The sequence below is a fragment of the Lissotriton helveticus genome, chromosome 5_1 (assembly GCF_964261635.1).
Source record: "Lissotriton helveticus chromosome 5_1, aLisHel1.1, whole genome shotgun sequence".
In the NCBI taxonomy this organism is placed as follows: domain Eukaryota; kingdom Metazoa; phylum Chordata; class Amphibia; order Caudata; family Salamandridae; genus Lissotriton; species Lissotriton helveticus.
The window spans coordinates 1261353766-1261425854 of record NC_136065.1 but is presented as its reverse complement, the minus strand read 5'-3'; the positions used below and the strand labels follow the sequence as shown (position 1 = coordinate 1261425854).

At 43.5% G+C, this 72089-nt stretch overlaps 1 protein-coding gene across 1 annotated transcript; it reads left to right on the top strand.

Moving 5' to 3' along the window:
* Positions 1–13554: 13554 nt before the first annotated feature.
* Positions 13555–57345, top strand: LOC144755279 (solute carrier family 12 member 3-like). The gene is made up of 26 exons (XM_078644050.1): positions 13555–14754; positions 16086–16232; positions 18915–18990; positions 19709–19804; positions 21497–21636; positions 21723–21833; positions 22062–22173; positions 23811–23941; positions 24700–24784; positions 26350–26507; positions 30937–31044; positions 32905–33028; positions 36999–37100; positions 37400–37555; positions 38625–38724; positions 41162–41273; positions 43281–43403; positions 45891–45997; positions 46655–46737; positions 48111–48185; positions 49288–49401; positions 52987–53098; positions 53404–53490; positions 54913–55048; positions 55882–55949; positions 56210–57345. Exons 1-26 carry the CDS (start codon positions 13555–13557, stop codon positions 56349–56351), a joined length of 4005 nt encoding a protein of 1334 aa, XP_078500176.1. The 3' UTR covers positions 56352–57345.
* The last annotated feature ends 14744 nt before the right edge of the window (positions 57346–72089 follow it).

The window sequence follows — 72089 nt, the reverse complement described above, 5'->3', positions numbered from 1 at the left end:
ATTGTAGTTACCCTACCAACATTCCACTGTGTTCCTTCTGACACCAGAGGCACATTTTCAACCCCATAACCACCTTAGTGCCAGGTACATTTTCAAACAAAATGTCCCCCCCCCCTCCCGGGTTACTGCAAATGATATTTTACTGAACACCATAATATTATGATTCTTTTTCTGTGAAATTTCGACAAATTGCATGATAATTTCACTAAATTAAGTGAAATTATGCTTTCAGTGCAAGGTGCAATTTTTCGGTATCTTGTGTAACTTTTTGTTGCAAGTACATTCCTTGCCTAAAAGTCTTGTGGGACACTGGTAGTGACTGGCTGCAGCAGAAAATACCTCTCAATAAAATAAGTCTTTGATGGTAAAACATTGTGTGAAATTGTGCAATACATAATTTAAAGAAAATGTGCAAATTTCGTGGATTGCAAAATTAGGGAATTTTGTGGATTTCTTCTGCATATTTGAAATTTCAGGCAAGCCTAAATTTCACCTAATAAACACAATTGGATACCTCTTGATAACACTGCAGTAACAAAACAAATGATGCTACTAGCAGGTAAACAGTGAACAGAAGAACATTCCTCCTGCTTTGAAAATCTGCGAGCACCACGATGATGATGTAACAGTTTCCAAGAAATGACCCAAAAAGGCCAACATGTCCAGGGCTACTTTCGTCCAAGGCCCATAGAACAGGGGCTTGTGAGTTGCATCTGCTTGTCAGATAGGCCATACACTGGCCAGGTCCACGGGTTGGTACTTATGTTCTTGCAAGCTCCTTTCATGATAATCATGCATCAGTGTTCTTCATAACTTTCCTTAACCAAAACATCCCTTAATCTCAGCGGTTATTCTTGTGATGAGTCTACCAGTGGGAGGAGTTATGGAGTTCCTCAGCCAACCTCACAACTGATCAGTTGTTGGAGAAATCATCATGTGGCCATGGACTTCCAAAAATAATTGTTCACACTTAACACTCTTCCGTTATGGCGGAGGAGCGTCATCCCACTGCTAAAAGCCAGCAGTTGAAAAATAAAATGATAATTAAACAATGTATTATCATTTTATTTTTCCCTGGCTAAACTGAGTCCACCGAGTGGCCTTCAAATCAAATCAGGTGTTTGTTAAGCACGACTACTCACCTGTAAGGGTCTCAAGGCGCTGGGAGTTTGGGGGAGGGGGTTCTCAGGTTCCATCCATCAAGAAGGGGGTCTGTCGAAGAGCCAGGTTTTGAAGTTTCTTGGGAAGATGGGCAGCGATGTTATCTGTCTGAGGTGGAGCGAAAGGTCGTTCCAGGCACTGGCTACGCGGAAGGAGAAGGAGCGGCCCCCCGATCTGTCTTTCTGGTGTGGAGGACCACGGCGTAGGAGAGCTGGGTTGATCGTAGGGTCCTTTGGGGTGTGTGGAATTTGAGTCTGCTGTTCAGGTATGCTGGTCCAGTAACGTGGAAGGCCTTGTGAGCGATAGTTAGCATCTTGAAGGTGACTCTAGCTTCGATGGGGAGCCAGTGGAGTGTGCGTGCGCAGGTGCTGGGAGATGTGGCAGTGTCTTGGCAGGTTGAGGACCAGTCTTGCAGCGGCGGTTTGGATTTTCTGTAGCTTGCGGTGAGGGTTTTGTTTATTCCGGTATAGAGTGCATTGCCGTAGTCGAGCCTACTGGTGACCAGGGTGTGAGTGACCGTCTTTCTGTGTTTGAGGTTCCATTTGAAGGTCTTACGTAGGAGGCAGAGTGTGTGGAAGCAGGAGGACGAGACAGAGTTGATCTGGCGGTCCATTTTGAGCTCTGAGTTCAGGATGATTCCCAGGTTGCGTGCGTGGTCCATGTGGGTAGGCAGGCTTCCGAGGGTGGGGTGCCACCAGGTGTCTTTCCAGGCATCTGGGTTTGGGCCCATGATGAGCACTTAAGTTTTGTTTGTGTTTAGTTGTAAGCAGCTGTTTTTCATCCATTTGGTGACAGCTTCCATGCCTTCTCGAAAGTTGTGTCTGGCGGTGATGGGTTTATTGGATAGGGAGAGGATGAGTTGGGTGTCGTCTACGTATGACACAATGTTGAGTCCATAAGTTCTGACGATGGGGGCGAGCGGAGCCATGTAGATGTTGAAGAGTGTAGGGCTGAGGGAGGACCCCTGGGGGACTCCGCAGGTGGTAGGTGTAGGGTCAAGGGGAAAGGTGGGGAGTCTGACCCGCTGTGTTCTGCCGAAGAGGAAGGAGCAGATCCAGTTGAGGGCCTTGTCTTGGATCCCTGCGTCGTGGAGTCTGCGTGTTTGGGTGCGGTGAGAGACTGTGTAGAACGCTGCGGAGAGGTTGAGGAGGATGAGGGCTGCTGTTTCTCCTTTGCCCAATAAGGTACAAATATATCATCTGTTGCGGCAAGGAGGGAGGTTTCTGTACTGTAGTTTTTTCTGAAGCCGGATTGGGAGGAGTCGAGGAAGTTGTGCTATTCGATGAATGTTGCTAGTTGGCTGTTGATGGCTTTCTCGATGACTTTCGCTGGGAACGGGAGAAGGGAGATGGGTCGGTAGTTTTTGAGCTAGTGGGGTCCGCCATGGGTTTCTTCAGGAGGGGGTTGATCCCAGGGTGTTTCCAGTCATCAGGGAATGAGGCGGTTGCCAGGGAGCGGTTGATGGTGTGGCAGAGCATGGGTGCGATGGTGTCGGCTGCTCTGTTGAAAATGTGGTGGGGGCAGGGGTCCGTGGGGGCCCCGGAGTGGTTTGACTTCATTGTCTTCAGTGTGTCTTCTGTGGTGAGGGCTGTCCAGTTGTCGATCACTGGCTTCAGGGTGTCGGGGTGGTTGGTGAGGGTTCAGTGTGTTGGTTGTCTTTATCGAAGTTGTCACAGATGCTCTTAATTTTGTGGTGGAAAAAGGTGGTGAGTTTGTCGCAGAGGTCTTGTGAGGGAGGGATGTTGGTGGACTCGTTGGTGAGTCGGGCGAGCTCCTTGATGATGTTGAAGAGTTCTTTGCTGTTGTGTGCATGAGTGGAGATTCTGTCTTCAATCGCTTTTTTCCTTGTTTTTTCTGATGAGTTGGTGGTCGGCGTTGGAGACGGCTCTGAAGTTGTTGTGGGCTTCTGTGGATTTGGTCTCCAGGCCTTTTCGAGGCGGCAGTAAGCGCATCTGGACTCTCGAAATTCGGTGGTGAACCATCTAGCTTTCTTGGTGTGGGTGTTGTTGTCTTTCTTGAGGGGGGCTATGGTGTTGGCGCTGTCGGCGATCCATCTGTGCAGGGTTTGGGCTGTGGTGTTGACGTCATCGTTTTCCGCGATGGTTGGAGTGGAGCTGCTGAGTGATGACGTTAGCTGGTCCAGTTTCTTCGTGGGAGCAGGTGCTGGTGTCTGTGGATGGTGGGTGTTCTGAAGGTGAAGTGGACGCATCGATGGTCAGTCCATGGGAGTTTGGTGGTGTGGCTGAAGGTGATGGAGTTTCCTGTTGTGAAGAGGGGGTCAAGGGTGTGTCCTGCTGAGTGCGTGGGTTCGGTCACGATCTGGTGGAGTCCAATATTGTGGAGGTTTTCCAGTAGGGATGTGGTGCTGGGGTCCAGTTGGTTGTCGAGGTGGAAGTTGAGGTCTCCTAGTAGGGTGTAGTTGGTGGGCGCGATAGAATGCGGGGAGATGATGTCCGTGGTGGAGTTGGCGAAAAGTCTGCGGGGTCCAAGGAGTCGGTAGAGGAGGGTTTCACGGAGGTGGAGGTAGGGCTGGCCAGTATCTTGAGTGAAGGCTTTCCATCAGGTCTGTGGGCATGGCGGGGAGTGTGCTCAGGAGGAGGGTGGATATGTGGACGATGGCGATTCCTCCTCCAGGGCGAGTGGGGCGGTCCTTCCTGTAGATCTCTTATCCTTGGGGCCTGAGTCTAGGGTGGGTGTGGCCATCCTCTAGGTACCGCAGCAGGGAAGAGGAGTGATGGGCATGTCAGTTTTGCCAGCCGTCATAGAACCAAACTGGTATGCGCACAAACATTTCTCCAACTCAGCTGTGTTGTACAGCCGGGTGGAAAAAAAGCGCAAGCTCCCAGTGCCTAAGCGAGCATTAAACCAGCCAGCTAAGGACAATATTGGAGCTGCTTTCATGCTGGGTAACAGAATAAGAGTAGCGTCGGTATTGGGTGGGAAATCTGGGAGCTGGACTGCACTTGGCGAAGAAGCTGGACCCCAGCAGCATAATCCGGTAAGTCCTTTTTTTCAATATCATTCCCCCGACCCTTATGCCCAATCCCCGACCCCTGAGGTCCACATGTCAAATAATGTGATTTGCCGAGGATAGCACAATTTGAAAAACTGGAGAAGCCGAGATTTTGATCCAGCAAATCTAATCGCATTAACCACTAAACTTCTTCATTTTTGTCATTCGTAATTTAAATTATTCTCTCAGCGTCTTGCAATGAGAACCAGCTTCCATCAGCTTTAGCGTCTGCACATTCCGTCATGCATCATCATGTCCATTATCTCATGACCCTCTCCGCGAAATAACTTCAACAAGTGAGTGTGAGCCATGTCCTCTCAAGTCGCTGTGGGTGGCATCCTTCATTGTGCGTGGCATCTCTCCACCGGTCCAGTGTAGCCACCCTTACAGCTCCTACGGAGCTTCCCCGTTCAGGGGGTCCTCACTCGAACCTAAGTTTTTTGCATAGTTGTGCCCAGGAATCATTTCTAGAACGGTCATAAACTCCACGTTTGAATTTTTCAGTCATTGTAACCACCCGACACATAAGCACACACAGTGATCAGGGAGGGCGCAGGGGGTGCCAAGTGAATAATCTCTCTTGTTGTTTGGGTGTGTTGTGCCTTGTTCCTCTGCCCTAGTTTCAAAGGAGAGGGCAGGCAGGGCCAGCCCACTCGGCGCTGACACACGTTGTAGAGATATGGGCCGCAAACAGAGCAGCCGGGCTCAGATCGGGTCCCAAGGCCATTGTCTGTTTACAGAAAAGCAATATGCACTTCTTGCCCCAAAGGCCCCACTTAACCTCATCCACCCGCACCGCCCACTCCCTGGAAGCTTCTAGGATTGTGGATGTGGTGTGTGTGATTCTCAGGTGTTGATGAAACGCCTTGTCTAAGTGGATTTCAGCCCTCAGGAGATATATGGCTCATAGGATCTCAGTCGCTATCTCTCTCTCCATTCTTGATGGTATTAGGGGGGCTGGCATGGCCTGCTAGGTGCGAGGTAATAGGGGCGGGAGGGATAGGTGTGGTGTGAGTGGGATGGGTGTGTATTGTCTTCTGCGCATCCCACGCGCTGGATAAAAGCAGAGAGCTGTCCAGGGCAGGGCATTGCTACTTGCGTCCTCAGACCGGTGCCTGCCCAACAGTGACTGGGAAAAGATCAGGAGGGGGCCGAGGGAACAGTCACCCCACCGCTGCTCGTTGTACCGTGAGGAGGGAGGAGAAGTCGCCTCAGAAGCAGCCCCTCTGCGTTGAGGCACATGGAGAGACCCCCTCACCGCAAGGCCTAGTGCTTTGAGGCTGGGCCAGGCGGAAGTAGACTGCCCTTCACTTTCGTGCATACTTGGGGCTATTCGAGACCTGCCAGCGGGAGGGAACCGCATTTACCGAGCAAACAACAGACAGAACCCTCAGGACTTTGCAGGTACGTGGACCTAGTTCATGGGAACGGAAACGGGCACCTGTCGGCTCCGATGCTTTCTTGACCGGGTGAGAGCGGTCTTGGGAGACACTCTCTCTCACTCTTTTCTGTTGTGCCGGCTTCGATATTCACCTGTCTTCATCACCTTCACTTCTGACCCTTGAGATGTCTCTACTGGCTCCATCTAGTCGCTACCATTTACCAGTATCTAGCAAAGTAAACAACAAAAAACGCGCGCCTACGTTCACGCGGCATCTGCAGAAGCATTCTGGGTGGGAACCATAGTGGTTTATGCCGTGTTAGTCAGGGAAGGTTCCAGTCAGCAGTCCGTATATGATAATCAAAACAACATATTTACAGAATTGTTATCTGGATGAATTTGAGGTATGTTCACAAATAATGAGGCTAAAGATTGTGTACTACACGCCGCGAAGCATAAATACATAAAACTAGTGTTCTGGCGAAGCCTGAATATTGACAAAACTCATGAAAACGGGTGTATAATAAAGGCATCGTGTGGGTTCTTTCTTTGAGTAATGGAAGGAGCTAAAGACGTACATATTTAAGGCTCTGTTCCTGTTGAAACACAGATTACCTCCACGGTCTGCTCCTGGTAATATCCATGCTGTAGTGAGCCTGGCCTCTGGCCTGAAAATCCAAGCAAGGTTGAGCTGTGGTTGGGGTGGGATCGGAGTTGAAATCTTTTCAGGTTTCTAAGTGGAACTGGGCTGTGAGTTAGGGTCTCTGTGGGACTGGGGGTGGTTTCTCGTTTTGGATTGGAAGACAGATTGGCCTAGGCTGGGTTTTAGGCCCGGCCGGATTGCTTGATGAATTAGGTGCTCGGCTAGACTCTGAGCTGGACAAAAAAACGAAACTCTAAACTGGGCTGGGTTCTTCTGGACAGTGTTGGGTTCTGCACTGGTTTCTTCTGGGCAGGGTTGGGTTCTTGTGGACAGGGTTGGGTTCTGCACTGGGTTCTTCTGGGCAGGGTTGGGTTATGGGCTGGGTTCTTCTGCTCAGGGTTGGGTTCTGCACTGGATTTTTCTGGGCAGGGTTGGGTTATGGGCTGGGTTCTTCTGCTCAGGTTTGGGTTCTGCACTGGGTTCTTCTGGGCAGGGTTGGGTTATGGGCTGGGTTCTGCTCAGGGTTGGGTTCTGCACTGGGTTTTTCTGGGCAGGGTTGGGTTATGGGCTGGGTTCTTCTGCTCAGGTTTGGGTTCTGCACTGGGTTCTTCTGGGCAGGGTTGGGTTATGGGCTGGGTTCTGCTCAGGGTTGGGTTCTGCACTGGGTTTTTCTGGGCAGGGTTGGGTTATGGGCTGGGTTCTTCTGGACAGGGTTGGGTTCTGCACAGAGTTCATTTGGGCAGGGTTGGGTTCTACACTGGGCTCTTCTGACACAATTGTGTTCTGGGCTGGGTCTTCTGTTAGGCCCTGAGCTGGACTCCACCCTGGTCTGAGCAGGGGACAGACTGGCTCTTGGCTATGCTGTGAGAAGGATAGATTTGAGGGCAGGGTTGGGTTGCACTTACAAAGAGAGGTAAGTTGAGGACAGGACTGGCTCACTGAAGGAGATTCGTTCTAGACTTGGCTGGGGAGGATTGGACCCAAGGCTGGGATCATCCCTGAGCTGGGTTCTGGGATCTTCAGACTTGGGCTTGAAGTGAGATGCAGACCGGGCTGAGAAGGATAACTGAGCTCTGGAATTGGCTGGGCTGTGGACACTGCTTGCTTTGGACATGCTGGACAGTGGAAAGCATAGGATGTGGGCAGGGCAAGGTTGCGGACAAGGTAGAGGTGAATAAAGGGCCGAGCAGTGGACTGGGTAGGCCATGGGTGTAGGGGGTATATATGTTCAGCAGTCAGGCAAGGTCAGCAGAGAGGTAAAGGCAGGGGTGGGTCTGGGCTGCGGACAGAGCTGGTGAAGTTAGCCACAGATAAGGCACAGGTGTGTTCGAAGATGTGCTCAATGAAAGAAAATGCAACAAGGTGATTTGCTGCATCATAGACAAGCCCACTCAATTAATGACATTTAGAATTTAAGGTACATTAGAACATTGGTATGTTGGGAGCTCCACTGAAGATAATTAAGTGGCTCAGGGCTAACAATGGTTGGTGTAAGCCTTCTGCTCGCTCATTCCAATGTTGGTCTTTTTTTCTCATAATTTCTAACATTCAACCCTCAGTGGGAGGAAAGCTCTCATAGCTTCATAGCCTTCTGCCTTGGGCTATACCTGTTAAAAAAAAAGGACCTCGACCTCCGCAGCCTCTTTTCCACTTTCAGACTCTTTCACTCGCTCTCTCTTGAGCGAAGTAGTCTGTAGGCAGATGGCGTTATCACCCGAAGGGGCGCCGGCGTCATTTCTTGCTCTGTGCATTGTATTTGTCTCCCTCCATGTTCTCTCTGGGGTGGCACCAGCCTCTTGTGCCCTCTGAAGCTTCTTTCAACCTCTGCGCCTTTGCCTCCTTGGGCAGTGGTGTCGCTGATACACACCTCTTCCTTCTGCTGAGCAGGCCTGGAGCCGCCTGATCTATTCTATCACAAGATAGTGGTTTGTAACTTATGCCAGTAAGAATGCTTAGCGGGTGGATGCGCCCTCTGTCGAGGTCTGGGCACAAGGTGAGCTTGCAGGTGCATCCCTTTCTATCCCTGGAGTACTGTGCAGTCAGAGTCACGGGTTCTGTGTATCTCAGAGGAATGTTACTTTTCTCTGCAAAGCATGGACTTTAGGTCTAACATATTTTCCCTTCCTACTAGGAGAGTGCTCTGTTTTCTCTAGAAGCCGACGCGAGTATTCTGTAAAGATGACAGAGTATGGAAAATAGGCCAAAGAGAGGAAGTAAACAGGAGTAGTAAGGTAGCGACTTACCCGAAGCCAGTATAAGGTGTCACTCTAGGAAAATGAAGGTAGAGCGTGAGATTACTGTAGGGCACGGGAGTCAAAATGTGATATCACTGTAGGAAACCAAAGTTTCACAGTGACATCACTTCAGGAAACTTAACTCAGACTGAGCAATACCAGAGGAGCCTTAAGTTCGACCGTGACTTCACTGTAGTATACCGGAGTCAGATCGTGTCACTGTGGGAAACAGGAGCCAGATTTTTAAATTGTGTCGGGAAGCCAATGTATATTTCCACATTGCAGGAACGTGATAGCAGAGGGTGACATCACATCAGGAACCATACGTCAAGCTGTGACTTCTACCCGGAAGCTAGACGTTTTGTTTGCAAACCACACAATTAATTTTTGATTTTAAACTCTGGCTTTGTATAAAATATAATCAGTACAAATCAAAGACGTGAGGTCAAGGGGCCATGCGAAAGTGAAAACTAAGCTTCACTTGTTCTTTATGCTGCTCCAGCGTTTTTTTTTTGGTGGTAAATTTGCCTTCAATGGGACAGAGAAACGTGTTCACTGAGTATGCAAAAGCCACAGGCTGCACGCAGTGATCTAAAAGTTCCAGTATAATACTAAAGAGCTTACTGTGGGCTGGGCACGGTGATCTGGGATCCCCACGCCCCCAGTGCAGCGGGATAGGCTGCATTCCACATCACATCCTGCACACAGTGGGGGATATTCACAAGGAAGTGGCGGAGAGTGGCGTTAGCCTTCTTGGCTTACTGCCTCTCTCCGCCACTTCAGAAACGCAAGACTGCACCATATTTACAAGGATATGGTGCAGCCTTGCGGTTCCCCCTGCGATGGCACTAAGTTTAACAACTTAGCGCCAACGCAGGCACCCTTGCACCAGAGTGCAAGAGGGTCTGTGTGCAGGGGACGTGTGTTTATGTGTAGGAAGGTGTCCCTTCCTGCACATAAACAATCCTAAATGCAATGCTCTCACTTTCCTGTGTGCTGCCATATGCAGCACTCATGAAAGTGACAGAATGGCATTTAAAAAAAAAAAGGTATGTTTATGTACAGGAAGGGACACCTTCCTGTACATACACAGGCCATGGCAATTTGCTTTTTCCATGTGTGCTGCACAAGGCACCACACATGGAAAAAGCAAAAACGAGGAGAAATAAAGCATTTCTCCTCTTTTCGGGTGTTTAAGACCAGGATTTTCCTGGACTGGATCCTCTCCTGGACCTTATTTCAAGGCAGAGGAGGTGGTGCCTTGAAATAACAGTTGTGAGGGCATTGTAGCATCTATCAAAAAAATGGACTTAAGGACTCCAAGAGCTGGTGTATGGGAATATTGTTGACAGACTAGCGACAAAATAAGAGTGCAATGGGGCAATACTCTGGCCAGAACCCACAGAGGTTCTCATTTGGACTATGTGTTAAAAGAGGTGCATATCATGTTAAAAAGTGTCAAGCATTAGAAATGGTCTATTTTCCTGCGACTGCAGGCTATTAAACATGTTGTGGTGTTTAAACATTAATACACAACTTCAAAAAGCAAAGTGATTGTGGCGTGTTCTTCCATGGAGTTGTCAGAAGTCAAATATGAGCGAAAAGAGCAGCACAGCAGGGGCTGCAGACACGAACAAATAGGGGTGTGGAGAGCTGAGCAGGTTTGAAGAGTAGGCCTCCTTTATTTTGTGTAGCTCCTGCCTTGACCTGGGTCCTCTTCAGACCCTTGTGTGAAGGTAATGCATGTGTGTGGAATGTCTCTCACCTGTGATGGAGAGTGCAGGAGCCAGCTAGTGGGAGTTTCCACACATTGCCCCCTACTGGCGGGGTGCAAATCGGACTGCATGCACATTTGATCCACGGCCTGTTTGCTGATCCACTCAACAAGACTGCTGCTAGGTGCAATTGAGATTTTAGTAAAATGAACACTTGCCACTTGGTTTGTAGACAGAGACCGTACCTAATTTACAGAGTTGGGAATTACTTTTTATAAAGATAACTGACTTTGGTTATCATAAAATCAGCAATCTATTGCTTAGAACCTCTGCCACATTTGAAAAATAGTCTCTAGTCATTCCTAGAAATCAATAGCTCTTTAACCTTGAAAAAACCTTACACTGTCCAGCTCTGTACATTTGCAAACCATTCTTCATCCAGCATAGGGGATGAACAGCTTTGTAACTTTGGACAGATTCTTGGCCATTTAGCCCCAGATGTGTGTATTTTCGTATGCGATTTCTAAAAAAAAGCAAAAAGCTACCTGAAATGCAGTGAAGGTCTGTAATGGGATGAAGGTATAGATAAAATCAGAGAGTGAGTCTGGGCATGGTGGTTCTGATGAGGGAGGTTGCCCATTTTCTGTTTTTGAATGTTGTATTTTTAAAGGGGTGTTTTCAGCTCTTACCTAATTTGATCATAGTAGTAGCTAACCTGAAGGACACTGGGGTATTCGTCCAGATCCATGATGAGACATGCTGCGGACAACAAGATGCCCTTATGGGAGGCCGCTGTGGAGTCTGGGAGTATGTGGAGCAGAGCGTTGCTGCCATACAGAAGCAAACGTGCGAGGGGTTCAAAGGCAGTTCTAAAGTTGCCTTTTGAGAGGACTGTATGTCAGAATATCATATGAGGAGAAATCTTATGATGTAAATATTGTTTACAAAATTTGCTCCATTGGGTGTAGATTTTAAAATAACTCCATTTAGGCAATATAGCTATAAAAACTATTTGGGACATAATATTTATGTCAGATGATATACTGAGAACCATATTCTGGTACCATAAATTCTGGGAGGAACTGTTTACTTTTCTTTAGAAGAGAGCTGTTCTCATACTTTCTGATATGGTACGGATGCCAGCTAAGTAAACACACATACCGGGCTAAATACATGGTGCTGGCCTAAAACAGAGCTTGTCATTGGTCACCCTCCCTTGTCGCTGCTAATCGCAACATCACCTGTCCCTGTCCCCCCAATCCTGCCTGCTGCTGATCACCAGAAGTAGCGCCCAGTGTCACTGCCTGCTGCAGGATCCTGATGTCTAGAGCTGGTAATCCTACTGCTGGCATCAAGCTGTCTTGGTTTTCTTTCAGATGTGTTCCTGAGGGTGAGGTCTATCAGAGTGGGAATCTGAGGGGTTTTGTATACCTTTAAAACTAGGCATAAAAGCTGTCCGGTTCATGTCATCAAGCCGTGTTTGGGTAGTTGCTGCTGAATGTTGTTTTTAGCAAGCGGGAAAAGAATTACTAAATATGATCAAGTTTATTGATCGCTCAGTAATGGAGACCAAAAACTCTCTCATAGTATGCAAATGTTGAATCCTTCTATTCAGAAAGACTCTGTCACACTCATCAAAACATCAAGTATCCTGTCCTACATTTGTTAAAGCATGTACATTTGGGTGAATCCTTCACCTACTGTATGGTTGTAAGAGGCCCTTCAACCCTGTACCAAAGCACTAGCAACCATTCCCCATCATTTAAAGGCTAAGTAATCCTCTGGGGACTTTCAGCTAAGCTACCCTAGGGGTGAGCTGCATTTTACCCTTGTAAAAATGATCCATTAATAATGGTGAAAAAGTCTGTAAATATATACAACCCCTCGCTCATAGAGCCCTGTTCACGATATGATAATCACATGCAAATTGTCCATCATTATTGCATAGATGTGATTAACCTGCAACCGTGTGCCCGCCTCTGAAGCTCCTTGTTCTGAAAGTGAACATCTCTAACCATTGAGCTCTCTGACCCAAAAGATAAAAGTCTCTATGCACTTGAGATAAAACATTGTATCCTTTTACATTTGAGGTGAAAAGTGACCCGACTCTTTTTAACCACTTAAACATTCATCCAAATTGATGGCCGACTCAGTAGGCCTGTGTGTAACATCTTACTCCATTTTTGAGAACTCGAAGGATCTTTAAGGCTCTTGTAAGCAAATTAACAATCCTATGCTAGAGGTGAATGGCTTTCACTTACCCTGCAATAACCATTCACATGTCAAGACCAAAAAGGGAAAGGCACCCTCAACATAACCCACTCCACTGGGACACTCAGCTTGGAGTGTGAAAGAGGTCTAAACCTGCGTAAACAACTGTCACTTTAAGCTTAGATGTGGACGGTTCTCTAATTTTCTAGACTACCCTTGATTCATCTAGCCAAAGCAGTGAAAGTCTATTTCATTACGTGTCAAAAAATCTCGTCCTCTGATGTGGGGGATTCTCTAGCTCAGATAACAGTGATGCCTTTTATACCTACAAGTAAAGGCTCCTAGCCATCTGCCACAGGCTTGGGCTATCTAGACATAAATGTAAAAAGTGATCTAATGCTCTGCTTAAACATTGAGTCAAGAGCGGAAAGGCTGCGTCTTTCCGTGGTAAATCACGAGCATTGGTCCCTAGAAGTTAAATTGCTGGTAACTTGCTTTAAATCTTGAAAGGCACTTACTCTGAAGATAAAATAATCAGCCATAATCTGCAGTATTAATTAATGCCAGTCACTGATTCACCCAGTCCTAGAGGTGTAATATGCCAGTGGTGTACTAAACATTGAGGCGACTTACCATTTCTTCGTGGAAAGGGTCCGATACCCCAGCCTGAAACTTTGCCCATCTCTTAAGTGTCACAAATGTGCGAGCAGACTTTCACCAAATTGTGACCTTCCTAAGAAAATGGAAGAATCCAAAGATACCTCAAACCCCGTACACTGAATCCTTGCATATTTCTTGAACAGCTCTTTTTTCTAATAGTTTATTCTTCTCCAGCAAGGAGAACGATTTTGCAATATTTAAAGCAAAAATGACCACAACAATTTAGAGATACGCTTTTTCAGGAGCTGTTGAAGGTAACTAAACTATAAATTGTTTTAAAAATTGTCAGCAGTGTCAGCAGGTAAGCTAAGAAATGTGCCAATTCTCTAGGGAATTTCAAGCAAGCATTGCTGGGGATATGACTATCATCTTGATTAAATGAACCAAAACATCTCAGTCTACGTTGCACGAGTGGTAAATCCTGCAATTGGTTTACTAACGATCCCCTACTAACCCTGCTCCTTTTGTCTTATCTTTCCTTAGGGCCCAGCAGAGAGCCCCTACTACTGACTGCTGCTAGCTACGAGCCAGTAGCCATGGATTCACACCTCGGACCTGTGGTCTCTGATGGCCAGTTTAAGATACACAACATCGAGGTTGGCGATAGCTTTGAGGAAGGCTTTGCTACTGTCCCGGTAACGCATGGTCCAGGAAAAAGGTTTGAGTTCTATGGACCAAGCCCAATATATGAGCAGATGTTTGGCATAAATGGAAGAGACAGCCTAGACACACCGAAGTTGACACATTCTCAAAACAATGTAACCACTGACTCCATCCCGCATGAGCAAGCTGTCCCTCAAGGTAAGAGCTCCTATGTCGTGGAAACTCATGTGATGCTGGAACGCATCCATTTCAAGCAGGATCCCTCCATTCCATATTACACATCCAAGTGCACTGAAAGCTTAGCACCAGGCACACCTCAGAGGGATGACTTAATTTTGATCAACACATCCATGTCTAATGACCAGGTTCCAGCCGATATGTCCACAATTGATGGTCAGTCTTTGCCATATGTACCTGTCAGCGAAGAAATGGTCTTGTCCTACATATTAAACTGTAATGATCAAAGTTTGGGAAACACACCCGACAGCAATGGAAACATTTTGACTTGCAATAGCGGTGGGCCAGACAGCATTCCTTCTGATTTCATAGATCTTGTATCCACCTGTCCTTACGAAAGTGGAGCTCGATCCCCAGCTTGTGCATCAGATGGTGAGAAAAGCTTTCGTTCAGGCAGTACAGCTAACAGCGATGACCTGAGTACAGCTTATGCATCAGACAGCACCTCTTCAGACCACACATCTGTTAGCGATGTTTCTTCTTCGGCTGATGGTTCAATGACACACAGCCATGGAGGACAGGTGGCTACACAACAAGTGGAGGAGGCCCTGGCACACCTCAATCAGTCTATAGACGCTTTCAGTGATGGACTAACGATGAGAGATGCAGAAACAGCGACTGAAATTCCTGAGGTGGATCCTGTCACCGCTGGGTCATTTGAACTGATAAATGAGAATGCTGGTGGCGACTGCAGAAACTTTGATGATTTTCTAAACAGCAGGCTATCCACAAAACCTCATATTGTCACCTCGAACCATAGTGACATTTCTAAAGCAATTAGGAAGTACGACACCCTTGATGCTACTCCGCGGTATGAATTCTATGCTCAGACAGCAGCGCCTGGAAGACTGAAGCGGAGTCGCCCATCCCTGGACATCCTGCGCAATGCTATTCTGGTGAGCCTGGTTCCAAAAGTGATCCTTCTCTTTGTTCTTTGTTTGTTTGTTTGTTTGTTTGTTTGTTTGTTTGTTTGGTTCTTTCTTTCTTTCTTTCTTTCTTTCTTTCTTTCTTTCTTTCTTTCTTTCTTTCTTTCGTCCTTACCCCTTTTCTTAGCTGTCAATCCCTCTTCATTCTTTTTGTACTTTTACTCATGTGTCTTTTCCCTCTGTTGCTGCACTCTCATTCTCTCCTTTCTTTCCCTTTGCATTATTGTTCTTCTATTTGTTACCTTTGTCTTGTCATTCGATGTTTGGCCCCTTTTCTTTATGCCATATAGTGTGTTATACCCTTCTCTATCTATCATTGTGCACGCTTGTCTACCATCTCACCTCTCACTTGAGGGGTAAGAAAATGGGTAGAGGAGCCAGAAGGCGCAGCACCCTGGTGTGTGGATTCTACCACGTCCTGTCAAGGACCCAGCCGAACGCCTCAGATGTGGGGATTCATGATGATGCAAACATGATAGGCCCAGGGAAGTGTTTGGCCCTGGTGCTTATACTAGCTGTCAACAGCATAGAGTCCAATTTTTTTAAATCAATTTTGCTCTCTTGTCTGCCACACATTTATCCCAAAGCATTATATTTTTCCCTCAGTGTCTCCATATCTTTTTGCTGCCTCCCACTTCTGCGTGTAAGCCCCTGCTCTTTGTGCTCTCTGGCCATCTCTCCTCCATAGCAGAAATCTATATGGTCCTACTCCCACCCCAGCAACCCTCCTTGCCTCTGGCTGCGCTCCACTAGCCTCACCTTTATTCTCCTAGTGTGCCTGGTATTTCCATGACCTCTCCACTTCTGCGTTCTAGGTCTTCCAGCTTTCCTACTTCATTGCCTACACCCAGAGCACTTCGAATTACTTTTCCGATTCATTGGCTCAATTATTTTTGACTTTGGCTCCCATGCAGCTCAGTTTGTTTCAGTCTCTGATGCAATGCGTTTTCAAGTGTTTTTCTGTGTTGTTGCAAAAGTGAACGAAGTCTACCATTTCCAGTCGTGACTCGTTGGGCACAACACACAGGAATCTTATCCTCCAAAACACGAGTCTATAGTCAAAATGAGGCTTCTGGACTTCATTCTTTCACTCTAGCCTGCTGTTTTTTCTATTTAGAACCCCAGTTTGTGAGTGCTGCGACCACCAGATGCAGGGATAGAGAGTAATTCTCCAGATCTTGCTCAGCCTATCCCTAGCGCCTTCACAGAGGCCGCATCACTGCATTAAAAAGACGCTGCAGCTCTGGGGCGTCCCCCTTTCACCCACTAGTAACAGTAGCCGATGTGTTTACGCTTTGCAGGATGAGCAGCAAATGGCGCCCGAGGACCTTGACCCCAAGACGGAGTCCGGTGAGATGGAAGACACACCTGCCGAGGCCGAGGCTGACCTGGAGAGCGTGAAGCCGGCGGGAGAGCCAGTGCGCTTCGGCTGGGTCAAAGGGGTTATGGTAGGAAACTTCTGGAAGCCTCCTCTGGTTGCTTGCACCAACAGACACAGAGGTTACGGGGTATAAGTGGTTAATTGTCTGCCTCTGCCGTAGCATAGGAGAAACAGGGCAACAGAATAGTCATGTCGCTGCGATAAATCCATCCTTTCAAAATTAACAGTCATACAAACATACCTAGCTAAAGGAAATGAGGGCATATTGTCAAGGGCCTTATCTCCGCTTTTTTTGGATTTAAAAGTAAAAAAAGCGGAGATAATATTTTCGCCCTATTTACAAGGCTGTGCTAACATGCATTAGCGCATGTTTGCAGCCTTTTTACCGACGCCTCGCATTGCATCTCTAATGAGATTCAAAGTGGGCGTTTCCACACATAACAACATGTAAAGTATCGCTGACTTCACATTGCGATATTTACAAGCATTGCCCTGACACATATAGCGATAATAAAATCTGCGTTAACCACGGTTATCGCCGTAAGCTAACGTCTGATAATTTTCAGACTTAGCCATCTTTATTAAGGGGGGTGGATTGTCGTGCTACGACCACCAGGGGATACTTACAAGGTTTTCCCTATCGCTGCAGAAATATCGCTGGATTTCCAGCAATAGTCGCCGCTATTTCTGGAATTTATATCGCCTTGGAGATACGTGCTGTTAATTACGCGCTATCCAGGTGATACATTCCAGCGATAGCCGGCGATAACTGAAATAGCGCAAAACGCGCTTAGCGATATTTTTCTCCGTTGGTTGGTAATATGGACTCTGCAACGAAACACCGGCAACAGAAAATAACATCTGAACATATTTTTATTTATTAAACACTGTGTGGACTATATGTATGTGTGATATATATATATATATATGCATACACACACATATTTGTTCCACATTAAAATAAAGGAACGCCAGCTTTGTACTCGTTGTACGAATCCCTCTCCGCCTCTATAAGCAGGGCTCTTAGAATTAAAAATACATTGGGTCTGTCAAATGTTCGCACAGATTAGGGCAAGTTCTACCAGTTCTAAGTACAACGAGGCTTGCGCGCTTTCAGAACAAACACACAATACTTTTTATTTGTTTAGTATAATAAAACGTATATTTGACACCTTTTCCTACCTACAGCAGATGCTTATTCCAGCTTTTGCAAGGTTAGCCTTACATCCAGTCAGCTCGCATTCAGCCTTTTGGTCTCATACACGGAACACCTTTTCACACTTGTAAATACGTGTGAACTGGCGGTCATATGACATTAGACAGGCATGGCTGTGCATGTCATGCCATAAGTGTTCATTTGCACTATTGGGGCTGCTAAGATCACTTTTTGCTGAAAGAAGCAGGCTTTGCGAAATGTGATCTCTTGTGTGACAGGAGGTGCTTGCCTCCATCAAAGTCTAGTGGGCCAACCAAAGTCTTCTTTACACACTTCAGCCCATTTGGAAATAGTGACAGGGGAACTCCATTCTTTTGCACAGAAAACGCTCATGGATAGTCAGATCTTAGTACCCTTCTCACACTGGTTGCAGTTCGTGTCCTGCCACGGAATAGCAGTGCTTTCATGAGCCACGACTCTAGCGGCCAGATGTCACCAACATGAATCTGTCACTGAGCTAATAATACTGATTACACAATATAAACCACATACCACAACATAAACTTTCTAATGGTTATTTATTTATGTATTCATTTATATATATGCTTGTTTGTTATTTATTTAGTGCTGCAGCAAAGGCATCCTTATAAGCAATGATGTACATTAGGCCGCGATAGGCGGTGGCTTTTCTGCAGGGAGGGGATTCCCTTGGGGGTGGGGGGAGAGGAATCTTCAAGCTACACATGGAAGTTGGATAGTGAACAGGAGTTTAAGGTTGCAGAGCTTATGTGCTCAGACAGACATGCTCAGTACAAACAAGTCATTTGGTGGGGAGCCATTGATTGCTTTGAACACCAGTAGACATTAGATGGTGGTATTGTCCCACTCATTGGGCTTCCTTCATCAGCCTGTAATACATGCGGGCCGTAGACGGTCAATCCATGACAACCATATCATCTACCAGTGAGAAACACGATTCTCCTGGAGGAGTTAAATCTACTGAAATCACTTAAAGTCTTCTGATCGAAGAGGGCCACCCTTTCCTGTGCCATAATGTCTGCAGACAAGTGACAACCATGTCCTTAGTGGTGCAAATTAACACTGAAATGCCTTGCACCTCTATCGCTTTTGCCACGTTGCGGTAGGCTGGATCCCCAAAAAGCTGTGTGCTGGTTCGCAGCTCCTTACACCGGCGTAAGGCTCTCCTAGAACTTGTTTCAATACTTGACATCCACATGTGCAAGCCTGCTAGTGTTCTGCCAGCACTGAGGTCTGCTATGCAGGGTGAAGTCTATAATGAGCTTTTGGCAGCAGTAGATGCTGACACTGACAACTGCTGCATCCAGAACCTGCTCTTATGGCAGTAGCTCAACCTCCATTATCCGCTGGACTTTAGGTTGTGTAGAGAGGCAGAGATTCAGAAGGCTTTCTTCATAGTGTGCTCAATGGAAGCCCAAGTTGAAGCAGATAGCCATGTTCCATAATGATGTGATTAAAAAATGCACGTGAGTCTACATGTAGAGTCGGTGTCCCTGAAATAATCTAAGGATGTTGCTGAGATGCTCATGGTACCTCCACACCTTCTCTCCACAGATTCGCTGCATGCTGAACATCTGGGGAGTGATCCTCTACCTCCGGCTGCCCTGGATCACTGCACAAGCTGGCATAGGTATGTTACTGTGGAGTTTTAGGCATCTGGAGTAACTGGTTCTCGTGCTCAGGTCACAGGAGCATCTGTGACTCACGCTGGACTTGGGTCTGTGCACCACATGTCATGTGTAGGAGAATTGCTGCTTGGGTATGTCTGATTAAAGAACGTCTTTTGTCACTTTGTTGGTTGCCATTGTCTGGGCTGTGTTCTGCACTGAGGGACTGTATCTATCACTCTTGTCCAATGCCTAAATAGCTACTGCGCGGAATGTGAGAGAGAGCAGTGTACCTTGGGGAAAAGGTCTATAAATGTCTTAAACAATGCTCCCTACAACAGTACGTCTGCTGTGACAATCTGTGAGCGAGGTGCGTTAAAACGATGATGTTGTTCCCTCAGATGATACCATTCTTCATGGAATATTGACAACGACATGCATGCAATCATTCTTTAAGGTCTACTCAGTTACAAAATTGCTTCACGAACTTTCACATATAGTGACATGAAATTACAGGAATTGCCAGATTTTCACGTGACATTTTTACACAAGGGCATACCCTGTGTAAAACAAGTAATGTGATACTGACATGAGCCTGGAAATGGTTCTCAGCAAGTCATTTTCTGCTGGAACCAAAGTCCTGCAAAGTCAGCAGAACTTTGCACATGTTCGTGACTTTTGAGAGCAAGTTTTTTTTGACATTCAGTTACTTCCATTTTCCTTTCTTCTTCCATCCCACAGGTCTCACCTGGGTGATCATCCTCATGTCTGTGGTCGTGACCGCCATCACTGGCCTCTCCATCTCTGCTATCTCCACCAATGGCAAAGTCAAGGCAGGTGAGTAGACGCCATGTGTCACTGAGGAAGACAAAGCCGTGTGAGCAAGCCGTTATGAGGTTCTGCACTGAACGGGGATGGCCAAGAAGGGTTTTGTGAAAAGACACCATCTTTGTTCATCTCCGCAATGTCAAAGGACTGAGCAAAGTTAAAGAATGAAGACTTAGGAAGCGGTCTGCAAGCAGTTGAGCAGGCTGAGTGAATTCAAGTGTGACAAAGGCCTTCAGTGAAGCCTCAAACACTGAAAGGCATGGGTCCTTACCTTTTATCCATGAGGGACAGATGCACACCTATCCTAACAGAAATTGATGTGCGATTTACAAGAACTGTGAGCCGGAAACGTTATATATTGGGTATGGGTAAAATGTGGCATGGGTTTGTCTTGGGTGACTGACAATGGACACCCCTGCTCTAAGTAAATGCATACATGTAGGTATCATGTCATTTCCTATATACCTTAATGTTGTCTTGATGGGTTATTTTTATCTGATCATGCACACACATTGCAAAGACGCAGTCTTATACCTGGTTCGCTCTCTGTCCTTTGGTGTGTTCCATGGCTTTTTTGTGCACTTTGGTTGCTCTCCGTGCTTATCACTGTCAACTCTCAGGGCTTTTTTTACTCTACCATTGCAGATAAGACTCAAGCTTTGGTTGATAAGCCATTCTAGTGGTTAAACTTAGTGCTCTAAGAAGATGTTGGGGGCAGTTTTACTGTTGATTTCCCTGATAATAAAATAAACATTTTCTGCAGTAATCTCAAATCCATGCAGTTTTCCATACCTTGCAAAACACTTATACAGCGCAACTATTCAAGTTCAAAACTACCACATTTTGCAAACATGGGCCACTTTTTCAGTTTTCTAATTCACTAGTAGGGGCCGCTTTTATTCTGGTGCCCTGGCATATTTTTTGCCCCAAGCCGACCCTAGCAGGCACAGAAAGAAGTTACTGGGTTACTCATAGATGGTACAACCGCTGCACATTCAGGCTCATAGAACAGACAGTAGGCAATTTACAAAAAGTAAAACTTCTGTACAGGCAGGCATAGAGCGACCTGCACCATACAGTGCAGTAGAGTCGAGCTGCACTTCTACACTAGCCAGCCCTTGGACGCCAAATTTGAAACCTTTTCCTTCAGGAATTTAAAATGGATACACTTTTAGGTAGACAAAGATCATTTATAAACAGGAAACGAGGACCCCATACCTATCTCAGAGCATTTACATTCACAGAGTAGGCATTCTCAGAGCAATCACACATGGGCAGCCATAAAGGAGGCACACACGGACAGATAATAAGCCGACACAACAATAAAAAACTCTCACAATAGGCACACCTGATAAAAGTCTAAGTAAGAATGCATGAGTATGCAAATGAAGACATGCACAGAATAGGCAGTCCCACATGAGGTTCCAAATTCAAGCTGTAGTAAAAAGAAGAAACGCAGAGCTGGCATTCATTCTTATCCACAGAGCCAACGGACTTACTCAGTCACAAAGTAGGAATTTACTGAGTAGGCAGCCATAGCTAACCATACAGCAGTTGTAGAAACGCACTTGATCATCATGAAGGTAATGAGTATGAACAGTTGCATACGCTCAGAGTGACTTCATCAAAGATGCCTTGTTGGAATATGTATATGGTGCCACCTTCATACAATATCCTTCTCTGTCTCTCTGTATGTTTCAGGAGGCACATACTTTCTCATCTCTCGCAGTCTGGGCCCAGAGCTGGGTGGTTCCATCGGTCTCATCTTCGCCTTTGCCAATGCAGTGGCCGTGGCCATGCATACAGTCGGCTTTGCTGAGACAGTGCGGGACATGCTAATCGTAAGCCTTACTCATTCCCTCATTTCTGTCAGTTGTCTCCCACCAGTCCTGTTCCGCATTTTACTAAAAGCTGCTTCTCTCTCCAGGAGTTCAATGCTGTCATGACTGACCCAACAAACGACATCCGGATCATTGGTATCATTACAGTCACAGTGCTCCTGGGCATCTCACTGGCAGGCATGGAGTGGGAAGCAAAGGTTGGTAAATGTACCTGTGCTCACCATCAAGAATGACATTAAAAGAAATACTAGAACTTGTGCACACAGCAGTGAATAGTGAATTTGCACTTTGATAACAAGAAGTCATTGTCAATGAAGGTTGACATTTGCTTGGATGTTAATAGTCAGTCTTTGCTATGTCAACACCTTACCATGTCTATTTGTGAATCCATTGTATTGAAGTATTTGTTCCCATTGCTCCTCCAGGCTCAGGTGGTCTTCTTCTTTGTCATCTTGGTGTCCTTTGTAAGCTACTTGGTGGGAACTGTGATACCTCCCAGCGAGGAGAAGCAATCCAGGGGATTCTTTGGTTACCAAAGTAAGTGACTCTGCTGCAGCCTTCTGACTTTAACTCGCCTTGAGCACTCTGACTTGGTACCTACCCTTCCTCTTTCTCTGTTTACAGTGCTCCACGGGGAATCTGATAAGGTCAAAGACTGAGCATTAGGCTAAGTTGAGTCTGATTGTTCCATTTGACATGGAAAATATGAACACTAGATATACCTACTCTTCCCTATCCTGCCTTCAATGTGTGTGTGTGTGTGTGTGTATAAACGTGCAACACACACACACACAGACACACACAGACACACACACACACACACACACACATACAGACATGTATATTACACAGTGGCATCCCCACTATGCAGTTATGGTTCATTCAGTGTTTTCATTGAGAAGGTTTGATTTCTCTACAATCATTTGACTCCTGCATGGATTTGTATGACGTTTGCCAATCTATTACTTCAACTGTGTTTTGGAATGGCTTGGGAGCAGAGTCTGACCCGTGACCAGGCCCTGCATGGTCACTACCTCCTGCCATCCAAGCATAGACAGACACTAGTCTTTGCTTGGGATTTTGTTTTACACAACCTGAAACTCAGAAAAGACATGCAAGTCAGGCACAACATTTCAATCGATTCCAGCAACTGGAATGATAAATGTCGAGCTACCAAGGCGGTGCTCGGGCACCCACAGCAGGTGGGGCAGAGTGCCTGCTGCAGGCCAAGCCCCGAGCTGAACCCCGTTGCAAACGGTTAAAGGTTGTACACAGGAAGGATTGGGTGCCCATCTCCCACTGCATGAAGGCAAAGACTTTTCACAGCTGGGATTGGGGACACATGGCGGGGTAGTCATGGTGCTTTGCTTCACACCAAGGCCTTTGTTCAATCCTCACTGCACAGACAAGCAAAGAGTGTGCAGAGCAGGGTCTAGACATCCACAGTAACTTGGCACTGAACCTTACCACAGGCCAACCCTTCACCCAATTCTTGCTGAGCATGGCCAAAGTCCATGCACATGGGGGGCTGCACCCAACTCCAGCTGTACATGGCCAAAAGCTTTGTGCAGTTGGGATACAGACTCAAAGAGCCCTCCCCAACCCGCACTGTGCACGGCCAAAGACTCTGCACGGAAGGGGATCAAAATAAAGCAAATAAATAAAAAACAAAGAAATTCATTGAAAAAACCATAGTTGAAAAGGGAGGTATGGTTCCAACTCAAATGTGTAAATCTACTTAATTTTGCCAGTTATGGTTATCAATGCACTCCACGCATGCTATAACCAGTGCCACCCGTTATGCCCATTACACAAGTTGCAAAATAGCATAAACATACAGAAACAGATATGAAAATAACAACATGGCCGACAGTGCTGGTTATGTCATGTGTTAAGTCCTTTGATAACTGGCGAATTTCAGTTGTTTTATGCATTTAGACAAGAACCATGGCTTACTTTTTATCTGTGTGTTTTTTCTTTCAATATTTGTGTGCCATTATTTCGGATCCCATTGTTTCTACATTATTTCTTGTATATTTTTCTCCTTTGGAAGCTTGCTGATGCTCTACCTGTTTAATTATTGCACACTTCATCTGAGCTGTTGTATTCCTCAAACAGTGCAGACGTAGACTCATGGGTATCATAAACACATTAGTCTTTTCTTTTCACCACAGGTTCCATCTTTTTAGAGAACATTGTCCCTAACTGGAGAGGCGAGACAGGAACTTTCTTTGGCATGTTCTCCATTTTCTTCCCATCAGCCACTGGGATATTGGCTGGTGCCAACATTTCTGGAGACCTAAAGGTAAGCAGAGGTTCATTTCTTCTGAATCTGCTATCATGGGGGCATTTCATGTCTGAACTTGTAACTGGTGTTTAGCGGTCAGACCCGTTGACTCGTCCCTGTATGACAGTGAAAGCAAGTTTAGGTCTTGTTGTAATGCTACATGGTGGTTGCTGTGTCGCTCCTTTTTTAAGCACTGAAAGTCTTTATCCAGCCCTACAATTACTTTGCCTTTATTGTCTATACTTCATAGGGGGCTGAATGTGTTGCTTTCTTCAGTACCCATGAAGTCATTTTCCAGCCTGATCATTACCCCGCAAGTCGTCTTCCTGTCGAACCCCTCTGATACTTTTTTGCATGCTTGTAGATACACATTTATCTCCGGTTCTTATCATGGTAACTAAGTACAGCGTAGGAGTTGTGCTTACCTCGAGGGTGGATCACTGTGTACTTGCCTGCTCCATAGATCGGAAGGGGATCGCTCAGCTGTAGAGACAGGAGGAGCTGGAGCAGTGGCCTAATAGTTCCCTCCTTCATTTCATGAAGTGGTGTCCCAACCTTAACATAACCCAGCATTACCAGAGGCAGCTGAGCCTTCCCCAGAAAGACTGTCTATCTTTCTTTTCCTGACCTGTATCTGCCAGTGCCATGGGTGCCATGACCAACTCAATAGCACTGGGTCCGCCTTCTTTGATCCTCTGTACTCTCCGTAGCCTTGGAGGGCAACCATCGAAACACTCACCTCATGCTGATTGCCCATCTCCGCTCTTGTATCGTAGGACCCTGCAGTGGCCATTCCAAAGGGGACACTGATGGCCATCTTCTGGACCACCGTATCCTACCTGATCATCTCAGCAACCATAGGTAAGATCTATCTCCTACTACTGGCATCACGGTAAAGATGGCTGAACCTGTTCATTTCAGATTAGTGTGTGGGGTGAAAGCAGCACCACAAGACATGTACTCTCTTAGGCAGCTTTTGTTAAGACCACAGTCAGTAATGAAGGAAGAAAATCCATTTTAAAGTGGGTTTAACCACATGCATGTACTCATGTCAAAAAATCTTCCTGGATTGTAGCAAGTGAAATACAGGTTAATCAGCAAGTGATTATTAACTTTGTGTGTTGTATAAATGATCAATATAGTTAGTTGTAGGTCATCTGCATTCTTTCTCAATGATTATTTCCAAGTGTGCTTCGCTTGCTTTTTTGCTCAATTTCTTCATTCACTTCTTCTCCCAACACTCATTGATCTTTCTTGTCAATAATTTGGCCTGATGATTGTCGAATGATAGAATTTAAGTGTGTGTTTCCCAATCCAAACCTAATTTAGAGTAAATTAAACCACCAGTATACTCATTGATTTATCGTGCATAAAACAACCATGCTTAATAACTGTAAAACAATAGATTCAGCTTCACTGATATCCAGCAGCGGCACCTCCACAATGGCGGAGGAGTGAGTTGCACCACTTGCTCAGAGCCAGCAGCTGAAAAAGAAAACAATAAGTTACTATTGTTTTATTTGTCAGTTGCTGGCTCTGAGGCTGAGTGTGTGGGGAGCGGGGCTGGGGTCACAGGGAGGAATGGTTGTGCACTTCTAACTGTGTATGTCTGTTTGGCCGGCCGTACCAGGCCGGCCAAACAGAAGTGCAGCTAGGTTTCTCTAACTGGACTGTATTCTTCAACCGGGTGGAGAAACGTGCCAGACTCCCTGTGCCTGAGCGGAGCATCTATGCAGCCCGCTCAGGCCAATCCAGGCTCTGCTCTCATTGTAGGAGAGCAGCCTCTGGATTGGTTGGGGAGTCTGTCCTAGGGACTGCCGGGAGCAGCAGGTGAGAAGGAACACCTAAGCGCGAGGTGGCTGCAGGATCAGATAACTTTTTATTTATTTATTTAACCACTCCCCCCTCTTCCCCCACCACCACTACTGCTGCTGGTCTGTCGCCGTCCCACTGGATATTGGCAGCAGCTGCGACTGCTGATATCTGGGAATCCTACAATTCCGTGTTTACAGTGCACCCCTTCAATTCTTTGCTGAAAGACTGCTGCTTTGAGTGTCTTGCTTATCTTCTGGACCGGATCGTCTGCTTTCTCTCTCCAGTGGGACTCCGATGAACAGTTGTTCAGAATTCATCCAAAGTTTTCCCAAAAGGACCCCAAATTACACTCTTCTCAGTCCAGCCTACCATGGTTCTCTCTAAATGTGCACTATGCAAATTCATGCAAATCCCTAGCTTAGTTGTCCGCTCCATGAATACCATGGTGACATCAATAGATTACTGTGTCCATGTTCATGTTTCGCTAAGTTTCTGAATGTGTAATTATTCCAAGCATGTCCATGAAAATAATGAATGTCATTAATTAAAACTGTTAATTCAGTCAGCATGGGATGTCAGTTGCTCGACATTGACTTCCTTTGTGCTTTCAGGATCCTGTGTGGTGCGTGATGCTTCTGGTGACCTCAACGACACCATCTCCTTTAACGAAACAGAAGACTGTGTGGGGCTCAGCTGTTACTATGGCTGGAATTTTACCGAGTGCAGTGAAAGCCAGACCTGCAAGTATGGGCTTGCCAACCAATACCAGGTAATGGGGCCTTTCGATGAAAGCGTGTGTCAGAGACTCCGGATCGGTAAGTATGTGGTGGATTGGCTCCTGGGCCATCACCAGGGGCAGGAAGAGAGTAGTTCATTGAAAACCAAAAGACTTAACTTCACTGGTGCAGTGGTGACAGTTCACACAGGGGCTCGTTAGTCTCTAGCAGGCAAGAAGCCCCACTGAATGAAATGCTTGATATATATCTTCACAGAGAAGAGCCTCAGTCCTACCTGGTTATGACACCATCAATTAGATGCGTGTGTCCAAGATTAAGAAGGGTGTGGGTTCTCTGATGGCCACTAGTCACAGAAAGAGCCCCAGGCGATTAAAACCCTGATAGCGGGTGCCCTTGAAGGAAGACTGCCAGTCCCACCAGTGAATGTAAATGTAAGGGTGAGCGATAATCATCAAACCCTATAAAATTTGATACCCTGGAGTTTGGTATTTAGAAATTATTATATTATTGCTTAATACAATTTCAATCCACAAAACTAAGACACAACATACAAATGTTGGAGATTTCTGTTACAAAATCCTCATGCGTAGGTAGCTATTGAACTTTTTACCACTGTTAAATTCCTGCAGGTTTGACCGGCAGCATTTTAAGGTGTGGACTGTTTCACATCTGGTGATTACCAGGTGAAATAAAGTCCTCAGAACTCACGATGCACAAACAGAGGTTCCCGCAGCAGTGAGAATGACCCCACCTACATGTATTCAGGACTTTAGCTTCAGAGGAACAGCAATTTATGCATGGCCTGGCTATTCACTGCTGGAAGAGCACTATTAAACTAAAAGCATTATACACCACTGCACATACTGGAGTTAGTATGACCATGCCCGCTCTGACTACCATGCAAAAGTGCCTCTCACCTCGAAGCTTGTGCCAGAGGGTCACAGGGGCAGTAATGCCTTCATCCATTGACCCTAACCCTCTGCCAGGTACTGAGATTGTGCAAACGAAAGCATGAATACAAGATGCAGGACCATGAGCTCATTAACCATGGACAGCTGCTGAAAGAGCGCTCTTTAATTAAACAAATGAAACATCCTCACAGGGGCGTGAACTCCAGCATAACCTCCAATTACATAATCAGGTAGAGTGGTACTCAATTAAATAAAATAGATATTGCCTCTTAGTACAATAATGCATCAAACAACTGCTCACTAGCCATTACCAAGTACAGAAGTAATAGCACCAAATAAAAAATATGAGACCATGGCTCAGATTTATTTCTGGGAGGACGGCTGGTGGGTCTGCCACAGGGACGGAGTGAATGTCTCCATCCCCATGGTGGAGAGGCTGTTCACCTAATTTATAAATGACCACCAAGCAGGTAGTCATTTATAAAGGCATTGGCAGGCAATGTGTTTTATTGTTTGCTGCAGGGCTGTATCGGAAGGAGGCAGCCCTGAAGCAAACAGTATTCTTTTTTTTTTCTTGTCAAAAAGAAAATGCCAAAAGTAGGATTTTGTTTTTTAAAAGAAAAACTATAAAGCTCCTTTCACCATGGGAGTCTTCTCACATGGGAAGGAAAGAATTTTACCCATTTTACTGTTTATTACTGCCAGGCTTTACCTGGGGGTAAGAAACAGTAAAACATTACTACATGTCCGCCCATTTAAATTGGGCGGGTAGACATTTTGCCATTTCTACAATGGCTCTTACTCCCCTAGAGTAGTCTCTGCAGTGGCTAAATTGAAGGTTTGCTCACATTTAAATCGTGCTGCTGATCCTCATATTGGCGGTAAGTATGCTCCATTGCTGTTGCGACGGAGTAAACATTTCACCAATATATAAATCGGGCCCTTAATCTTTCAGGTACAGCAAATCCATAAACTAGAACACAAGATAAATCTTCCACTCAAAACATGAAACATACCTTCTAATGGGCAGTAGTTCCTGCATGTACAAAGTTGCTATCCTGCATCAGATAAAAATACGTCTAAAATTAATCATGAAAAAATACTTCAGGTGGAGCAGAAATTAATGTTTTTTTTATGGGTCTTTTGACCCTCTAATTGGTTGACTACCTTACAACAAACGTTGGCAAAGTCAATACATGTGGCCTTGGCAAGCTAGTGAAATGGTTGTTTTTTGCAAGTATATGCTACAAAAAGAAAATGAGCAAAACATGCCGCTGGCTAAAGTCGTAGCCACAACATTGCAATAAAATTAATAAAAATGAGCAAAAATAACAAATAGTGTAACAGAGCAACACAGGTACTAACAGACTAATGACCTTAGAACATGTATAAACACCCATTTTTAGTTTAATGAACATTACAGGGAAATAGGATTCTTATTGGTGAAAAGAAAAGGTACTATTGACTTCAAGTTACTGTAACCTGAAGACATAGTTTGAACACATAGTACACTAAATTAAACAAAATAATAAGGACAGGATTGTAAAAATATATGAGAAAGTATTGGCCAACTAGCCCTGGCAGTGAGGTGTGCTTTTTTTTAGCGGATCTATAGAAGGGATTGGGCAAAATGCCAATACACAGTGCGAGATACCCAATGGATGAAGTGGACTTACTTACTGCCTCATGCTATATGCTGTGGTAGGTAGGATCAAAATAGAAATGACAGTTGAATCAGATACCTAGAACATGTCCTTCCTGCAGCATTTACTCTGTGGTGGGTAGAAATTTGAATATGGGCCCAGTACCTTCTGAGAAAATGTCCCTACAATTCGTTCCTTGCCAACGATCATTATAGTTAATTCTACCACGCCCAAACACTGTAAGACTAGGGTGCATTTGTGGTTCAACAAGGTATCTACATGATCAACTGTGCCTATTGCAAAGAATACTCTCTGAATGTCTTGATTAACAGTTTCTTGATTCCTACATATAACAATATCATTGTGGGTCTGATAGTGTATAGACTGTTAAGTTCTATTCTCTTTGCATAAGGTGTTTGAAAGTGATGCTTGGTTGTTCCTTCTTTGAAGGCGGATATGGTTCTAAGTGATTGAATATCACTGGAAATGGTGAGTTTTGACAGTTCTTGGAGGTCACTGCAGACTATGAATCAGTTCTTGCAATTTGTGACGTTGTGAGTTTGAGGGAGGAGTGCTGCTCGGGAAACAACATTTACAACGCAACTTTTACAACGAACTACCATTACAACGAAACTTTTACAACGCAAAACTTTTACAACGCATACCATTACAACGCAGGATTTTACAACGCAAGTACTTTTACAACGCATACCATTACAACGTAAGTATTGGTAAGTATATAATTATTTTTAAAATATTATATGTTTGGGTTTTTGGGTAAAGGGGTATTTTTAGGGTTCAGGGTCAGTTTTCAGTTTTTGGGTAAAGGGGTATTTTTAGGGTTCAGGGTCAGTTTTCAGTTTTTGGGTAAAGGGGTATTTTTAGGGTTCAGGGTCAGTTTTCAATTTTTGGGTAAAGGGGTATTTTTAGGGTTCAGGGTCAGTTTTCAGTTTTTGGGTAAAGGGGTATTTTTAGGGTTCAGGGTCAGTTTTCAGTTTTTGGGTAAAGGGGAATTTTTAGGGTTCAGGGTCAGTTTTCAGTTTTTGGGTAAAGGGGTATTTTTAGGGTTCAGGGTCAGTTTTCAGTTTTTGGGTAAAAGGGTATTTTTAGGGTTCAGGGTCAGTTTTCAGTTTTTGGGTAAAGGGGTATTTTTAGAGTTCAGGGTCAGTTTTCAGTTTTTGGGTAAAGGGGTATTTTTAGGGTTCAGGGTCAGTTTTCAGTTTTTGGGTAAAAGGGTATTTTTAGGGTTCAGGGTCAGTTTTCAGTTTTTGGGTAAAGGGGTATTTTTAGGGTTCAGGGTCAGTTTTCAGTTTTTGGGTAAAGGGGTATTTTTAGGGTTCAGGGTCAGTTTTCAGTTTTTGGGGTACAGGGTTAATTTGTAAAAATAAAATAAAATAATATTTAAATTAAATTTATGAAATGTAATTAAATAAAAATTATTTATATTTTAATAATTTAAATTAATTTAAATTAAAAAAAATATTTTTAGGGTTCAGGGTCAGTTTTGGGTTTTTGGGGTACAGGGTTAATTTGTAAAAATAAATTAAAATTATATTTAAATTAAATTAATTAAATAAAATTACATAAAATTTAATTATATTTTAATAATTTAAAATAATTTAAATAAAAAAAAATATTATATACTTACCAATATTTACGTTGTAATGGTATGTGTTGTAAAAGTACTTGCGTTGTAAAATCTTGCGTTGTAATGGTATGCGTTGTAAAAGTTTTTGCGTTGTAAAAAATTCTTTGTAATGGTAGTCGTTGTAAAAGTATGCGTTGTAACGTCATACATCCGTGCTGCTCTATTGCTGTGCTGACCAATGCTGATAGGTGAAGCTCATTCTGCATGTGTTTCTATATGTTGAACGTTTTCCCTAAGGTACTTCACTCTCTCTCCACAGGCCATGAGCATGGTATCTGCCTTTAGCCCACTCATCACCGCTGGCATATTTGCAGCCACCCTCTCTTCTGCTTTGGCATGCCTCGTGTCTGCACCCAAAGTATTCCAGGTAAGTCAGCAACGAGGAGCGGTGAATTTAGCCTCTACTCACATTTGAAGTGAGCCAAGATAAGGTCGAAGTCATCTCTATATGGAGACAGCTGGCTTTTGTTTGAAGATAAATTATGGTACATTCCGTGACAGTCAAAGGGGAGCAGAACTTAGATAAGAATAGAAAAGGCCTGCCATTTGGTTGTCCAGATGCCCAAGCCTCTGAGTTTCAATGTGTGTATAATTAAGAAAGTAACGCTAGGAAAGAAACTGTCTATGGTTAAGAAAAATGAAAGGCTTTGGGGAGCAAAAAAGAATCTAAGCGATGTGCATACATTACTGTAAAGATAATGATGGGAATGGAGGTTGTGCTATCACACTACATATCACCAGTGAGCTTAATTTGTAATATTTTGTATAAGTCATCAGACGAACTGAAAAAGCAGGAGAGAATTCTGTCAATGTTTAGATATGAGTTACAGACATTGAGGATATACTAGAGGGGTGGAAGGGGTCTTCCACAGAAGTAACCAGGAGTTTTTACGGGGTGGGAAAAAGTCTTCTATTTAAAATATAAAGCAACAATATATAGATCCAATAATGCAAAGTAGGTTAGCCGCAGAATAAGATCACCATATGCTTCAGGCATATCTACTTCTGGAAGTCTGAGGACTGCCTCTGCTTTAGAGGGGACAAACTCAATCAATGGAGGCAATTTGAAGGACACTAGTCATTATATTGACGACTAGACCTAGAAGCAGCAGGATTAGATATGCTGAAAGTAAAGAACCTGTGTATATGTTCGGACTCCCATTCCATCAATAGATATCTGCTTTCTAAAAGTATTCTTTTCAATTTGTCATACTGAGAAGGGTTGTTTGGTTCTGCACACCATCCACAGTGTTGAGCTCACAATAACTATTTTAATATGCTTCTCTGAATATTGCAACATAGCATACACTGACACCCTTAAAAGGATAATTAAACGTCTCCCGGGAATTTTAGAATCATTCAGCAAAACCAATGGAGATAGTAAAATAGCCCTAAACTCTTTGGCCTTGAGCACTGTCTAGTAAGGCTTCAGGGGAAGGGACCTAAAAGCTTGCTGATACTAAGCTCCAGCTTTACCCCGGTGATAACCGTGGAGCCAGTAATGCCTGGTCATTTTTGTAGGTGAATTCAAGCAGAACAAGCACAGAGGTAAAGCCATCAGAGTGAATGTCCTACTGCAACACTTCGGTTCTCAGCAATTATGTCTTGCCTACCCCCGTGCTTTAAAAAAGGTGCAAAAAATGTTCAAGTAAACATGTACCTCTTAATTTAGTCTGACCAGGATGACTACACTCTACACTGTCCACAGCACCAGAGATTGCCCCGCTTGTGACATCTACTGCTAGACTGCAAGTCACAGCAGTCTTCATGCTGATGTACTGTGTTTCTGCTCCAGTGTTTCACGAAGTGATCAGAAGATAACATAATGGTGTTATCCAAAACATGGAAACACATTATTTTCTTGCGGATGTTTAGATTTATACAGCAGCTTCCTGAGAAAGACACATGGCACCAGCAGTTTGATAAAGAACAATTAACGCTCCAGGCCAATTTGAGTTTTCAGCATTTCATTTAGGCATGAATAGACTTCTTGTAGCTGTAGTACACCTTATTTGTTATAAAATTCACTTCTCACTCTGCGAACAGGAAGGCAGGTCAGGAGTTAGGTCTGTGACAGAGACAAGTGAACGTGAATAAGGTAGAAGTGGGAGATATTTAGCAAAGTAACACTTGTGAATGAATTCTAGATAAGACCTATGGGAGGGTTGAAATGTTTAAAGCTGTGAACCACTGAGTGTCTGTAAGTAACCTAGTTTACTCTTTTCAGTGCCTGTGCACAGATAGACTCTACCCGGTGATTGGCTTCTTTGGTAAAGGCTACGGAAAGAACAACGAGCCAATCAGAGGATACGTGCTGACTTTCATCATCGCAATCGCCTTCATTCTCATTGGTGAGTTTCAATCAGGACATGAGTCATTAAGTGGAGCATAAGGTGCAGGTGATGTGTAAAGATCTTACTCTGCTGTGCAGTTCCTGTTTGGCAGTAAGCAGAGCGAGTCACCCTTGAGATACAATTGTGTCTGCCAAATCGATTGACTCCAACAAAACTTTCCCATTCATAGCCTCACAGCTTAGAAAATAATGCATGTATTCAATTGTATTCCATTGTAATTGCATTTATATAGCCCTTACTACCGCTGAAGAGGCGTCAAAGCGCCTTTTCAGCGAGTAGCATGCTATTCCGGGACCCATAACGGATTAGTGTTGAATTAGTATACTGAAATATGAAAGTAATTTAAGTGGTGAAAAGGTTAGTCAGTTATTTGGATTCAGAAGGATGCAGAAGAATAGAAGATGAAATAAGGTTTGTATCTATATAGCACTTGTTACCCCTGATGGGATGTTGAAGCACTTTTTTTTGGCAAGTGGCACGCTACTCCGGAAACCCATAAAGGATTAGTGGTGAATTAGTATGGTGAAATATGAAAGTCTTTTGAGTAGCGGATATTAGTCAGTTATTTGGAGGGAGAAGGATAGTGGAGAGATAGAAAGGTAAGAAATATTTGCATTCATATAGCACCTAGTACTCCTGATGGGTGTTGAAGCGCTTTTCTGGCAAGTAGCACGGTTCTACGGAACTCATAAAGGATTAGTGCTAAAAATTAGTATAGCAAAATCTGAAGTCTTTAGAGTGGTGGATATGGTATTCAGTTATTTGGATAGAGAAGACTAGGCGGCAGGATAGAAGAGGGAAAGCGGTTTGTATTTATTTAACACTTGATACCTCTGAGGTGGTTTTGAAGCACTTTTTTTGGCGAGTAGCTTGCTACTCTGGAACCCATAAGGATTAGTGTTGAATTAGTATAGTGAAATATGAAAGTAATTTGAGTGGTCTCATTTAGGTTACTTTAGAGTACTGGCAGCAATAGGAAATGCAACTTCATAGTTAGATGGGATCATTAGAGTCCAGATGGGTCAGGTTGGAAGATCTTTTAGAAATGATTCAGTGGTAACTCTTATGAGTTGTAGATTTAATTTGAATGGACCTTTGAAGATTTAGGTTTAAAAAAACTCCTAAACTTCAGATCCTTGTGTTTGGCTCTTACTCCACTGACCTACTTCTGTTCCATTCTATTGAAAGGGTCTTTGACTGATTCAGTGGGCAAAAGCGAAAGTCTCTTGTGGGGAAGTAGTTAGGTGACCGTTTTTGCAGATATTCAGAACCTTTGTCCCATTTTGAATCCTGACATCCATCAGAGGCCAGCGGAGTATTTTAATGGTAGATGTAACATGCGTATGCTCACAGCCATTTTGACACATTCTGGTTGTCTGTTTTCGAAATCATTGGACCCTGGTAATGAGTTTTTTAGGGAAATCAGAGTAGATGATGTTGTAGCTGGTAAAGAATACCAGACAAGAGCTCTTGCCAGCTTTGTTTTGTGGTCAGTGTGAAGAAAAGGGCGGCTATTCTAAGGAAGACAGAGCTATGTCTTCACATATTTGAGAACTGCGTTGACTTGGGGTGCAAAGATGACGTTGGTATAAAACAGATCTCCTGAATGTAAATTATATTCTTCTTTGTGAGGTACAAGGTGGCGTGCTGAGGCCTCTGGGATACTTTAAAAGCAGAGAACTGACAAGGGGAGACTCATGAATAGGAAGCATGTCATCTCTAGTGGAAGTAGTGGAAGTAATAGTAGGCATGCGAGGGGAATAATGTAAATATTGAAAAAGGCATGAGGAATACCAATGCTCACTGGGCCTGTGGAAGATTCAATAGATTACTTCTTACTTCTTGGTTATAGTTTCTGACAAAGTATAGACCCCACTGACCCAGAGGCCTGGAGATGCCAGCTCAGTGTTCAGTTTTTCCTAGCAGTATTGCATTGTCAGCGCAGTCATAGACTGCAGATTAGTTGAGGACTATAAGGGACTATAAAACAAGAAGCTCATCTCTTATGTACTAAATACTAAGGCCCTGAAACATATATGTGATTCTACTGAGCTATTTGATCATGTAATTACACTTAGGCCTACTAATATGTGACCCCAGTATCACCTGCATGTGATTGTACTGGAACTTTTGAAAATGGGACTCTATTTAGACCACTGAACATGACTTCTCTAGAATCTTCAAATATATGATTGCCGTCAAGCCGCTTAATTTAAAGCCTCCCAGATTCTCATACAGAAGACATCACTAAGATCTTATACCATATGATCCCACTATGACTTCTGAAAAAGTGGCCTTGTAAGATCTTTAAGCAAGTGATGCAACCAAGACCTTTAAAGTCATCACCCCCACTAAGACTGTAAACAGGTACCTCACCTTTTCAGAATCACACATTTCCTCATATTGGGGCTCCGTGGAATTGATCCATGTTCAAGTGTAATTTCAAATGAATGCTAATGTAAATTACATGTACATGTGTGTGTGTGTGTGTGTTTGTATATGTGGTACAAATATATATATAGAATAATTAAATATGTTACCATGTTAACATAAAAATGTATTCTATATTTAAACTTTTATTTACAAATATAATTTTTAGCACAATTTACTAGATGTTACATAGAAATGAAAATTTTAATGAGGATGGGATTTTTTTAAATGTGTTTTTTAAACGTATAAATTATATTGATACATTTAAGTTAATTCATTATTTAATACACATTTAATTTGATTTGATGAGTTAATGTGTTGTACCATTTTAGTTTATTGGGTCCAGGATAAAAATAAATATTTTACATTAATTTACAGTTACTTTACATATTTAAATATTTTTAGATTTTTTTAAAAAGATTTTTTTAAAGAATAATACGTTTTAAAAATGTTGCCAATTCTTTCCGAAGGGGAATTCTCTGCCCTGGTTGTGGTGTCCGTCACCCAAGTTTGCAAAATTTCAAAGTAATTTTATACTTGTAAATCCTGTTGTATTAGGTTCTGACCCCAATTTGAGGGGGTGACGTCATGTAAGTCTACACCAAGGAGTAAATCTTCAAAAAAGTGTACAGTTACATCTGTGTTTAGTAGTAAATATACACATGAATAAATATACATTTTTATATTTACCTTTCTGAACAGGACCCAATTGCTTAGTTACCTCCTCATAGGGTCTCCTACTTGAGCATCTAGCAGAAGTCAATTGCTAATTACAGAGAAAACATTTAGATCCATTAGAAGCTTACACCGAGCAGTGCATGTGCTAAGGGGACAACAGCCCATCAGGCCTCCTAAGCAAGCTTTGACTGGGCCCAGTCTACCATAAAGTGAATCCTCTATTGAGAGACATGGAAGAGGTAGTGTGCATAATTAGTGAGTGTACGGGAGAGGGTTGCCAGTGGCATAGGATTGGCCAACCAAGCTCTAAAATTACCACAAATACTCATTAGGGAGTCTTGAATTTCAAAGCAGCAAGTATGAATAATAATTGGAAAATGGTGAGTTGTGAATGTCACACTTAAGAATATCCAAAAAATCAAAGGGGGGAGAATGGACCGCTTGTCCTGTATAACCAGGGTCTATTCTATAGTGGATCCTTCTTAAAAAACCCTCATATCTGTCTGCAGACATGAGGTGGTATATCTTGATTCCCCGCCTTTTAGTACAGTGGCAGCATCATCGTAGGGTTAGTTATAACTTGTAAAGTTGGACAGTTCAATAGTAGAGGATACCTATGCTTGCCCTGGCTCTGCTGGCAATGTCACACTTCAAATTAGTAGGTTATTCTGACTAAAAAGTATTTGAGTTGGTGAGCTCTCATGAATAGGCATTTTACTCAGACCAAGACGAAAGATGTATAGCAGTGCTTGCTGCTTTCGATGGATGAGGGGAAATGCACACATCCACATAGAGAATGGGGAGTCACAGCTGTTCAATGTTTGGTTACATGTTAACATGCTTTATCTTTTCTTTACAGCTGAACTGAATACCATTGCTCCTATCATCTCCAACTTTTTCCTCTGCTCTTATGCCCTCATCAATTTCAGCTGTTTCCATGCGACTATCACCAATTCACCAGGTAAGTAGCTGGCACATTATTGAGCAAACAGCATCATGTTAGCTGAGGATTACCCTGCATGTGAGAAAGACAGGAAATTCCAATGCATGTGCACATGATCACTGATCAGAGAGTTCATGCTAGTATCCACCCATCTGTCCGTCTATCCATTTAATCCATTCCATCCATCCATCCATCCATCCATCCATCTATCCATCTATTCATCCATCCAACCATTCATCCATCCATCCTATTGACCATGTCATGTGAGCACATAATTTTTCCCTCAGCTCATTCAAACTTTCCTTTTTCCTTTTCAGGCTGGAGACCATCTTTCCGTTTCTACAACAAATGGGCATCCCTGTTCGGAGCAGTAGTCTCCATAGTTATTATGTTCCTTCTCACTTGGTGGGCAGCCCTCATCGCTGTGGGCATTATTATCTTCCTTCTGGGATATGTCACCTACAAGAAGCCAAGTAAGAGAAATCAAGGGATATTTTTCTATTCATAGAACAGCATTTTAAGCTTAATTGCCTATAAATGCCATTTGATAGTCAACTATGCAACAGCTGAACACAAAGAGGACACATTAATACATAATTGACAGAACAGATCAACTGTAAGGGTAACACCAAAACCCAATAGATAGGTAGGTTCATGATAGACAATGCAGGACATTTCTAAAGATGAGAGGCTAGTATGATGGACCTGCAGTTCCTCCAACCCAATAAGTCTAGAGTGGGAGTGCTCACTGCCATAAGCAGATTTCAGGTAGGTCTGCATCCATGAAACATGTGGCCTAGTAATTTTTTTTTAATAAGGCATGACTTGGTGTAATGGTTCGGGGCCTTTCCTAAGAATGAAAATAAGCCTCTTCCTGTGACTGAGCACAGTGTCACGGTGTGATATCTTAAATCAAGCACCCATCCCATAGCATTTTGACAATCTAGGGACAGGGCATTTGGTAACAATGTGTACCTCTGTGTAGTATCTTATATTATATATAACTAGGCATGAAGGCAGCCATCACAGACAGTGAGTGATATGGTTGTTCACACAGCGTGCAAGCGTTTTACCAAGGTTTCTTTAAAAATGCAGCCGCTCATGCGCATCCAGTTCCTAGGTCAGTATCCATATGGACACTCAGGGGCTTTACCTTTATATTGTAGATGGTCAAATGATGAGCAAAAGAGTTGTGTGTCGGGCCTCGCCTACATTTTGTTCAATGCTATTATTCTTCACTCAAGGCTTAGAAGCTGGCAGCCACCTTACGGACATCGTGAACTGTGTGGATCCTATAATAAGGCACGGTTTACCAGTTCCTCCTTTGCTTAGACTTGCATTGAAGACCACCATTTTAGAACGATCACTGAAGCACCTCACTGATTTCATCCTTATCTGCAGAATGGTCTATGCTTGCCAACACTTTCCTTTTACAAATCACAAATCCCACTTTAGGTTCTTCTATTCTTATATGTCTTCCGTGAGGAAAGATATTAAGCATTTGACCGACCTCTTACTCTCTGTTTTTTCCCCTTGCTACAGATGTGAACTGGGGCTCCTCTGTGCAGGCAGGCACCTACAGCATGGCACTCACCTACTCGGTGAATCTCACTGGCGTGGAGGAGCATGTGAAGAACTTCAGGTAAGAGCAGGCTGAGGTTTGCCTGGCACTACATCACTGTATTCAACTGCACGGTATAGTATTGCGGACATTCCCACAGTCCAATATAGATAAAGTTACGATTGGAAAGTACAACAGAACTTTTATTGTTACTTAATAGAGGCCTAGGTAGTGCACTGGGCTTAAATATTTGAGATACATATCATTACACTGTATGAATCGAAGAAAATTGCAAGGTACTGAAATCATATAAACGTAGAGTGCAGATTTCTATGTCTTATAAATAAGTACGGTATTTGTAAAGCGCAAACTACTCACCCTTACGGGTCTTAAGGCGCTGGAGACCGTCGTGTAAATTAAGTGCGCTATTGCCCAGAGTCACATGGTGCTGAGCTGAGCTGCCGTCAGAGCCAGGGATTGAACCGTGATCGCTGTGCTCTGAAGTTAGCTGCCCTGGCCGCTGCACCACACCTCTCCACAAAGTCTTGATTAGCCTTGCGAGGCCTCATTGCACCTTGACTCCCAACCCAGGCTCAAGTTGGGAATACACGCGGGTAGACAGCTTCCCCTCACTATTTTCATAGGGTGGACGCTGCCCTCCCTGTGAAGAAGGCAGGTCCCCTTGAAATATGCTGAACTCATCTAGGTGTAATTTTCAGTTACATGGACACATTCAGAAGCACCTGTATGTTGTCAGCTTTCCTTCTGAGCAGCAACATGCAGACAGCAAGGGGCCTCGCCTATTCAGCTTCCAGTTGAGCCCAAAACAAAGGCCGAAGTTAATGGGCCATCAGGCTTTTTATTGTTCAAAAATCCTGGCAGGGACCTACCCAGACCCGCACATTTAGATGCTATTGTAATGGAGGGGAAACAAAGGCACACAGCTTGTTATCACTTTACAGGTACTTAAGAGAGGCATGTTTTTGACTTTGTTAAGTCCCTGCATATAAGAGATATGCATGCATTCTCAGAATGTCAGAAGTGTTGGTATGGCCATTTTTGTAGTTCTGGAAATAAGTGCTGGATATCCTGTGCTAGAATTTGACAAGTTTCACCCTGCCTGGGTATGGTTGGCATTGATCTTTTCCCTTCTCACACCTACCTACTACATCGATGCTGCAAAGTTTGTGGTGTATTGTATCTTCACACAATTACACAGGGTAGCTTTGTTGTTAACTATGCTCTTAGGTCTGACATGGAAACCTTATGTGTGCTCGATAAGTGCTGGTCGTCCATGTACCTAAGGTCCTTGGCTACATTTATGGCTGCAGAAACACCCTCCTTGCAGGCCCCTCATAGAAATACACACACACGTCATTTTTATTCTGTGTAGTTTGTGTCAGTGAATGGACCTGTGCAGGAGATTCTCTCTTAAGTAAAAACTCATGTCAGAAGGTTTCAAAGACTACAATGAAAATGGTGGGAATAAGATTACAGAACAACTGCAACCTATTTTGAGGGCAATAAATGCACTACCAGTGACTTCAAGTGACTACGGAAGAGTTTTGAGCACATCGAAATTGATAATGTCACCCTTACGAAACTGTCTTGGTGTTCCATGTCTTACTTCCCTAATGTTCATAGATCTCATGGGCCCTCCTCCTCCACTTTGAAATCCATTGACTTATGTTAACAGATGGTTGACTTTTCATCACCAAGTGTATTATACTCAGTCTAGAATGGTAGATCTTGCAGCCCGTCACAACAAATGATGCCAGACACACTGGATTTTTTAAAGTGATTCTGTTACTCACATGTTAGCGATTCCATGGTGCAAAATGTCTCACTAACTACCAATTTCTTTTGTTAAACAACTGGTGACAATAAAGCATGGTCAATAATGTCTGAACTAATATATGTGCAAAATATCCAGTTATAACTGTAGTTTTCTAAGGAAATAGGGTTTGCCATTATCATGATATCAAGTGTAACCTGCAACTGGCATTTTAGGTCGGTTAATAAAATTTGTAGTTTTTGTTGTTCACAATTGCAGTTTCTAGTATTTTAAATGCACTGCATGAACTGTGTTTTGTTCTTGGTACCAAGTTTAGCATGCCCAGTCTGTAGCAAATAGTCACTTGTATACTGTTGGTAATCAGACACCAAACTTTATCCACATTTTTGCTGTTAATTCCATTAAGTAGGGAACTCAAGTCACAAGCTTAAGTACTGATCAGCTTTGATTTGTTAAATCTCGTAATGGGCTCAAATGCACTCATAAAAGACCTGCTAAACATATGTGTGAGGTCTTAAGATCTGATGTCACTTTTTGTGATACCTCTTCCTGTGCTGTCACTTTCTGTGATGCCATGTGTGTTGTTACCTGCCGTAATGTCACACGCTGTGATGTCACTTACATACTGCCTAACTTGATTAGTCCCCTGCTTTTTTTTAAGACTTATGCCTTCTCCCACCCCGGGGACAGCTTTCACTGATGTGTGTTCTTGTTCTTTTCTAGGCCGCAATGCCTTGTTCTCACTGGACCCCCCAATTTTCGACCCGCACTTGTTGATTTTGTTGGGACAGTTACCAAAAATACCAGCTTGATGATCTGTGGAAATGTGGTGATGGTAAGTGCAGAGAAGAACTTGATTATTTTATGAAAGTCTGTAATTGTCACCCCGGAATTTGCAAGGTGCAGATACTTTGTAAACTTCTCTCTTTCAGAGACTTTGCTGTTTCAACCAGCTTTCATAGCGATATAGGCTGGGTCCTATTTTGAAAGGGGTTTGGGGCAATCTGGGTGCCCTGTAGTTTGCAGTAGGCTGAGTGGGTGGTTCAAGGCTTGTCTTGACAGCAGAGAGGATTAGACATACTTGGAAACCGGCGTTGGTGGTTTAGTGGGCAAATGCATCCACTCATGATCACAGGCTTGAATCCCAGCTGCTGTTCTCAGCTTTTTCATGCTTCTGAGATCGATAACATGAGTGTCATTTAGTTATGTAATAATAAACATCCGGTATGTCAGTGCCAGGAGACTTATCAGGTTGAATGTGTGCTGTACAAATGTACGAATTCACCTTATGTTGGATCAGGTCCCATAGGGGCTGACAATTTCAGGGTGTGAGGTAAAATGGATGCCCATGTTAGTTCAATGTTACAAGAGATAGAAAGATTAATAGGTGCTGCCTGTGTGGTACAACTAAATGCCCGCATATCGAGGTGCCTGGTGACAAGACTAGCCCGGATTCTGTGGTGGTTGCTTTCATGAAAAGAAGCTTGGTTTGTTAGACAGTATCTGGGGATGGGCGATATGAGGTGCTGCAGCGGATTGTGGGGGACTGAGACTATTGTAGGGTGTGGGGTGGTGTCCTATGAGTGCTTAAACCTAAAAGGCTGTCATTGATTGGTGCCTGGGGCTGAAATGGTGCTCTTATTTAGGTGACTACTACAAGAAAAGAGAACCTGGCTGTCATTTATCACTGACTTTCTGAACATCAAGGTTTTATCTTGGAAGCTTCTGAGATACAACCTTGATGTTCAGTCTCGTTTCAAAAGAACAACTGTCCTTGAGGACCACAACTTCAGGTTACACCGTGCATTTGCCCTGATGAAAATCCTGTGATCTCCACGCGGGATTGGAAACGCGTTGGCATTTCCTCTCATATTTGGCTACAAAGGGCATTAAGAGATGCCTTGAACCTCTATAGGGACTTTGAACTCAATATGTACCCCATAGAGTAGCATACATCCCTTGTAGCAGCAGGTTTCCAAAATTGCACCAAGTCATAGGGCCTCAAGGAACTGCTTTGTATAATTTGTTTTAAATATTGCTGGTGTAATAGTGTATTTTGTTTATTCATTAGTATTTGGTTTACTGCCACATTTGTTTTTTCTGCACATTGTTTCTTATATGTACACTTTAAAATCACAGTTGTTGTGTAACTGATATGTATTTGACTCTGACAGGAGGAAATGGTTGCTTTCTGAAAATGTGTTATTGGATAAAGCATTGTGAATAAGACACAATTGACTTATGAACCTATGGGTCTAAGCTTTTGTCTGCTTTAATAAAGACCAGCACGATAAACTGACAGCCAGGTTCTCTTTTCTTATGATAATATGTGGTCGTCCTACCTGGCGTCATTGGGACGAAACCCCTTTATATTCTCCTTATTTAGGTGACTGGCAGCCAATTGAGTGGGTGTCAGTGAGAGCTGCATAGGCTCGAGCCAGTCAAGAGACGCCCACTTATCTTGTGCTGGGGTACGCCTAACCTTTTACAGCTGTAATAAGTATTGCTCTTTGGTTTGGTTGTTGCGGCTGCCATACTTTACTGGCCACAAGGAGGCATTTGGCCAATTAGTGTCTGGCCATTTTTTGAGATAATTTATTAGATGACACCACAGTCGTTTTTTGCACATCCACTTAAACGGCGAGGCCTACCAATGGGATGAGTGACCCCTAGTTTAGTAAACGGAGATGTTAAATATTTAACACCCATTGGCACACTTGGATACTATTTCTCGCCCAGAGCAGCACCCAAAGTACGACCCCAAGCATGCACAATCTCCTAAAGGAAGCAACAAGTACTTAGTATGCATTGCCCGTGGTTCTTACAGATCTCTGTTTTATAGGGAGGCCAGAACGTGACTGACCCTGAGGGGCACCTGAAGTGGCTGAATAAAAGAAAGGTGCGCGCCTTCTACACCGGCATCACCGCAGAGGACCTGAGAGCCGGTGCCAGGAACCTCATGCAGGTAAGCAGCATTCACATGCCAATTATATCCAAATTGGTAATAACCAGAACAACATCAGTCATAACAACAGAAACATATTTATTTTAATATTATTGTTGTTATAATAATAATTATTATTATTTAAATAAAGATAAGTATATGAATACACACGGTGCATCAGCATCTGCTGGAGAACTACAACAGTAATGATGGTAAGAATGATGATGATGATGAATACCGTAATAATAATAATAATAATATTAATAATTAGATTAATAAGAATAATAAATAATAATTGAAGAAGAAGAATCCATATTATGGGAATACTCATAACATTATTATTGCTGTTGATAGTATTCCCATTCTCATAACGTAATAATAATAAGAACAACAATAATAATGATAATATTCTTAATAATACAAATGAGAGTTATCATTATTATTAATATCATTGTCTGCATCATCATTAGTGCTTAATTTGAGCCAGCAGTTGCTGGTGGTGCCCACTGGCACTCAATTTTGGGGAACGGCACTTATTTTAATGAAAAATACACTAATCACAAGTGAGAGAGAAAATACGTACTATGGGGAAAGAAAGAGGAAGAGGAAGATGGAAAGACCTAATGGCGGCTCATATTGTGCAACTGGGTGGGGAAGGCACATACTTGCACACTCTTTCACACAAAAATGCACATACTCACAACTAAGGGTAGGCGGAGCTGTCATAGTGCCTCTCTACGCGGAGTTCCACGGAGTTGAAAAAACTCAGTGGAACTCCACTCCGCTCCCTCACCCCCCCTCCCAAATTAATAAAAAATTAAAAAAGAAGGCACTTTGCCTCCTCATCTGCCTGACCGCTCTCCTTCCTGCTCCTCGCAGTCCTTCTTCTTTGAAAAAACTCCTATGTTGTATGTCTTGCATGTGCGCATGGTCAAGACGTACAAAGTAGGGTTTTTCATAGAAGAAGGAGGGCGAGGAGCAGGAAGGAGAGCGGCCAGGCAGAGGAGGAGGCAACCACGCAGGTGAGTGCCTTAATTTGTAATTAATTTGGGAGTATGGAGGGGCTGGCTATCTCCGCTCGGCCACCGAGGGAGTTTTGCCTAAACTCTGCGTTCTCAATGTAGTGGGAAGTAGGTACAAATCTGCAAACTCCCCTGCCGGAGCTGAGTTACCAACCCAGGGTTAAGTCACAACCACCACATACACACACATACACACGTGTTCACAGTATGCGTGTACGTACAAATACACAAACATTCATACATACACACCTGCATGCAACCACCGTTAAAAAAAGATATATACAGGAGCGCAATGGTGATCATGGGTGGCGGAGTTGCTTCTTGGTGGATGGAAGATCATTCCATCTCCTCTCATTTGCTAAATGGGATAGGGTACGTGGGACTGCTGACCCCACCCCACTCTGTGGCAAGCGTCACAATAGACACTCGGCCCTGGGCCCTCCAGAGCTTAAAATTGAAGCGCCTAGGTCCAAGTCTATCAGTGACACTGCTCCTCATTATTATGAGGAGGCTCACATAAGAATTTGCTGGGTTAACCCTTTCGATGCTGATGACGGAACGGCTCCGTCATCAGCTGCGGTGGCGCTGTGCTGATGACGGAGCGGTTCCGTCATGGCCCGGCTGCCGTGCCTGCGCGGCGCGGGTTCCGCGCCTTCGCTGGGCGTTCTATTGAGCGGGCGGGGCCATGACGGAACCGCTCCGCCATGAGCACAGCGCAACCGCGGCTGGTGATGGAGCGGGTCCGTCACCAGCATGCGCCCGCCGCGTGGCCGCCCCGTCCCTTAGCGCTGCGGCGGAATAGCCGCCGCAGCGATGCGGTTAAGGTCACTGTGAACTATTTAGCTCGGCAAATTTCACTCAGGCAGCTAGGCACCTGCTCATTTAGCACAAGTACAGCGCCTGGCTTCCTGACCAGACCATGAAGAGTGCCTGTCAGGCTGACCTTTGCTCAGCCTGACAGACACTCTTCCTGAGTCATAAACAGGTAGAAGGGCAAGGCCGCTCTGCTGTTAATGATGAACTGACAAAACTTGTAAATGGAGAAAGCGGAATCTGGACGAGTGAGATAAAGGGGCAGGGAATGTTTGGTAGTGGATGGAAGAGCCATGAGGCCGATTCAAGACTAAGCAGCATTGGCATTAGGTGTGCTGACATTTAAATGCTCCGATAGTGGATTGAGCAGAGCATTGGGCACCGGCAGTCATTGTACAACAAAATAATCACTGATCATTATCATCATTACTGTTGTTGTTGTAGTTATCCAGTAGATGCATATATAGTTATATCAGAAATGCTTTTATTGCACAAGAATCATGCAGAAGGATGCACACATTTCTGCATCATTCTACCTAAGCCCTCTAATTATCACACAGCAATATAAGCTACGCTAAGTGAGTCCAAAGAACAACCCCCAGGCGCACATGAAGTAGCAGGCAGTAAGATACACATAGAATGTTGTGATACCCATGCTATCTGCTCCCCATAGGTGTCAGGACTGGGACGGCTGAAGCCCAACACCCTCATCATGGGCTACAAGAGGAGCTGGCAGCAGGACACTCCCCAGAGCATGGAGGAATACGTCAGAATCATACAGTAAGTGTGCATTCCTAGGCCACGGTAGTCCTGCCCTGTCTTCCCGCACTCCAACAGCAGGTGCTTGCGCAATTCTCAGACCTTGTTTCACGAGCTCTGTCACTTCATTCCCCTCCTCCCACTCTATGTATGCAGAAACATCCTCATATGACCCCTCCACGTTCCAAGAGATTCCTTACAACTCTTCCAGGAAGGTAATGGAACATTCCAAGCTGAGACATCCATGCGCTCTCCCTGCGTGCCGGCCATACACTCGAGCCACCTCACAGTGCTATAATGAGCACAGATATTAAATGTTCGTAGCCCTGCAGGGGGCAGCGAGGCCTTCACGGTCCGCTTTACAATTGGCCTCGCATTCCTAGTCGTGCAGGCCACTGCAAGGTGGCCTGATCTGCGATGTATCTCTGCTCCTTGCAATCCATAACCCGTGCAACAACAACGCCCATTATTTGCAAATCAGCAGCATGATTGCTGTACAAACAAGAGCTGGGGCTCGCACACAGGACCCTGCCCAGGGGTGTGAACGGAAGGCGTTCTTGGCCAACCCTGAGACTATATCAGCATGGAGGAAAGCAACTTTAATGATGGCGGAAGGCAACCTGGGGAGGCCAGGCAGTTGTGACGTCATGCCCCTCAAGTGTCTGTTTTCTTTTGCAGCGATGCTTTCGACTTTAACTACGGCGTGTGCCTGCTGAAGGTGAAGGACGGCTTGGACATGTCCAGAGTAGTTCAGTCTCACGGTGAGTAGCATCAAACAGGCACGTTGAGCGAGCGCTTTCAGACTCGCAGGAACCCATAGTCGCACACCAGAGGCAACTGGCAGCATGCAAACATAATTATCAAATTGCTTATCGTTTTATTTTATACAAAGAGTTGCATGGATATTTAAAGTACTGTGGCAGATCCGTAGCATAATGCATTCCCAGGTGCACATATACTGTGAGATATTTTACCTCTGGGGTCATCACCTACATTAACACCTTCAAACTAAACTACAAGACCCATTTTGTAAAAAACAAAAAAGCATCCTATACATCCTCACAAGGGTTGTGTGTCCCTAGACCTTTGTGTATCTGTTGGAATGTGCTGCTAGCGGCCTGTGATGCTCTCCGTCTGCTGCAGTGCAAACAGTAAGGTTTAGAATGCTCTCATGTAAACACATATACTGGAAGACAGTCTCCATGGATGAATACCGGGTGCTGACAGCCTCCTTTCCATCGGACCTCGCCACCATTATACCATTTCCGTTCTAAGGGCCATATTATCAAGAAAGGGTGATACATTATCGCAGCTTTTATCGGCAGGAAACTGCCACTAAAGCGTCGATAATGTGCTTGATAATATGCCCTTGTGAATTCCCATAGAAGCCCAAATTTTGGTGTTAACCTGGGCTTCTATAGAAATTTACAAGGGCATATAATCAAGCCCATTATGTATTGCCCTTACTTGATAATATGACCCTAAGTGCCTTAATTATGCACTGCCATTTAACACTCTGGGAAGCCTCAAGCCCTGCTGGCCTTCAAGAAGTAAACTGGTTGCGCGCATTGCATCCCAAAAGCTATTGAACTACATAAACAACCACTAAATAACCGTGGGGCATATTATCAACAACTAGCGATATTTATCGCTAAATGAGCTTAGTGACATTTTTTTTATCGCCGCGCATCGCCGGATTTTATCGCAGAGATAACATGCTATTATGCAATGCGATAAAATATCCGGCGATAGCGGCGTAATGTGTGAACATCGCTGGAAATACAGTGATATTCACGCATTATCGCTAATAGGGGCTTAACCTGAATATCCACCTCCCATTGGATATACAGGCTAAGAAGTGGTTTGAGCAGGCGTTAGGTTTTGTTGATATTTGCGATAACTGCTGTTAGCGACAGCTTGCTAATAGGGCGATAAAATTATTGCCACTTTGCGGCCAAAAACGCCCGCTAAAGCAGCGATAATCTCATTTCGCCCGCCTTGATAATATGCCCCCGTATCTTTTCTTTTGTGGTCAGAAATGAGGGCATATGCCTGAACCACAGAACTGCAGATGCTATGCCGGCCTCTTGGCTTTCACGAGCCTTATTTTCTTCTCTTCTGTCATTATTTCCAGTGAACTCAGCATTCGAAGACTCAGACGATGACATGACTTCTGACGAGGAAGAGAAGAAGGATCCAGCTAAGACAGGTATGGCTAGGGGTGTATCTTCAGGGGGGTATTTGGGGTGTTACACCCCCCTACCCCCCACAATAAATGTATTTTGCGAAAAATAGTTGGGCACTGGTGCTTTCAGTTCGGTATGGTGAGGTGTCTGTCGGATTTCAGCAGGAGGTTTTACATACACACAGAGAAAAATGCACACACACTCTCTCCCTCTCCGTTTTGAAAGTTCTAAAAAATATTGGTTATTTTACATAATATTGTGTTGCCTCTCTTAGTACTCCTACCAATCCGCCTTTCTCTTCCTTTCCTCTGCCGCTTATGCCCCTCTCATGCACTCTGCTTGCCACATAATGTATTTAAACGTTATATGCCATCTTGACTGTCGAAAAATCTAAAGCTCACACACCCCCAATCTTACTGGTCAAGCTACGCCCCTGGCATCCGTAGCTCTGTCGCCCCTCTTGTGATTTAGAGATAATCCAATGTGTGGCAAGTAAGGGCTGCAGACCTGACCTCAGACCTCGCTTCTAGTTGGCCTCTGGCAGCAGTTAGCTCGTGCGACTGGGCCTTCCGGTCAACCTCTGAGTTCTGCTCAATGTACTCTGCCATTGATAATGATACTCTTCATTGAGTCACTATAGTTACGCTCGTGATTTGTTTCATTGATCAAGCAGGGATTGATTTGCATCCTTCCCTTTTTCTTTCCTTCCTCAGTTATTATGTAACTCAGTAGCTTGATACAGTCATAACCATCTACACAGGGACCTCTGCACTTTCCCTTGTAGCCTCTATCTTGAATTCTCTAGCTTAACATCTCTATCTTGTGATAATGCAACAGTCATTATATTGTGTACTATGTCTCTTTTCTACTATTAGAATGTCTTGGAGGTGTAACTTTGTTTCTCTCTCGCTGACCCTCTTTTCTGTCATCTACATTCTCTCTCCCAAACTTTTATGAATTGCAAGTCTTTAACATACAACCTTCATCTTAGTGTGTCCTGTTGAGGACAGAAGTTATAATCTGGTCCATCCAGGCATATCCTATAGCAGTGTGGGCCTTCTCCCAAGAAAGGCCCTCAATGGTTTTCTATTTCAACCCTGGAATTTGCATATCTTCTCATTTCAGAGGCATCTTTGGATGATGAGGCCCGGAAAGCTGCAGAGGAACAGGCAAACACTGTCTTCCAGTCAAAACAGGGAAAGAAAACCATTGACATCTACTGGCTCTTTGACGATGGTGGTAAGACAGCCTTTAATCATGAAGTCCATTCTCTCTGTTTTTGTATAGAGTGCTTCACTAATTTATGAATCACAGTTACAAAAGATACCCCTGAGCACCCAAGAAACAACTAACTGAAGATAATAATCATGACTTGGAAGCTTAGTCACACTTAAATTGGTTGACAAAGAACAGTACAAAACCTGCATTTCGGCAGTAGGAACAATGCGGGCCCACCTAGAGAAATTCGGTCCTATGATTTTGTCTGCTATGCATGCTTCTTTTCAACTACTGCTTGACTTTCTGCATTATCTCCTTGAATGTTTGGGAGTATGCAATGAGAAGTGAGCTGGTAATTGGGACAGCAAGATAATGTTGACTTTGAAAAGCAGGTCTGGATGTTTGTCCTACCCTTGCACAGTGGTTGACTTACTGAAAGAAGGAACGTTTGATCAAGCCAAACATCATGTGGGTTCAGGGTTAACATTGAATATGGTAATATTAGTCTTGTTTGCATTCATCCGCAACTAACAGCTCTTCGTGAAGGCCTCAGTACCATCAAGGCACCAAACCAGATCACAAAAGCAGACACAGGAAAGGAGAGCCCTGAAAATACTTCTGAGTATCAACTGCTTACAAATGGCATTCCAGACTGAGTCCTGTGAAATTTGAAAAGTGAAATAATATAGCAATGAATGAATCGCGGGTGACAGTGAGCCTCTTGCATCACTTGGATCTGCTATATGACTTGTGCCTGATTTGGCTTCTGCTTTGATGGTAGGATCACAGAAGAGGGAAAATAAGCTACATTAGTTGGTTACTAAAGTGAGTTTCTTAACAAAGATTGGGATTTAGACAATACCACAGCAGCAAATATATCAATAAAGTTTTGATAAAATTGATGAATGAAACCTTGGTTTTCAATGAAATAGGACACATTTAACATACTATCATGTAAAGATTCCTGTAAGAAGAGCTCTCTTGAGGCTGCTTCACAATGTTTAGTGTTTTTCTTCATACATAAGGGAAGCTTTTGTAGAAGCAGAGACTTGCTTAAGCTCACATTTAGTTTCTATGAAAGTAACAACAAGCAAGAACTTTGGATATGATGATCCATGCTTTAACATTAGTCTGGGCTCAGTACTTAGGGGCCGATTAGGATGGCGGACGGACTTGCGTCCGTCCGCCACCCCTGAGTAGGAGGGACCGTCCGCATGGGCAGCGGCGGTCCCTCCATGGCAATTAGGATGTGACCGCCATCCTGGCGGTCACATCCTGTATGTTTTACATTGCGGTGGGTGCTGCTTGAAGCAGCACCCGCCGCAATGTAAAAAACGTAAGCTGTGCATTTGCATGCACAAAGCGGCAGGCACCGCGCGGTGCCTGCCGCTGCACGCAAAGGCAGGGGGGTACCATATGTACCCCCCATATGTGCACCGCCAGCCATGTTAGTGTTTTTCCGCCGTGGTCGCCTTCCGACCGCGACGGAAAAGCGGCGGACACATTGTGAGACCCACCAGCCATCCTGATTTGGCGGTGGGTCTTTCAGGCCTCCTCGGCGGATTTCCCGCATACTCCGGGCCGGCGGTGGCTTCCGCCGGCCCGGAGTATGCGGAAAATCCGCCATCATAATGACCCCCTTAATTTGTATTGGTAGCTGCTGGTAGGCACCACCACTGCTTAATTTACAGGAACAGAGCACTTTTAAATTCCTTGCATGGTCACAGTCTGGCTGAGCTTTGCTATACTGGCTGACAGTATTTTACCAGCACCACTGGTAAATAAAACAAGCATTTGCAATGCAATAGGTCTAACATTTGCAAGAGTTTAAGCTATTAGCATTGTAACGCCTTTTATTTATGTGTTTTGAAAACCAACACATAAATTTATATTGGCAATAGCTCAAACTATCGCAAATGCTAGGGCACTTTAATGGTGGCCACGCCCCTTTCTTTAGACTCTGCTCATCATATTAAAAAAAACATTTGTTTGTGAAGTTCACAAATAAATGTTTTTTTTGTTGTAAAAACACCCCATGTCTTGCTGTCATTTTTAATGGCGGCCACGCCCCTTTCTTTAGACATGGCTGAATACAATAAGCAGTGTCTAAAGAAAGGGGCACAGCCACCATACGTGAATAGTACAGCTAAGGCCTTATCAAGACAAACGTCATGGATTACAGAAGTTCAAGCTGCCGTGCACCACAGATTCCTCACCACTGGCTGCAGTGTAAGCTACCCTCAGCAACTAATAGGTAAAGCAAAAGGTGTAATAGAGACAGCATCTCTCATTCACAGGCAGTAGTGGCGTGTTATTAAGGGCCGATGGGCCAGCCTTGCCCTTCCATTTCCAAAGCATGATGTGTGTCTGTCATGCTGAGCAACGGTCAGCCTGGTAGACACTCATCATGTCAAGGCCTGCGCGCTACTGCTTTAAGCCCTGTAGTGCCCAGGGCTAACTGTCTATCATGATGCTTCATCACAGAGTGCTATGGGGTCAGCAACTCTCCCTGACCCAATCCCACTCTGTTAGGAAGTAGGGAAGGTCGTCCTCTCATTGGCCCATGACAAGGTCAGCCTGTGAGAGGATGTGGCTAGATCTTCCATTTTACACTTCCCACTTCAAGGCGTCCAGCTGATTCCAGTGCTTTCTGCTTTACACTCCTGCTACCCATTGCCTCCGCCATCACCGTTGCAGCCCATTAAGTACTTTTTAAACATGTTTGGGCACGTGTGTGCATGTATGAATGCATTTGTATGTCAGCATGCGTTCTGTGAATGGGTGTGCGTATATGTGTGTGCTTATGAATGGTGGATGTATGAGTGCAAGATTGCGAATGGATGAGTGTGAATAAGTGTAGATATGGATGTGTGTCCTTTTGTGGAAGAGGGTGTGCATGTGTGTACTATCCACACTACTACTACATATTAAGGGCTACCACTGTGCGCAGGATCAGTATAGCATGTATTTTCAAGAAGATAGATGTTTTTTATGAATCATGTAAAACTTAATTTATTAACCAAAACGTATGTTTATTGCTGCTCTTTGCAAGACACGACTTGTGACTGGCGAACTTAGTAAATATGTAAACATTTGCCCTCACCCTTTGCCTAATCTGATGGTCATAAATTTCAATCTTGACAAATTTAAGACTAAACATAGAAATGCAAAGTGGGTGATGGCTCCTCAAAACAATTTGGGCGCCTGCAATTATTTTTCACAAACTAAGCCTTGGCTTGGCTCTTTCTATGACATCAACAAAACTAGCGACAGCAGAGTTTTAACTTGAAGGGCGACTATCACCTTTAGACACCTCTACCAAAAAGGCAAAGGAACCTGAACTCCATCATTATTGTTTTTGAACGTTTCAATCAAAAGCATGGTTTAAGGACACTTGAAAGAAGAGGGGGGACATGGGGGATTGAGCTGGCATGATGTTTCTCCTCTGTGGATCATTTATGCAGCATTTTTTATGAATACTCAATTCACACACGGACACATGCGTATCACAGTTTTCATATAAGAGGTGGGTGCATGCCAATAAATCATCCCTGCTTTAACTTGGCTTCAACTAAGAGTGCCATTCTTCCTTGTTTATTCCTGTAGGACTGACCCTACTGATACCCTATCTGCTGACACGAAGAAAGAGGTGGAGCAAATGTAAGGTGCGAGTCTTCATTAGCGGACATGTGGACAAGATGGAGGAAGAATGCAAAGAGTAAGTGGGCTCTTGTTGCCTTGCATCCATAGCCTCTACTCTGTGAAGCACTCAATTGCCGCTTGTAGTGAGGCAGCATTATGAACATCTACTTGATCAATGAACAAAATCTTAGGGATGTGCAGGGTTTCCATGTGAGAGGCTTTCTTCACTGAAGAAGTGTTTCACCCTGCCCTGGGTAGTGTTGACGGACCACACCCTGGACGATACACATCTGTGTCCTGTGACAATATGTAAATCTCCTTTTTTGACTATTTCAGCCTCTATTGTACTACACAACCTGACGCTTGTCTGTTTGCTTGCAGGATGCAGCTTCTGCTATCCAAGTTCCGACTAGGGTTCCAAGAAGTCATTGTTCTCCCTGATATCGACCTAAAACCACAGGACAAAAAGTAAGTGCTACAAGATGTTTCTCCAGGAATCCAACTCCAGCTGAAGTACCTCAAAACAGACATATCTGGTCTAGAGAACAAATGTGCATTTTCCTATATTCTGGTATTTGACCACTATTAGGTATCAGAGAAGCTTCTTAACACATGGAAGTTGACACTGATCGCAGTACAATAACAAATTAAGAATGTTCATCCTCTGTATTCTAGAAAAGTGGCATGTCGATCTCGTGCGTTATAGATGGTCACACTTGGATCTTCTATATTTTTAAAGTCCACATAATGGCACTTTGGATCACCTGCCTTCAAATGCCACCAAGTTAAGAGAAGTGAGAACGGTTTGTACATGCACCCCAACGTATTGGGAATATTGATCACAAGATTCCACATCTACCTTATTTCTTATCCCACTGGTGTTTGGAGGGCATGTTCTTTTATTTACCGAGCAGCCCCCGTTCTCTTCATGAGCTCCACGGTAACATTTGCAATCGCTTGGTTACTCCGAATTAGTGATCCCCAGATCCCTCTTCTGCTGGGAGTGCGAGTCCTTTGATGTCAATAACTCCAAACCTCCAGATACTGGATGTATTGATTCTCTGTATCACCGAGCTTCAGAATACAGCAGTTTCTTCGCACGCTGGGACCCTGGCTGCTGAAACAAGCCTTTGTTGATTTATAAGGAGGTTGTTCTGAATTGATCATTTGGAGCAGTGCCTAGGGACCACTGGTGACAGTGTTCTGCATAACATCACATAACTTTGAGAGTGACTCATTGGCTATCAATTGTTTTCAGAGAATGAGGGGGTTCCCTATTGCCTTAATCTTCAGATCTTTGCATTTTGTTTAGCACATGTTTAACACTCTTCAGCAGGTCGAGTCTGTTTCTGTGCAGGCAGGTGCAGAACAGGACATCTCCTGATAAGACTCTAGGTGTAAAGTTACTTTCAGTCAGCATTTACTACTTAGGGGCATTGTTCTCAGAAAAAAAATGTAATAATAACGTGGCATTAAATGCGTTCAAACGCTGTCTGTAAACCCTCTAGGCGAAAGTGCTATGTAAGGCAGAACCTACGGTAGTACCTCTTAGTAAAAGAAAACAATTCTCGTTCTATGTTGTATCAGCGCAGCTTGGTATAGAGAGGCACATGGATGCCTTGGGATATCAGACTATTGAGTAGTGAGGTTGCTGCTTTTGAAGCAACATGACATTTGATAATCTGTCTTGTTTACACGCCTCATACACCCATGCGGTGTGTCCTTCTCCGGACTTGTGTTAGATGCGGAGCTGCCGATCACAGAGCTGAGGGCATCTTCATGCTTTCACCTCGCCTCAGCCCGCACTCTTGGTTTGATTGCATCATTCTGGAGATTCCTTGGCTGTGTCTTCATTGGTGCTTTTATTTAACATTCATTCTTCTGCTGCAGCCTAAAGATCTTTGAAGACATGGTGGCCCCTTATCAGCTGAACGATGGACTGAGATGCAGCGAGTGGGTGGAGGAGATGAAAACAGATGCCCCCTGGAGGATCTCAGACCAGGATATCAAGACACATTGCATAAAGGTATGTTCCTGGTGCCCGTCAAGTGATTAGAAGAACATCCAGATGCCCTCAAGAGCAATGGGGACGGTGTGACCCGAACTGCATACAGAGCTCCTCCCCACCAGAATCCCTCCTGTGACCTCACCTTAGAGGAAGCCATTTAAATCTTTAGTTATTTCTACACTACCATTCTGAACACAGGCTCTCCGACGATCCTAGGAAAATCATTATTAATGCAAAAAGGATTACTCTACGGTGTGGTAATGTGTACAGGAACCCAGCATGAAAAATGCCCCAATGTCTGACAAATTTGTCAGATGAAAAATCAGGGCACCAATAATCTTAATGCTTCTGTCTTGTGCTGTGAGCAGAATTAAATTCTTCCTTCGCCAACGCTGGAATATAGTATCATCATGAGCACAGTACCATCCCCATGCTAACAATGCACTATATTCAATAAGGTAGGGCATCTGTTAGAGACCTGGAGCATGTCACAACGCGCAGTATTGACATGTTGTGTCAGCCCCCAAAGGATAGTTAGAATTGGCTCTACATTACCAAGTATAGCCATGTTTTTTAGGATCAGTATTAGAAAGTTCACATTGCCCAGGGTTGTAATGAATTTTATGGATAATATTGGAATGATTTTCTAATCGTCAAGTGGTCTTACACACTATATGTAATTGACATTTTTTCCACTGTACTATCAGGCAATGACATGAATCGGGGAAGTATTTCCTGCTACCAGTAATTATAATGTCTTGAACAATGAAACATGCCACTTCGATACTCTTTTTACCTTAATCAATTACCTGCAGTTCTGGTTCTTAAAGATTCTCCTTTTATATTTGCAGACAGGACGCCAGGTTAGATTGAATGAGATCCTTCGTGAGAAATCCAAGGATGCTTCAATAATTATCATGTAAGTTGAACCTATATACCAAATGCTCAAATATCAAATGTTTTTACCTCTTACAGATACACTTGCCTTCTTAGTGATTTCCACTATGACCCTTTCCCTTTGACCTCAAGTCCAAACCTGCTGCCATTTTTTGACATGTAAATCATATATTGCACATTAAATAAAAATAAATAAAAATTTTCTAGGGTACATGTATTTAGGGCATCTTTGTAGCAGGTTGAAAAGGTGCTGAATATTAATGTAATCTTTTATTCTTGTAGGAGTCTTCCAGTGGCTAAGAAAGCAGCCTGTCCCAGTGCCCTATACATGTCCTGGCTAGAAATGCTGTCACATGACCTAGATCCACCAATCGCATTTATTCGTGGAAACCACCAAGATGCTCTAACAGTCTACTGCCAATAAGAAGAGCCCGGTTATGCTGAACTCTCCAGTACAAGGAGTCTGCTAAGAATTAATTCAGGCAAATAAGGCCGGTCCTGCTTTGCTGCATTATCCAGACGTCTGAGGTTGGATGGCCTTGCAGGTCCTATTAGACGAAAAGGCTACTTGTGACCTTTGAACATGGTGTCTGTGCCGTATGCGAACATTCGTCCAAAGAATGACCTTTACATATCTGCAGTAATAGGTGTTGCCGGTACCTGTGGTCCCATTGAAACTGCTTTTAAAAATTGCTCAGCTTCCACAGTACAAAAAAAAAGTCTGTTTTAAGAATCATCCCTTCCTACATTGAGGAAATATACAGACATATGAATTCGTTGATTCATCAAATTTTGAAAAAATTCTAGACTTTTCCTTTGAAACCAGATATGCTGATTCCATCTATTTCACGGACCATAGAAAGTAGGACCTTCTTCCACCTGACTGGAGCTTGGAAGATACATTGATTTGCTGTACATTAAAGATCATAAGTGGATCCATAAGTGCATCTCACAGAAAGACTGACTTTTCCACCTTCTAGATCATTATGGATTTCTCTGCCTTGAGGCATGTTGATGGTCTGTATGCGCCTCATGCCTACATATTTTTAGACGCTGACTGGACTGAAAACCTGCACAACCTTACTATGAACTTTCTATTCTGAATAGAAGCGCTATCACAGACCTTGTATATACTACACCTCCTTGGGTTATGTCAGAAAACGTTTGTAAATGTGGATGTGCGACTTGGAATGGAACAATGACCTCCTCACCCAAATGGTGAACAAGAAAACAAACTTAAGAATTAAGTGTTCTTCAGAGATGAATAGCATATGTACAAAGAGAGAAGGCTTGTTTTATTCAAATATGTGTATTATTTACTTTTTAAAGGCATGTACCCAAGGATGCACATAAAAGCCACAAAATATATATACGTTTTAAATAGGTTTATTAAACTTTGTTACTTATCTTCAAATGGATTAGAGGTCTTTTTCTTCAGTGCGAGTCAGAAACGTATTTCCCTCTGTGTGTGAATTATACATGTCATTGTGATGTTCTCAACCTTTGTCTGGCAAAGAACGGGTCAAAGAAAGGCTCCTTTAGATGGGCATCTGCTGGGTAGATAATATGAGCCGTGGTTGGGTGGACAGGTCAACATCTGAATTAGTGGGGTTTGGTTGTGTAGAGCAGACTGGTTTTGGTTGGCAGTGCAGTATTTGCAACCTTTGGGTAGATTGGATGGACTTTTTTTGTCGACAAGATGGCATTTTTTGGGAAGGACCATCACAAAATGGCGGTATATTGGCTTCCCTGTATTACACTTTCTTAGGAGTTGCCAATAAAGAAGGGATTTACTAATCAGAGCAACATTGTCAAGAATTGCCTGGCTCGCTTCTCACTCTCCCCAGCCTTTAAAAAACAATATATAGCCTCTGTAATAACTGGGGAAAATAAGAGTACAATAAGCTCAAACAACTAATTCAACTAATGTAATTTTTAGATCCCCAAAAGATTTACAACTTTGATATGACTATATTTATTACTCCGTCCAATAAAGTAAACTACAAACTCTCAGAGTAGAGAGGTAACATTATGCAATTCTAGGGGATCAGAAATTAAATCACTCAAAAAGTATATGTCTGGTTCTTTACCCATTTCTCTCTGAATGAGAAGATTGGTCAGCCAGAGAGCCTTGTCACCTGTGGGACACCTTTTGATCACCACCTGATTTCAAAGCGTGGAAGATAAGTGGGGAAAGTTGTTTCTCTGCAAACAATCATGCAATCAGGTAATAAGGAAGGACCACCCCTGCTAGATGATTTGAAAGTTAGAGTGTAATAAAAATGCATCTGATATGTGAAAGAAGTGGTAAATTCTCTTTTGAATAATTTTTTGCCTGTTAGCTATACCCTTTTGAATAGGATGACTACCTACTCCATGTCACTATGAACACTGTCTCTAGTCGCAAGCTTTACATCTACAAATCATTGATTTTGAGTGTGTTATTTTAAAAAGTGCATTGGAAACAAGACAAGAATACAACCCTGGAAACAATGTACAAAACGACCTGAAGGAACCTTATTTTGAAATAAATAACGTCCACTCTGTTGACACTATTGCGTGGAAATTCCACTGCATGCGTCTCCACCTGTGTTGAGTGCTACAATTCCCATTACATCAAGTATTTCCCATTACCAATCAACCTGAAATTATGTAAATGGTCTTTTTCCTATGTTATTTTTGTCCAGGCTTATGAGAAGATGTCGACAACGTGTTTAATGAAGAGGTAACAGAGAAAAAAGATAGTATTATAAATTCTTGGTGTACATATGGAGTTTTAATATCACAGTCACTCTGCCAGCATCCTCACGTATGTCATTGTGGGTGAGGGTTGTGATTAAGGTTAAGGTTTCTCAGTGAAATCCGTACATGCCTTCAATCCTTAAAAAATATTTTCAAGTGATAGGCTAAATCACTGCCTTGACAGCCATACGCATAATGGAGGGATCATCAGAGTATCTGGGGCGCAAGGTTATGGATCACAAGCTCCTTATAGCACCAAATTGAAGGGCTCTGGGTGAATACCCTTTTGAGTAATTTACACTTTTGAGTATGTTTACTGTTTTTTGGATATTCACAAAATCTGAGTGTACATTTACTCTGAAGGTGTATGGCCCCCAAGCCCTTCAATTTGCTTAGAGACGTAAGTTACACTTTTAGAGTAAATTTACACTCATATTTCGTGTACAGCCAAGAAGAAAGTAAAATCATTTAAAAGTGCAAATTATTCAAAAGTGCAAGTTATCTTTGTGAATCAGGCTCACAGTGTCCTGACCTTCAGTATGCTGACTATTTACAGGTCCTGTCTCTGAAGTTTGCGGGGGTTTTCTATTAACAGTGATCCCCGAATTCTATTCCAGTTACGTTACAGTACTCCTGAAATGTTCTTCTGTGTCCGTTTACAGGATTCACCCCCTTCTAAAGGAAGCTTATTACGCCTCCTTACAACAGTGCACAGAGCCATAAATATCCCCGTGCCATTTGTCAAGCTCCCTGGGCCTCGTGCCTTTATCTGACCTTCAGCTCGAACTCTAATTCCTTAGTCTCAAGTTTCTTGTCATGCTACTCTTGGTATGGCCTTTTTTTTCATGCATGAATTGCAAAACCTCATTTAAATCCGTCTTGGCGTGTCAGTCTAGACAGACATAATCTTAGGTCATTCTGCCTTGCCCCTCATTAGCCCAACGGTAAATATATATTCACCTCATTGGCAATATCTCCAAAGAAAACATTTACTTTCAACAGCTCCCGTAGAAATGGCAAGTGCACACACTGTTGAACTGCTGTTCATTCAGCCAGCCCATTCACTTTTGGTGCATGCGACACAGGGACCTGTCCCATAAGAAATTAAATTTCGCATGACGAAGTACCTTTACAAAGTTTATTTCAAGTACTTTCCCTAAGAACTCTTTCTAAAAACTTCAGTACAAAATCAATCGCCAGCCCAACCCACGATAAACTCCATGCTGTATGTAATATGTGCCCCCACTCCTAAAACAGATGCACGCGCTCCAAGTGAACTTTTGTCATACACATCCCAACACATGTATTGGCCGTATGGTAAGTGCCATTGCTTTTTGCCTCTAGTCGCTCACTGATAGTTGCCTCCTAGGGCAGACAAATATAGGATCAAAAGAAATATTCAGTATACAACCAGCACCCTAGAATACATTTCGCAGGTGCTTCAACTTAATGCCCAGCTCATATGCTGTTTGCCAGTCCTTTATGTTCACAGCTCTGGGTGCTTCTTTCTAATGGCCATCCAACTCTCACTGTCTGCCGTATCCTCAAAATCTGGTAATAGTGCCACACATCTGCCACATTTCATTGCCAATGGGCATATTTCACTTGAAAATTGTAGGGCATCCGGAGGGGTGCTATGCACCTTTAAAGCATTGCAAGGCACAGTTGCCAAAAGTTACCATTCCTGCGAGAGGAGTCAACGAGCTGCATTTGTCTGCCCTCCTACTCTTAAGAACAAACTGCCTAATCCTGTCTGCCACCTCAGGCTTCCAGCTATGTTCATAGTTCATTCTGTCCCCGTGTTTTAAGGTGGAACTGAGGGTTGAATAAGGAAATCACTCGGTAAGAAGAGTGTGGGATAAGGAGCTCCAGGAGTTGTGACAGGAATTTACCAGAATTCAGGACATTGAAAAACAAAAATCCAACGCAGAAGCACTGTTCATACACTACTAAAATGCTAAATTGGTTAATCACCCATCTGCCTGCTATATACCGCTTTAACTGGTTTATGAAAGCAGTAACATTAGAATGTTTGTCCATTCTGTTCTTCCAAATAAAATCGCTCATGCATACATGTACTGAGTGGCAGACTCCTTTTGTAGTCTTGCAGAAATGGTTTATTCCAAAGATTAGTGCCCACAACACATTGTGACCAGCCAGACAGAACCTCAACCGCCTATCACCCAACTGTGAAAGGAATCCTTACTCACCACTTGCAAAGCACTGAGGCCATTCAAAAGAATGCAGGTTCACAACAATATGCAAGTTCACACTACCAACTAAATACGCGCCTGTCGCCTACATGAACTTAAACCACGCCACAGGCATGTCACACTTATGAAATCACACTACTACAATACAGCCCTCTACTCCTGAAGAAGCACAGAACAGCAGAAGGGCGGCAAAGATGCTTGTATATTTACCGGGCTGCCATGTGACTTTCCCTTCTACCAAAGTAGGGGGCATTTTATCAACGGCCAGCGATAATTATCGCTGGCCGTACATAGCGATAGAAATATTATCGCTGGCTATCGCTGAATATAATCGCCATGATAATATTTATAACGCATAGCGCTATGGCGATAATATTTCAGCGATAACGGTGGTTTCAATGGAACATCGCTGGTTTTCCAGCGATGTTCCATTGAAAACAGCGATTACATTGCTGATACGACCATGTGGTCGTATCAGCATAATCCATCTCCCATTAAAAGTATGCCTTAGTCAGGAATTTAGCAGATGTTACATTCCTGAGTTAACGCTGAGGTAGCACGTTTTTTTAATCGCTGCACCTCCTTGTAAATATCGCGAAGCTGCCTTAACGATATTAACATGTGTTGTTTTTACAGCCACGCCTTCTTTGCATCTTATTAGAGATGCGAGGCGAGGCTGTGAAAAAACGGGCTCTACATAAAGGAAACATGCGCTAGTGTGTCCTTGATGTTATTGCAATATAATTATCGCCGCTTTTCGCCCAAAAACCGACGCTAAAGCGACGATAATTATATCGCCAGCCCTTGCTAATATGCCCCGTGGTTTCTGCCCTGTGAAGGAGCTCCCAAGCAAGGGATTAGGGAGTAGGGGTACATGTTGTGCTTCATATTGCTCCCAAAGGTATGACAAGCAAGCATAGATAATGGCGGGAAGATGGGCAGAAGACAGATGGTGATGTTTTGTGATAATTTTCACTGCCGTTGCCTACTAATCAGTGGAGATCTTTGAGAAAAGTGAGCAAAGAAACAAGTCCTATCTAAACAAGGGAAAAAAGGGACAGATGAATGACGAACTTTGTGAGGGTGGTACATAATCCCATCCATTCCTTCATTGTCCTGCTGCGATACCTATTGTGTATCGATGTCCTAAAATTAACCACTTTATCCTTCCCACTGAAGACGTATGCCTTCAGTCTCTGTGGCCTTCACTTCTGGCACATTATCTGACAAGGGAATGTTAACATAAATCGCACAAAACTCAGCGATGCAGTAGCAAAATTACTGCCCAGTCCACTATGCCAAGCTCTACCGGTCCATACAATGAATAATTCAGACTTGATTGAAGACCATGAAAGAAAAGAAGCTTCAAGAAGTAATAGTGAAGGGGACAGTCAGTCCCTGTCAAGGTGCCGCCTAATACCCTGAGGGATTGTAGTGTATGGTGGCATGAGGGGCGTTGTAGGGCTGACTATGGGAATCCCTGGTCGACCCAAATATGGTGACTGTATCTGGAAAATCACAGAGGAGCATCTACTGGAACAAACCATGGAGTAGACAGCTTGTTGAACAGAGGACCAGATAAAGGGGCGAACAGAGAAACAAGGTCAGTTCAATAGTGGAATGCTGACAGCTTCATTAAAGACAATGGGGCAGCAGTGGGCAGTAAAACATTATCACAGTCACTGAAACATTACAACGAACTGTCAACATTTCAGTGTCCTAATCTGCAGTCTCTGGTCCTCTTTCTCCACTTTCTCTCATGGATATGTGGAGACAGAGTCCATGAAAGAGGGAAAAAAGTAAGCTTTGCCCCCTCACTCCTCCAGTGTTCATACCAGCTGTGGAAGGAGGGACGGAGTCTTCTCAACCCACTGTCTCCCTCCGCTCTGGCAAACAAAGAAAAGACGTTTGACAGGTCGGAGAGTAAAACACTAGCTGTCATAAGCCTCCTTTCACAGCTCTGCTGTCCATGTTTTCAGTTAACCCCTTAAGTGCTTGTGACGAGCTCAGCTCGTCATGAGGCACAGTGGAGCTGCACTCATGACGAGCTAAGCTCGTCGCGGCCGTTGTAAAGTTCGCACGCGGGAATCATTTCCCCGCTGTGCTGAACGTTCCAAAATCGGCTGTGGCTGTGACGAGCTCCGCTCATCATTAGTGCAGCTCCACTGTGCCTCATGACGACCTGAGCTCATCACAAGCACAGTGGCACCACGTGCGGCCCCCCTCCCCCCGCACAGCGGGGGGAAAACACCCCGCAGTGAAGGGGTTAAAGCTGTGGCTGTGCACACAACAGTAATTGTCGAACATACACAACAGGAGCTGTGAAGGAAAGGTGCAGAAACCCCAGAGCCCTTGTGTCTCCCAGGACTCTCAACAGTCTTTCACCCTGCTGCACCAGGCTATGCTGGATATTAAAGTCCCACTGCCTTGAAGTACTCAAAAGATTGTTGTGTGATTAGGCCTGGTGTCTGTCTGACAGCCTTGGGGACATCGATAACACGAATGGGCACTGGAATGAACCAGGTACCCTGAGGGTAGGAGAGGTAATAACCGGAGTATATCCTCCCAGAGAAGTATAACACAAAAAAAGACTCCAGTGGACCACGTGGTGGTCAGTTGAGTAAGAGATAAAAAAATTTACCTGCGGTCTGGAAAACAGAAAAGTAGGGGTGACACAATTTGTTCTACTATAATGTTGTGTCTAGCGCAACCATGTATGTGGGGAAAAAACTAGCTTGTTTATATTACCCTCACACACCCTAGTGGTGTCATGCTTCATCATCGGGTCACCCCGACCCCTACAAGTCGGGGTGGGCTCGATCACAGTATTGGGAAGCTCTTCTGATATGTTTAAGGAGGGGGCTTTAAATAGGATAAAATCACCCAGATAAATCCCCGGTATCCCTTTATTTTGGGGTCTATCTGAGAAGTTAAAATACTGTATAGAAATTATTTATACAAGTGGGTCTTGTCAGGGTATTATGGTCCTATGACCCTAGTGCCAACATGTTTCAGTCCACAGTGGCCATGAAGGTCCGGGACTTTCTTCAGTGCAATGCTGCCTTGGTTTTAGCATTGACTCGGTCTGGACTACAACTGCTGGGGTTGTCACAGAAACCCACTTGCGGCTGCCTTTAACATCAACAACCTCACTGGCCGGGATGGAGATGCAGCTGCAGCTGCTGAACTAGAGACTGTATAGTAATGGAAGGACCACCGGATTGATACCACTATAATTCAGGTGGCCGTGTAGAGACTAACGTTGGCCGCACGCAGCCACCTCTGCAGTCTGAGTGACTGCATCTGATCACCGGTATCTGCCTGTGGAGGATCAAGCTATTGAGTTCACACTAGTAAAGCACAAAGATTAAGTATATGATTCATACCTGCTATACCACCATTGATTAAAACCTGAGCAAACAAGTGAACTGATTGCACGTATGATTTGTGCGGGTACTATACCAGGATCACTACACTGTATACTGAATTGAATTGTGTAGCATTGAGTAGTGTTGTGTTATTAAATATTATTTTATTTTCTAAGACAAGCACAGTGCTGGACATTGAGGTTATTGTGTCTGTTGGTTGATTGTTGAGCTCTGATTTCATGCCCCCAAACTACCTTCCCCATGACCCTGTTACTGTTTGACCATGCTACCCAGAGAGTCAAGTGCGGAAAGGGTTGTACTTGGCGGAGTCTGCGGAGTCATAGTAGGGCAGGTCCCACGGCCCCAGTGACAAACAACTTCAATCAGCATGGTAGAGCCAAGTATTCCCTGTCTGCCTGGTGACCCACCAAACGGAGTCTGACAGGACACATTCAAGACCATTCCTACAAGCAGATACAAGTTCACACAAAGCAGTAGATACATTCCAAGAGGATACAGCTTGTAATAACAGAACATAACATAGGAGTTTGAAGGTACTTTTTTAGTGGTGTGCGAAATTTGTGTAATTTGCTTTCGTGTAATTATGCAAAAAAATTGTGAAATGTAACTGTCATTTCGCGCTATGTTTTAGTTCAAAATTCGTCCTTATGTCAATTTTGGGCAGGAAGATGCATTTAAATAAATGCACAACATTCAAAAGCCACTTGTGTTCTCTTGTTCCTCTGCGTTCACATACTTTGATTCCTGTGAATGACACATAATTATGCATAATGGTGTCATTTTAGGAATTTTGTGTAACATGCATAACACAAAATTCTTGATTACATTTATTATGCTGCATAATTTAAATATCACCCAGGACTAGTATTTTTCTCTAGAGCCTATGCCTGTCATTTTTATTGTGCAGTATTTATAGTGGGTACTATCAGTTATCACATTGGGTACATTTACTCTTTATTTTTATTACCAAGTCAACCTCCTGTGTACACATTACTTTCCTAAGCTAGGGAGTCAAGCAGCTAAGGCTTAGTAGGCATAGTAGAGTATCTGAAGCACGGATAAATTATACATACAGTAATTGCAAATTCCAGTCACAGCTCTACCTTTGAAAAAAACTGTGTATTAACAAGTAGAAAAGTGTCCCAATTAAATATATGAACAAAACAATGAGAGGGGGTCTGTATTATGTAACAGGTGTACTATATCTGTTTGCACCACGGTGCACCTTCAAATAGGTACACTGGCCATAGTCAGGGACAGTGTGCCTATCGTCCTCAATATGCTGCGCCCCCAAAGCAGTGAACTCCTGACTTCCTAATAAATATCACAATAGCAATCTACATCAACAATCAAGATTTACACAGATTGCAAAAGAAGGCTTTTCTTTGGGGGTTTTCTCCTAGCTGGGATACTCTAAAGAAGGCACCTAGTGCAAGGTGGCACCATGGCTAGGTGCCATCCTGCACTTATGCAATCTCAGGGGGCACTCAAGAAATCAACATTGATTCTTGTGTTTCTGTATCGTTGTTTATTGTTCCAAGATGGTTGATATATTGCTTCTAACAATGTCTGCCATTCTATGCAATTATCTTCTATACCTTTCTTGAGTTTGGGTATGCATTGTAAAGTGGGTTGATGACTGAATGCATACAAAAATGAATCAGCGAGTCGATGAATGGGTGCACGAGAAAAAGGATGCGTGATAGAGGGCCTGTATAATATTAAGTGGCTAAACCCACCAGTGCTTGGAGCAGCACTCTCAGTTATAAGTCAGATCTACTATAACTGATTATTCTAGTTAGGTCTGGTGTAAAAGATAGCTTTAAATGTCACAGAATTCTTAAAATTAGTACATAATAGTACATTAAATATTAAAATAAAACCATAGAAAAAGGCTTTGGCTTAGCCTCTTTCATCCATTGCTCTGTTGAATCGTCAATCACATTCTGATGCAGAGCACAATTGGCAAACATATAGCAGCGCTTGGTCAGGCCCCTAAAGCCACTGGCTTTGTTATCATGTTTATTGACATTTTCCTGTACCCACTGGATGGTCATTGAGTGTTTGAATTGCCATGCAGGTCATTTTACCTGTTTATATTTGAGTCCTCTTTAAGAAGGGGCTAGAACCTGATGCAAAACAGTCCTTCAGTTATGTGTATAAAAACTTGAAAAAGTATATCCAGCTACTTGCTTTTATTTCCCAGGATGTCAAATTTGCTTGTTAACCCTCTAACATACAAGATGGAAATCACCTTTCTATTAAAAAAAGTTTTGCTTTGAAGGCATAGAAGCATTTCAAATACACTTCAATACCCCAAGCGAAGATAAAGCTATTATAAGTTGCTATTTAAAAAGTTTATACTTAGTTGTCTGCGTTTATTTCTGAAGTTTATTAGTGACAGCAGATTGATTTATTATTGGCTTTTGTTTTATGGGTGTGCTCTCAGTGGCACCTATTTATTTATTTATTTATTTATTTATGGGTTTCTATAGCGCTGGAATCGACTCCAACCGGAGTATCTCTGCGCTGTGATACCAGATAGAGTCCAACACTATGCAGATGAGAGAATGGGTCTAGATTTTATCGGTGAATAGCAGAGTTTTGAGTTGCTTCCTAAACTTTAAATGATCTGTGCAGAGCCTAAGGGTCAGGGGCAGTTTGTTCCACAGTGTGGGCCCCGCAACAGATAGGGCTTTCCCTCCATGTCTAGTTTTTTTTACACGAGGTACAGTCAGCAGAAAATTCTCACTAGATCTCAACGATCTGGAGGGAGTATAGAAGGTAAATTTCTGCTCCAGATATGTAGGGCCATTTCCATTCAGGCATTTATGGATGATACAACATATCTTGAACTTGGCTCTTTGTCTAATGCTCAACCAGTGTAGTTTCTGCAGCAGAGGTTTTGATGCTGTTCTGGGGGGAGCATTTAGAACAAGGCGGGCTGCCGTGTTCTGGACCACCTGAAGCCTGTCTAGAACTCCTTCATTGGCAGAAAGGAGTAGCCCGTTACAATAGTCAATACGACTTAATATAAGGGCTTGCACCAATGTTCTTCTGGAGGAGTCCGGTAGCAGTGGAAAAATTCTACGCATCATGCTTATGATGTGGAAGCATGCGCCAGCTACCATATTGCTGTGCTGTTTGAGCGAGAGGTCCTGATCAAGGCGTATCCCCAGATTTTTGACAATCTGTTTAGGCTCTGGAACGACACCGAGATCAGAGGGCCACCAGTCAGGGGTCCACAGTAATTTGGCGTCTCCAAACAGCATTACTTCCGTCTTGCTGACATTGCACTGTAGGAAGTTGGTGGACATCCACAGTGCGACGGCTTTCATGCCAGCGGAGAAGGAGTTTCTTGTTTCTGTGGTGAGGTTACGAAATGGGAAGAGGAGCTGCGTGTCATCCGCATATGACACGGGGATGAAACCATATTTGCGCATCACTCTTGCCAGGGGTGCCACGTAGATGTTAAAAAGTGTTGGGCTCAAGCAGGAGCCCTGTGGCACCCCTTTCGTAATCCCCACCTCAGTTGATCTGTATTTGCCCATGGTGACAGTCTGGGTCCGATCTGTAAGGAAACTCCTTAGCCAGGCAAGGGCGTTGTTCTTAACCCCTACGTTCGACAACCGGTCAATGAGGATGTTATGTGACACGGTGTCGAACGCGGCTGAAAGGTCTAATAACACCAAAATTACTGAGTAGCCTTTGTCTTGAAACATGTGCAGATCGTCAGACACAGACAGGAGGGTGGACTCTGTACTGTGTTTCGGCCTAAACCCAGATTGAGAGAAGTCTAGGCCGCCAGCTTTCTCAATGTAGCTAGATAGCTGACGATTAACATGCTTCTCAGCTAGCTTACCCAAATATGGCAGCAACGAAATAGGTCTAAGGTTAGACAGGTCAGTCCAAGGAGTTGTGGTTTTTTTCCTGATTGGTCTGACCAAAGCTTGTTTCCACTGCTTAGGGACAGAACCTGTGGAAAGGGATAGGTTAACAAGTTTCTCAATGGTGGGAGATAGGATTCCAAGTAAGGTGGGCATGAGTCTTGCCGGGATGATGTCATCAGGACTTCCACTTTTAATCTGCGCCTATGTATATTACCATGCAAGCATTTCGTCAGACAATGTGTCTGTTTATCTGCATTCTCTCTACATCCAATAAAGGGGTTTCAGCTATGCTCCGGCATTTATTTCTAATCAAAGTGCCTTTTCTTTTGCTTATATATATTTATTGATAATATGAGATCTGACAGGTTAAATATGGCATGGTTCTGGACTGATCCTATTGTCAGTCATGTGAATGATCTATTCAAAGGTTTTAATTTGACACAACAATGACTCTGCCTATTGGTAGCATTTACACTCAGGTCTGGACACTTTCCTGTTAAACATTCCAGCATTCTACATCTGGGGTTGTGTGCCAGTGGTGTAACAAAACCTTAGGTGGCCTTCCCTTTAAGAAATAGGGAGGTGGCCCTCCACAATGCCCAGACATAGCCAGAACAGAAATTGCTCTTCCACCTGTTCTTAAATATTTCGCTATGGGTACATTTAGCAGATGAAGGTTGTCAGACTTGAGGGGGCGTGGCTTGGCGCCCGGGCAGCATGGCGGCAATCCTGTGAGGCTCCTGGACTGAGGACGGGAAAACGCGCACAAAGGCAGTTCATCGCGCGACAAAACAGCGGACCCGGTATGTGATAACACCGGGCGCTGAACGCGCGTACTTTCAGTCATCTTCGCATCTCAAATTGGCAGCATTTTGAGGAAGACGCACGAAGGCGGGTATGCGATATAGAGGCCGCCATCTTAATTGCGGTATGAATGGAATGCGCGGCGGTGGCGCTTCTTTCATTTCACCTCAGAAGAATTTAATGCAGCAGTAAATAAGCTTCCAACGCCTCTTCTTAAACGCCCGTTATTGTACCTCTATGAGAGCTCCTGCAGTTACTGTGAAGACATGTTTATATTTTTGAGTTACCTCCTCTCTTTTGACCCAGAAATATTGATGATGCCATTTTTAAGGACACATGCAGGCTTTCCCTCAGAAAATATGAAAGTGTTGCCAGCTTGCCTATTTACATAAATGCATTGCAGTATACAGATAATATGCCTGGACAATTCTCACGTTTTCTAAGAAGTACAGCAGGCACACTTTTGTGTCAATAACTGAAGATATCTTTTGCCCTAACATCTATATGACTTATTCGCTGTGGTGGTTGCAGTAGTTTCTGTGCATGCTGTTGCCAAGTCTTGTTTGGAAGGGACTATATACGCAGTACCCTTTTCACCACCCACCTAATAGGTTTGATCTTTTACTGCACCACGCTTATTTGTCACATAATACAAAGGTGACATTATCCAGCATGTCTATGTATATGCATTGTTGTACACGTATAGCACAACCGGACAACTCTTCTGTTTTCTATGCAATAGAGCAGGAACATTTTCGTGTCAAAACTGAAGATGTCCTCTGCCCTAACATCTGCATGTCTTATTCGCAGTGGTGATCGCAATAGTTTCTATGCATGCTGTCGCCAAGTATTCTCTGGAAGGTGCTATAATTGCAGTCTACCTGTTTCACCGCGCACCTTATAGGTCTGATCCTTTGCTGCACCACGTTTATTTCTCCGACAACTTCCATTATATGGAGTTATTAAATAATTAATGGGCAGAACGAAAAATTATTTTTCAGTTAAACCTAAACGTGTTTTCAATAAAAACTCGATTTTCTTTTCTGAACTCTCAAAATTGGAAGATTCTGGATCATTTGAGCCACAAAGCACTACTGTTACGATGGATCAATCAAAGTCAACACCATGAAAGTCCAATGTGAAACGCCTAAAGCAGGACCCTCCATCTCCACCCAAACCAGTATATCCAGTATCCATGGATCTGTTACTACAAGAAATAAGAGCTTTGAGACCCTTCATGGAGGGGACTAATTCCAAATTGCAAGTACTCTCAGATAGCTGGTCACAACTTGACTCTAGACTTTCAGTGGTGGAACGCAAGGTTTTATCAGTAGACGTAACTTCCAAAACAGTTTCCTTCATACAGTCTTAACGATGCAAGTTTCAACACTCCAAAAGCAGGTTGAGGATTTGGAAAATCGCAATAGGAGAAACAACCTACGTATTTATGTTCTGAATGAAGGAGTCGAAGGATCAGACTCTATTACCTTCTGCAAATCTTTTCTCCCCAAAATCTTACACCTTTCCGAGGACGCATCTCTGAACATTCAGTGCACTCATAGACTAGGATCTCCAGCACTTCATCTTCTTTGCAAAGACCCAGGGGTGTTATACTATACTTTTTAGAATACACAGATCTACTAAGAGTTTTGACGGCTGCCAAGACAATTCAGCAGATATCCTGGTCTGAGTCTGCATTATTTTTTGTGCAGGACTATTTAAGAGCAACAGCAGCAAGACGCAAGGCCTTCTTTGACATGAGATCTGATCTTCATGTCATGGGAGGAAGATACGGTCCCTTTCATCCCTGTTTATTCAAAGTTACGTTCAATAACAAAACCTCTACCTATGAAGATCCTGTACAACTGCAAAGTTTCATCAATTCAAACAAGACGGATCATATGAATTTTATGAATTCTTCATCCTCACATGTTACCTGATTTTCATATTTGTGTATACTTTATTTTACGTCACTTCGTTTACAGGTTTTTCGATGTTTATTAATTATCACACTTGTGGGGTTATCTAAAGCCTTTTTGACACTATGATTCCCGTTGTTTGGTTTTAATAATTCTTAGGTTTGCTGTTTTAATCCTTCATTCTTTTATTCCTTATTGCCTTCTAAAAATCTCCATTATTCTGTTTTATCCTTCGTTTAAATTGGGATGCTCACTGTTTGCTGTGTTCCCTCCTTGGTCACCCTGATCCTTACCCGAAGTTCCGTATGTCCCACGTGGTTCCACCCACCCTCGACTTGTATTCCCTCATTGTAAGTATGTTTTTTGTCTTGTCTTTTGTTTCTAGTTTTGTCTTACAGTTTTCCCGTTATTCTCTAGATGGTGACCTCATTACTTTGTTTTACCTTCATGTTCTCAGTTCTCAAGTTTACTACTTCTTCTGTCTTCTTTTCTACATATTGCAATCCAATCTTCTACTCCTTTTCCTATTTAATTCCTTGTTTCTGTTTCTGTCTATCTCTTCTCTCCATGCGCTGAATTCTTTCATTTCCTATGTTTCCATTCTGCATTTTTCAACCTTTACCATTATTTCTGCGGGAAATTAGACTCTGATGTCTTGGTCATGATCTTCCTTATTTCTTTCTCCAACACTTTCTCTCACTTTTGCTCCAAATGTTTCTACTTTTCTCATGGTATTAAACTTATCTTATCACTTTCTTTTTCCTCTATCTCACTCATCGTTATACAATGCTTTTGCAACGAATTGGACTTCTATATTACTTGCTTAAACTATTGTAATATTGGTTCTCTGTTTAATTTACTAAATTGGTTTGTTGCTTCACACTGTTTTTACCATTACACCTTAGTACCTCATATCAGTTAAATTAGTCTCATGGAACATCAGAGGATTACACTCCCCCATTAAGAGATAAAGAGTCTTATCACATTTGGCTACATTGAACGTTGACATTATGTTCTTACAAGAAACCCACCTTACTGATACTGAATCTATGAAATTGAAAAGAGGCTGAGTGGGTGAAACTTACTTTTCTCCTGGGGATGGTAAACGGAATGGAGTGGCAATATTATGTCGTAAATCTTTACCACTCACGTTTTTATCACAAGAATCAGATGATGAAGGGAGGTGGATCATTGTAAAATTGTCA

Bases quoted from the DNA above. Each gene is read 5' to 3' on its own strand.
- LOC144755279 (XM_078644050.1), top strand. From the start codon at position 13,555: ATGGATTCACACCTCGGACCTGTGGTCTCTGATGGCCAGTTTAAGATA. The intron at 41,274-43,280 runs GTAAGTGCAGAG...TCTGTTTTATAG, and splicing joins TCTGTGGAAATGTGGTGATG to GGAGGCCAGAACGTGACTGA. The intron at 43,404-45,890 runs GTAAGCAGCATT...TGCTCCCCATAG, and splicing joins GTGCCAGGAACCTCATGCAG to GTGTCAGGACTGGGACGGCT.